Source organism: Nilaparvata lugens, chromosome 5, assembly GCF_014356525.2.
Source record: "Nilaparvata lugens isolate BPH chromosome 5, ASM1435652v1, whole genome shotgun sequence".
NCBI classification, from domain to species: domain Eukaryota; kingdom Metazoa; phylum Arthropoda; class Insecta; order Hemiptera; family Delphacidae; genus Nilaparvata; species Nilaparvata lugens.
In genome coordinates, this window is record NC_052508.1 from 31,235,858 (window position 1) to 31,307,946 (window position 72,089).

Sequence of the window (72,089 nt, forward strand, 5' to 3'; positions counted from 1 at the left end):
GGAGGAGGAGAACAGAGTACAAAGGAGGAGAAAGGAGGACAAAGGAGGACAAAGGAGGAGGAGAAAAATTTAAGTAAAAATGAACTTACATGTGTTGATTTGACGAAATGAAATAATCGGATATGCTTCTCTCAGCTCCTCGACTCGGTTCAGGTATTGTTCCAGCTTAGCTCCTCGCCTATGATTTTCTCGATGCAGGTAAGTTTCCCTCACGAGAGCACAACTGCTTATGAGACCGAGTTGAGAGGTGAGAAAATGCTGTGAAAACAATGAAATATTTAATAACTGTAACCAAATATATATTATAAATCCGGAGGAGAGGAGGAGGAGAAAAATTTAAGTAAAAATGAACTTACATGTGTTGATTTGACGAAATGAAATAATCGACTTCTCTCAGTTAGCTCCTCGACTCGGTTCAGGTAGCTCCTCGGCTATGATTTTCTAGATGCAGGTAAGGTTCCTTCACGAGAGCACAACTGCTTATGAGACCGAGTTGAGAGGTGAGAAAATGCTGTGAAAACAATGAAATATTTAATAACTGTAACCAAATATATATTATAAATCCGGAGGAGAGGAGGAGGAGAAAAATTTAAGTAAAAATGAACTTACATGTGTTGATTTGACGAAATGAAATAATCGACTTCTCTCAGTTAGCTCCTCGACTCGGTTCAGGTATTGTTCCAGCTTAGCTCCTCGGCTATGATTTTCTAGATGCAGGTAAGGTTCCTTCACGAGAGCACAATTGCTTATGAGACCGAGTTGTGAGGTGAGAAAATGCTGTGGAAAAACAATGAAATATTTAATAACTGTAACACTAAATATATATTATAAATCAATTTAGTGTTATTTCACAAAAATATGAGAATATAACAAAAATTTTCACTTACAATCAAATGTTATCGGTGACCTCGTGCTAAAGCTCTGGGGAGTATCGGCAGTGTTCGCCAATTGTGATACACGCCTCCTTTGTGTTTCTATCTCACTCGTACAAGCCTGCAACAGACAGAGAAACGACTTGCTATATAATCGCTTTTCTCAGTGGAAAATCATCATTCACGTTAGAGAGCTATTAGTACGCGCTTCTCGACACTTTAAAATGGACAAGTCACACCGTGCATCCTCATCCTCATTCTTATTGCCAGACAGCCCGCCTCCGGAGAGGGAACTCAACTTCTGGGAGCAACAGCAGCAGCAGAAGCGCCGCAGCACGGCTACAACATCAGCTGTCGCCTCCACCTCTGCTGCTGCCGCCACCTCCTCCTCAGCCTCAACCTCAGATCCCTTGAAGAAACAAGGGATCTTCGTCCAAGATGAGGATTCCAGCATCATCATCCCAGACAGCAGCCCTCTCCTGCAAGCTACTTGGGCACCACGCCGAGCGGCGCTCACATCGGTACCCGCCCCCAAGCAGTCTGTCAAGAGGAGGCTGTTTGTCGACGACGACGATGAGGAGCCCGGCGTCCTCACTCAATCGAAGGTTAGCATACAAAAATATTATTATTGTAATGTACACAAAATCTTTATAAAATGTGAATCTATAATCGATAAAATCTTTTGTGTGCATTACAAGTCATTACTGATTCTTATACTGTGAGCGAAGACTGAGCTTGACTTCTAATTGTGCTATCAAAACAATCCGAACACAGATAAATTTTTCACACGATGGTTGTATTGTTTAAACATGTTTACTAAATATGTCGCATGAAACATTCCTACTGAAACAATTTGAATTGGAGAATTACATACTGATTACATATATATGAAAAATCAAATCATATGTTGTTTGAGTGTGAAACAAAAATTTGCATGATTAATGAAAGGTGAAATATTTATGTTTTCTGCAATCATTTATGTTGATTGTAATGAAGTGAAAAATTTTTTTCCGATAATTGAGAGTTATGTCAGAGAATTTCCAAGTTATTACTCACATTTTTTGAGTAGTGAATCTGTTGAGCGCAAGATCACTCTCTCATGTCAGAGAATTTGCGAGTTATTAGTCACAGTTTTGAGTAGTGAATCTGTTGAGCGCAAGATCTCTCTCTTGTATGATTTTATAACCTGAAACAAATAAGAGTCTAATGAAATATTTTTCAACAGAAACGTGCGGTGGAAGAGGATGAGGAGGACAGCTCCATAATGACGCTGTTACAGCAGGAGGAGGATGAAATTCTCCCCGAGGAGCACTTCCTCACTGTCATCAATAGGTACGCCCCGAAACCCTGGACTCCTCTAAGAGAGTTGATGGAGGGTACGCCTTACCCTATTGAGGACGTGAGGGAGGTCTGCAATCAACATGGTCGTCGCGTGGTGCTCAAGATCCGGCTGTCAGGTCAGAGAACAACAGATGTTTACATACCTGAACGTTTCACGCAGATCTTGACCTCCAAAGACATCCAAAATTTTAAAAGTAAATGTAAATCATTGTTACTGTTTGTCAAACATATTAATCAGTACATGACTGACATAAACATTGTTAAAATGCATAACATTTAAATCATGATAATTATATTACCAGTTAACATTTTATGAATTTTATTATTACTTATTTTGTTAATAATCTTGTAACAAATTTTCAGATTTACTTTTAGGGTTTCAGTTAACATTTTATGAATTTACGATATTATTACTTTTAAAATGAAAATCATTTATTAATGCAAATAATGCAATTTGATAATGCAAATCATTGTTACTGTTTGTGAAACATATTAATCAGTGCATGACTGACATAAACATTGTTAAAATGCATAAAATTTAAATCATGATAATTATATTACCAGTTAACATTTTATGAATTTTATTATTACTTATTTTGTTAATAATCTTGTAACAAATTTTCGGATTTACTTTTAGGGTTTCAGTTAACATTTTATGAATTTACGATATTATTACTTTTAAAATGAAAATCATTTATTAATGCAAATAATGCAATTTGATAATGCAAATCATTGTTACTGTTTGTGAAACATATTAATCAGTGCATGACTGACATAAACATTGTTAAAATGCATAACATTTAAATCATGATAATTATATTACCAGTTAACATTTTATGAATTTTATTATTACTTATTTTGTTAATAATCTTGTAACAAATTTTCGGACTTGACATTGCATCGCCTTTCGGCATATATTTTCGGACTTGACATTACATCGCCTTTCGGCAATATAACCTATATCTTGTAAATCACAATTTTCAAGTATTTAGTTTTGGACACAGCCATTACATATATTTTCATTATAATCTATAATTTTCAAGTATTTAGTTTTGGCACAAGCCATTACATATATTTTCATTATAATCTATAATTTTCAAGTATTGTGTTATTTAGTTTTGGCACAAGCCATTACATATATTTTCATTATAATCTATAATTTTCAAGTATTGTGTTATTTAGTTTTGGCACAAGCCATTACATATATTTTCATTATAATCTATAATTTTCAAGTATTGTGTTATTTAGTTTTGGCACAAGCCATTACATATATTTTCATTATAATCTATAATTTTCAAGTATTGTGTTTCCTCCACTTCACTCAGCTGAGGTTGTATGAATCTATAATTTACAAGTTTTGTGTTAAGGTGACAATTGCATCGCCTATCAGCATATACATAACCTACTTTGTTAACCGCATAATTTACTTGTTATATATCAATAAAAAATAGTATGTTATTCTATAAAAAGTTTTCACTCACCTATCACACTAGTATACGTGTAGAGAACTCAATCACTCACTCTCCAAGTTGCATTGAGTGATAAGAAAAATTAAAATGTGTTTTATAGAATGAAGTGTGTAGGCACGCGCAAGCATGCGCATGAGCTGACAACATCGGCCGATCGCTCACTGTGTCAAGGTCGGCTCAACGCTCTGTCTTCCTTGTTGTGAAGTGAGGGCGTTGGCCTGCCACATCTGGTGTGATGCATTTCATTCATTCGCGACCTTGCAAGGTCTTGTATGAATGAATGCATCGTACACATGGCTGGATTGGTATTCCATTCATTCTTATCAATATTATTTTGTGTTTGACTTTTTCACATCAGCTATTTGAAATGCATTTTGCAAATGCATTTCAAATAGATGATCTGAATAGATGAATTCAAAGTATTATTCCAAATTAATAGAAAATTCCATTTTTCTTTTAGATTAAGTTAGTGTAATGATTAATTAATTAACTTTAGTTAATGTTCGAGCATTGAGTTGAAAGGTAATGAAAATATTGAATGTTGAGAACACTCTTTGTGCATGTTGATATTCTTCGCGTGTCAGAGGTGTGTCCGTTAAATCATTATGAAAACATTCTATTGGAGGAAGTTCTTTCCAATGTACTTTCTTTCCCCAACTTCTTTTCCATGTCTGTACTTTCTACCACATTACGCACCAATACTTCCAAGGATTCAGACATAAACTTGTAGGAATCTAAAAATTTAATTTAATTTAATTATTCAGAATAAAATGCGAATCAAAACTGGAGAAATTATGAAAATAACATGATATGTACTCCGGAGTACGTGCTGTTAAATTGAGAAGTTCAGTAATTTGTTGATAGAGTGCATCACTGCATGCAATATTATATATAAGGTGTGTACTGCGCCAAATGTAAGCCATTATCAGTTTTACCTCTGAACAGGAATCATGTCCTATTCTTTGTGTTCTGATATTTTGGACAAGCCACAAACTCGCTCTATTGGTATCCAGTGTGATCTTGATTCTGATATTTTGGACAAAGCTCAAACTCAGTCATCGCTACTTTACGATATTGAATCAACAAATTTCTATTATGAACCAAGGAGGAGTAGTACACCAATCCAGAAGTCGGGAGAGGAGGGGGAAGAGGAGGTGGAGGAGCAGAAACGTGAGGAGGAACAGATACGAGAAGAGGAACAGAAAGGAGTGGACGACAAGCAGACACCTACGAAAATTGCTACGGTTGATCTTCACTGGTTTAAGCAAACTTGTAATCAAATTATTGTAAAGGAACTTGCTATTGTCGATGAGAGCAATAATTATGTTGTATTCCATTTCAAATCACCATTTCCAAAGATGGAATTGACTACAAAATTGTTTAACGACGTAACATGGCTGGAACGTAACTATCATAAAATAAAATGGGAAGATGGAGATTTAGAATACAGTGACTCATTAATACGTGAATACCTCGCAGGTTATGAAAAAATTTTCACAAAAGGAACTGAGAAAGCAAAGTTTTTGAGAAGATTGCATTCTAACGTACAATGCATACCGGAGGACTTTCTCAAGCCTGATTTCAGCTTTTTCACCACTTCGTGGTGTTATGATGCATGTAAGATACATAAATATAGACCCGATGGAAGGTGTGCGTTGTACAGTGCCCAACATTATAATTCTTTGCTGTTTAAAAATATGTATCAAACAAATAATTTCTTGTGCGAAAACAATCGAATGCAAAGTATGAAATTGGCACCGATGTATACGAATGCGCAGAAAAGAAACTTTGCACGTTATGGATTCTTCTACAACGGAAAGGAATTACAGTGTGTTTATTGCTTGCATGCACTGAGATTGCATAAAGCTCGTACATGTTGTCTGTCTACAATTAGATACGCCCCCCTCAGAGACAACTGTGTTACAGCTAAGTGCACATTCCTACCTTATCAATTTTATTGTTCATAACTTAATCGAGGTCATGCAGTGTTTTAGCTTTGCAAAATTCAAAAAATTAACTCGCCTCTGGATGAACTTTGGAAATGCTTGTATGACATTGCAGATAAAAAATGTAAAAGATCAACTTAGATCATTGACCTCTCTCTGTTAAGACATCAATAGAGCTGATACCCCAAGTGATATAGGTCTGAGGATATCTATAGCCATTTTTGGAATGCTTGTTCATACTAAATTTACTATAGATATTCTCGGAGAGCACACTTAAAAAGCAACGCCCGCAGGTTTGTACAGCACATAGAAAATTTCAATATAAATTTGTGAAATTTTTCTTAACTGTCGGGTGGAAAGCAAACCAATTATTTGCAATTTTACAGTATAAGTTATTAGATGGATTCACTTTAATCTGACAGTATAAGTTATTAGATGGATTCACTTTAATCTGATAGTAGAAAGGGAAATTATTTTTTCCTCAGGGAAATTATTTTTTCCCTCACATTTTCCAATTTTATCTGAGATTTTCGAATTATTGGACATACTAGATACAGGACATCTACATTATTGTAGTGCAAATGATTTCTCAACTATTGTTACAAATTCTGATGAACTTTGGAAATGCTTGTATGACATTGCAGATAAAAAATGTAAAAGATCAACTTAGATCATTGACCTCTCTCTGTTAAGACATCAATAGAGCTGATACCCCAAGTGATATAGGTCTGAGGATATCTATGACCATTTTTATCAAGAGATACGCCCCCTCAGACACAACTGTTACAGCTAAGTGCACATTCCTACCTTATCAATTATAGTTCATAGCTTGATCTAGGTCATGCAGTGTTTTAGCTTTGCAAAATTCAAAAAATTAACTCGCCTCTTGATGTCAATTTCATTCAATGAATTTGATTCTATTGCAAAAAATATTAAATTTTCAACAGGATTCCAAGGCGATGATGTTGATCTAGCGTTAACAAAAACAGAAAATGTACATTTTCCAATTTTATCTGAGATTTTCGAATTATTGGACATACTAGATACAGGTCATCTACATTATTGTAGTGCAAATGATTTCTCAACTATTGTTACAAATTCCGATGAACTTTGGAAATGCTTGTATGACATTGCAGATAAAAAATGTAAAAGATCAACTTAGATCATTGACCTCTCTCTGTTAAGACATCAATAGAGCTGATACCCCAAGTGATATAGGTCTGAGGATATCTATAGCCATTTTTGGAATACTTTGATAAATTAATTACAAATAAAGAAAATGCAAGAATGTTAATTATATCTCCCAGTGCTGGGGGAAAAACAAATCTCTTATTTAATTTAGTATTTGCTGAAAATGGTTTAAAATTTAAGCACATTTACTTATTTCAAATAGGATTGGTATGGACTTTGACATGATGAAAAAAGAAAAATTCAAGCTCATAGATAGATAGTCACTAGATAGATCCGTGATAGTGCTTGAGAACCAAATTTTGTAACAAATTAAATGCTTCAATTACTTGAGATGTCATACAGACAAGGAAAGGTTTAATCATTGCTATAGAAGTTTCATCAAACTTCTTAACAAAAACAGTATGAATATTTGAAGTTTTTGTTTTAACGCAAGTTTCATTATCAATTTATCTAAATTTGAAACTCTTTGTTTTATTCTGATTCATAGTTTCAGATTGAAGATTTGATGTTGAAATTGAAGTGAACATAATATTTGAACGATTTGTGACAAAATCAGGAAATTGAAGAAGTTTTGGGCAATAGCCTGTTTTTTCTTTTCCAACTATTGTATTGTTTGCTTTATCTAATAAATAAATAAAGCTAATGAGAGAATGCTTTATTCGTGTAGATTACAATATATACTGGTTTTTTACACTTATATACAATTATAAATGAATTTACATAATATAGACTGAGAAAATATTTTTTGAAGTGCATATGATATGAAAAAAGCAGTTGTCAATAGTTGTAGCTAATATTGTTATGCATTAACATGAATTTGGAAAGAATATTTGAAAAGATCCTTGCAACTAACTCTAGAACGAGAAACTTAAAGAGTAATAGGGTTTTAGCACATCTACAAAAGAGTTTCTTATCTATACTAGACTGGGATTGATTCACTTTAATCTGTCAGTATAAGTTGAATTGGGTTCTTATATCTTAGAGATTCATGATGCTGAAGCTGTCTGAAGTAAGATCTGACTGAGAGAATAATTTGAGCATATCTTCCAAGGTTGACTCTCACTGTCAGTATAGCATTAGATGGATTCACTTTAATCTGTCAGTATAGCATTAGATGGATTCACTTTAATTTGACAGTATAGCATTAGATGGATTCACTTTAATCTGTCAGTATAGCATTAGATGGATTCACTTTAATACAAGCGTCATACCTATTCAATAGTGTCGTCATTTCTGGGATTAAATCAATAATTGCGTCACTGAAATATCTATCACATATTTCTGACATAATTCCATGGACAGTCATTGCAATCTCAGCCACTTCTGGATTAATCAAGTCGTTCTTTATATCATTAAGGTGTTGCTGCGCCAGACCACTGGCTTTGTCATATTAACTCCGAGTTCTGGTCATTTTGTTTCTGTTGCTTTATGAAGAAATGAGGGAGATATAATTTGGAACAGGAAATTCAAGAAAGGATTTTGTAGAGCCTAGAGAGCAATCAAGGCGGGAGAATGGGAAGCTCCTGGTAGAAGGAAATTGGTCACAGAAAGGGAATTGTAATGAGAAATATGTAAGATCTCAAGCTAGTCAAATATTCTCTTAAACGTAAGTAAATGTTCGCCAATAAACAATGAAACTTTGAAAAATAGCGCGTCTCCCTATCCGTTGAAAACTTGTTGTTTGTTTTTATGTCGATTGGGGGGGATGTCATTTATATTCACCAGCAGCTGATGACACACGGTGTCAGCATCTGAGGACTGTGCTTAAAAACCTAATGCTAATCTCATCAATAGTTATAGCCTAGGCCTATATATCACTTATGAGCAACTTATCAAGAATATTGAAAAAGTTAGTGAAAGTTCGGTTGATGAACTACAGTATCTGGAAAAGTATAATATAGTTTATCCAAACCAATTTGGTTTTCGTAAATGAATAAGTAGGTACCTTAGGCTACGGAATCGGCAGTGTTTAGCAGTATTTTTGGATCTGGCTAAGGCCTTTGACTCTGTGTCACATGATATATTGGGTACTTGAAAAAACTTGAAGCAATAGGAATAAGGAGTATAACTCTAGTGGTTTGAGTCCTACCTCAATTAACAATGGGCAGAAGAGAACAAAAGATGGGCATTAAAGTAGGTACATAAGTGCAGATAGGATCCATGGAGTTCGTAATAGCTCAAGGAACGGTTTTAGGCCCAATTTTATATCTTATATTTGCAAATGGATTGTGCTCTATTTGAATCAGAGGAAGATTATAGCATTTGCAGATGACACGGCCCTGCTTTTCCAGGGTAGAAACTGGGATGAGGTCTTCCAAACACAACAGAAACATAATTCTCCAAAGTCACCACATGGATGGGTAACAACCTCCTACTAAAATTAAATGCAGGTTTAATTAAAAATTAAACAAATTCCTTAACCTTTTCTATAACTGATAGCACCAAACCATCAAATTCATCAATGAAGCTTTATTATTTTAAAGGGGATAATCGAAACTGTGATTGCCCTCTCTCATTAAGCGCTCTGATAATGTTAAATATCTAGGTATAATTTGTAGATAATTGAATGGAATCGGATAAGCATATATCGTACACAACTAAGAAAATAAGAAAGCTCATTTATAAGTTCTACCAGCTTCGTCATATAATTAGTACATATATTATAAAAATAGTATATTTCTCACTTGTAAAGTCACTTTAAGATATGGGCTGTTGGTTTTGGGTGCAGCAAACTACAACCATATAGATTCAATTTTTAAAGTACAGAAACATATTCTTATATTAAGGTTGTGACAAACAAAAACAACCGTTTTCCAACAAGTGAACTGTTCATCGAAAGTTAAGTTTTCAGCGTCAGACATCCAGTTATTATGTAATAGTTTTAGTAATTTATACTCTATACGGTACTAAGAAGAGTACCGGTACCGTACACATTTTACCGTAGGTACTGATTCAATTTCCCATTGCTGCAACACCAGAATTAGAAATCTGAATTTTCATCGCACTCCGAGAATAAACACATCTTTTGGTCAGAGATCTGTACAATATTTAGGTCCTAGAATTTACAATGAAATCCTGCAGATCGCAAAGGACGAAATAAATATAAATGGATTTAAAAGAACAATATGATACTGGAACCTACCAGACCGAGGAGCTCATTGTAAATAGGATAAAGGATAAACTACTGTCATCTTTTTGTAATATACTTATGAGTATTATATTCTACCTTAAATAATTAACTAACGTCTATAACTAAGATCACTAACTAAATTTTTATACTTGTTTCAGAAAAGAATATCATGATCACCCCGACACTTATAATTATAATGGGATATCATAATTAGAAGTAAGTTTATTATTAGCAGCTTTTGTATTATATTATAAGAACTAGCCGTCAGGTGCCAACCTAACAAAGTCAACTCAACTTAATGCCAACCTGACAAAATTATTAATTTAGTTGCCAGTTAACAACTGTTTTGAAGAGGTACTCTATTTAGATTATAGTTCTATAGTAACATATGATATGGAAATTTCAATTATAATTAAGGGATTGGGAGAAGAAGAATATACATGCTGAAAGACGAACTTTAAACCCTTAAAAACAACCCTTAGAGTTAAAATATTGCCAAAAGATTTCTTAGTGCGCCTCTAAAGGGCCAACTGAACATACCTACCAAATTTGAACGTTTTTGGCTTGGTAGATTTTTAGTTATGCGAGTGAGTGAGTGAGTGAGTCAGTCAGTCAGTCAGTCAGTCATTCAGTCAGTGAGTGAGTGCCATTTCGCATTTATATATATAGATTATGTATATAGCCCAGTCAATAAAGTTTTTTTCGATCCGAAAATTTAATAACAGCTGAATCTCTTACCATCGATAGAACCCTCCCAGAGGGTCATTCTCTCGAAGTCGAAAGTCCCAAGAAATCCCCCTGGAGCTTTCCCCCCTAGCCACCCTTAAAGTTGAAAAATGCAGTTAATCACGGAAAATCAATTATCTCTGTGACCATCGATCGAAAAGAGTTCTATTATATGTCATTCGATTCGTTACATTATGGACTACAATATCAGTTGTATTCATTTTTTCAATCAAACTTACAGTTTTCTTAAAAAAATAATATATTTGGTTACAATTGAATTATTTTAGATTGAATATGAAACAAGCTCCTTAGCATGTAAGAGTGTATTGTATTAATTCCAACTGTAGCTACTGCTGACTCATTGTGCCTTATATGGTGCTACCGGCCAAAAGAAAATTCGTAGACTGCTTTAGGAAAATTATTTTGCAATCAATGGAATAACTAACTAATCTGAATTTATCGCATGATTTTGCATAGTCGCTGAATGAGCAGTATTGGATAACTATGAACTAATTCTACCTCAATGAAACTCCTTCATTGAATCAGACATTGTAGCTTGACTATTTAATTAGAAAATTTTATTGTTGGAATTCAAGATTTTGGCAATGCTCTGCTTAGCCAGCAGTCCATAATTACAAATTGTATTCCTAAAAGCTTGTCACAATGCACTTTTGTGCAGTCCCATGTCACATTCTGTGGTCACTGACTCTTGTTCCAGATTTTTCCAATATCGTACGATATCGTACCATTTTGGCAATTTCTGTTGAGTGGGGGGTTAGCCGTTGGTCGGCGATGACGACAAATACGAGGTTTCTTGATTGATTCGGAAACCCTAACCGATGATTCTAATTCCAAAACCGTCACCTGGAGAAGACCAAGAAGCAGCGACCACGGGAGGATGGAGTGGACAACTGTGAGGGTGTACATTGTGGCTGGTGAGTCCCTAATTCATTATTAAGCTTGAGCCACCCATTTTTTCATTTTGACCAGTCCAGTTTAATCATAGCAATTTCCTCTTTCAAATTTTTTCAAGTTTTAAAAGCCCTATTGGAGGAGGCCTTCTGCCTACTCGAAACCCTGAGACACAGAGATTAAGTAACTGATTAATAGTCAAGCGTATTCAATGGTAGCACATCGTTAATATAACCATAGATAAACTAAGTTCATTTATAATTTATTATTCTTTTGGATTTGAGTATTTGAATATTTGTAACTGATGCTTAATAGTCTTTCCATCCATCCTCCTCAAGGTTGTCCTGTTTAAAATCATAATCACCTTCTCTTTTGCATTGTTGTGAGAGGAGTAACGTTTTATTTGTATTTTCTATATTTTCGACACTAAATTTGTTCTTATTTGCCTCCAGCGAAGGCCTAGGCTGTCTTCCAGAGAGCTGTTAAAGTAACTAGTGAGGTCAAGAAATACCTCATCTCTAGATAAAGTTTTTCGGTGAAAGTCGGTATTGTTTTCAATGCTTTTGAGCTAGATATAATTTCAATGTCTTAAGAAATGAGAAATTTATTGGAAATCCATCTCCTGACAGTTAACAAGCTAATTTATTTTTTTCATTTTTTGTGTGGTTCATGACATCCTAAATCATAGGTTAATTTATTTATTTTTCATTTTGTGTAGTTAATGACGTTTTGAATTAATGGTTGATTTTTTTTCCATTTTGTGTGGTTAATGACGTCCTAAATTATAGGTTTATTTATTTTCCCATTTTGCGTAGTTAATGATGTTCTAAATTAATAGTATATTTATTTTTCCATTTTGTGATGTTAATGACGCTCTAATTTATAAGTAACTTTTTTCCTTTTGTGTAGTTGATGACATTCTAAATCATAAGCTAATTCATTAGTTGGATTTTGTAAAGTCTCACCTTTGATATTGATTCAATTAGGGACTTGGTGTGTAGTTCCTTGTCAAGCAAAGAGCGCGGATTGATAAATGAATAGACATTATCTTCATTATCATTAAATTGAATTATTAATAATCAAAACAAACTTCAATTTTGATAATTCCGATTCTCCCTGAGAAGATCGTTGTCACAGTATATTTACTACTTTGAACTTAATCAAGTATTATTATTGATATGATATTATATATTATTGATCCAATTCGCCCTTTGGGGAGAGAGCACTCAGGAAGGGCTACTAGTTTAACCTTCTGTTGTTCATACTAATATCATCTTATTTGATGCGTGTATTAGATTTATTCTGCTTTCTGATCCCACGAAATTCATAGTTATGATTGACCAATCCTTATTAATTCGAGCTACTAGTTCTACTACATAAAATTTATCTAGTATTTATTACATAAACTTCTAGTTTAACCTACTGTGGTTTAAACTAATATCATATCATAATTAGATTTATTTTTCTTTCTAAACGTGCCAAAATTTATAGTTCTTATTGACCAATATTGATTGATCTATTTGTGTCAGATTGAATTATTGAGCTGAAATTGTTACCTATTATTGTTGGAAAGCCACTCGCCAACCATTTTACAATTTTCGAGACCGTTGATATGTCCTATACTGCACGGCCAATGACCCGAGATTGATCTTAGTATTTTCTGTTTAGATTTGAGAATATTTTTATTTTGAGTTTATTGTGTTGCTACTTGTTCCTCTTTAAATTATGTGGAATAAAATCTTTGATACTATTTTTGCCATAATATGTGTTTAGATTTAAGAATATTTTCTTATTTTGAGTTTGTCGTGTTGCCACTTGATCCTCTTTGAATTTTGTGGAATGAATCTGTTAATACTGTTGTTGCCATATTTTATTGTGTTGAGATTTAGGAATACTTTTATTTTCATTTTGTCGGGTTGTCACTTGTTCTTATTTGATTCTGTGGAATAAATCGGTGTTAGAATCTTCTTGTCGTCCTCACTGTATTCAACCAGCGTCCTGCACAGTCCAACCCCACCAGAAGAGAATAGAATTCTGGGAGTCATCGACCCCAGCTGATTACATATGTAAAAATTTAGGGGGTTTGCGCTTTGATTTTTTGTTTTCTTCGATTGACTTTGAAGCAAGTAATTTAAGCCGTCAATGGGCCTTTACGACTGTCATACTTCAGCCAGGACCGACAGTTTAACGTGCCCATCCGATAACACGGGAGTGATCTGGTTAAAAAACTTTTGGTTATGATTGAACACGGGATCTCTGTGCTGCTACGCAAGCACTCTATCCACTGGACCATGGATCACTCCTGCTTTTTCAATGAATGTCCCTGTTAAATAATTGTCCACTAAATAGTCATACAATTTAGAAATGCAGTTAATGAAGGAAGAAGAGGAGTAAATTACGACAATTTAGCCTCCAAACTATTTACATTGAAATATTGTCCGTGTCCGTTTGAAGACTTCATTAGGTCTTGCAGAAAGCAGAAACATTGTCGGCAAGTCAATCGATTGGATCAAATATCGATTATTTCGTTTCGATAATCCATGTGGTTGAGGAGCTACTTACGAAGGACCTTATTCAATCATTCATATACGAGTAGTTCCTTCCGCGTCCACTTAGCATGTAGCGCAGCGCTAGTGTCGAATTGTAGGAATAGATTAGACTTCCTACAACGCTACAAGCCTTCTTATGTTGCAAAACCTTACTGCTCCGTATCTTTCAATTCCGTATTTTCTATAATATTTTGATAGGTATTCGCATGCTCCTATAACCTATAGATACACTATGAAGACATTATTATTATTTTGTATCAAAGTGTAGGAACTTCCTCACTTCCTACATGGAGGAATCGCCCTAGGTTGATGGTGGTCCTGGGTGACTGGGTGGATTTTTTTGGTTGGTTTGCGCTGGACTCATGTTTCTTTTGGTGGCTGGATGCAATCTCAAAAACAATATCTGATTTGAATATTACAAATCCCATCAAATCTTGACTGCTAAATTGTGAGGGCCAAAATTGGAAAAAATAGAAAACTGCCCTTACATCCCTCATATATCATTCCATCAAATCTTTATAAGATGAATAGCCTTATTTCAATGTGCTGAGTAAGATTGTTCCTCTTGACTTTTCTATAAAATAACCAATTGAAAAGTTGAGAAAATTGAGGGGGTCCTAGATATCCCCTAAGGTGAAATATGTTATTTTTGATATTTTTTATCCACTCTTTCATTACTTTTGATCATTTTTTTACATATGTCTTTTACATATGTCAACATCATCTCATAGTTCAGTATGACTGCAGATTTTACAAAATTGCCAAAAATCACACAGCCCCCCTCGAGTGCCCCTTGGATTTAATTTTCGGTTTGATGATACACTATCAGCAGCATGGACAGCAGGTTACGTGATTCCAACATTGAAAACTGATGTAAAAAATACATAGACAATCAATTCATGACTGCAAAAATCCTCGAATATGAGCCAAAATCGACAAAAATCAAAAAATCGCCCTTGCATCCCCCCCTTCATATTAAAATGGTTGGTTTTCTCAGGAAAACTGCAACCCCATGAGTGGTATGACTGTACAGGGGTGAGTAGCAGCCTCCGCGCTTCGCACTCCCGCTGGGAGACAGGCTTCGCCCGCCCAAGTAGGTAGGGTACAGTAGTTTATGTTGGGTGGGTTAGGTAGAGTAGGTTAGGTAGGGTGGGATAGGTGATTAGGGAGAGTTGGTTAGGTAAGATGGCTAAGGTTATGTGGATTAGGTAGAGTGGATTGAGTGGGCCAGGGTAGGGTAGGGTACAGTAGTTTATGTTGGGTGGGTTAGGAAGAGTAGGTTAGGTAGGGTGGGATAGGTGATTGGGGAGAGTTGGTTAGGTAGGATGTCTAAGGTTATGTGGATTAGGTAGAGTAGATTGAGTAGGTTATCTTGGGTAGGGTAGGTTAGGGTGTCAAGATCGGGTTAAATAGTTTAGGAAGGTTAGTTATCGTAGGGTGGAGGCTTAGGTTGGGTAGTATTTTTTGATAAGGTGGGTTAGGTAGGGAAGATTGAGTAGGTTATATTGGGTAGGGTAGGTTTGGTTGTCAAGATTAGGTTGAATAGTTTAGGTAGATTATTTCAGGTAGGGTGGCTTAGGTTGAGTGAGTTGTGTAGGGTGGGGTGGGTAGAGTAGTTAGAGTAGTTAAAGTAGGCTGCAATAGAGTGGGTTGAATATCATAATTTATGTAGGGTGGCTTAGGTGGGGTAGGTTAAGTAGATTGACTGATAGAGGGTTGAATAGGTAGGTTGGGTAAAGTAGGATAGATAGGGTAGGGTTGGTGGGATTGGTTTGGTAGGCCAGGTAGAGTATAGGCTGGGTTCAGCCTATGGGTTCAGCCTGGGTTCCCCCCACACCCCCTGGAACACGGTCGAAATTTTATTGTGAGGATCAAGTAATGTTGAGGCACTGAACAAAAAATTTTCTTTGCACTTTGCTGAGAAATAGGCGGTTCAAAAGTTGAAAATATTGGGGGGTCCGGGAGGACCCCCAAGATGAAATCTGTTATTCTTGCTATTTTTACTCACTTTTTTATCACTTTTGATCATTTTTTGACATATGTCAACATCATCTCACAATTCAGTGTGACTGCAGATTTTTCGAAATGCTAAAATTCACACAGCCCCCCTCGAGTGCCCCCTGGATTTAATTTTCGGTTTGTTGATACAGCAGCATGGACGGCAGGTCATGTGATTCCAACATTGAAAACTGATGTGAAAAATACATAGACCATCAATTCATGACTGCAAAAATCCTCGAATATGAGCCAAAATTGACAAAAATCTAAAAATTGCCCTTGCATCCCCCTCTTTATATGAACATTGTTGATTTTCTCAGGACTGATGTTTTTTTGACTGATGAATTCGATTTTGAGCATAAAAAACCTGTAAGTGTGATCCATAACCAGCACTGCATATGGGGTCCCCCCCACGCCCCCCTAGAATTTTGAAATTTGTTATTTGACTGTTTTCCTGTGGGTTATTTTTGGTCCTCTTGCCAATGATATCATTCAAAAGATTATAGGATTCACAGTTTTTGCTGGGAATTTCACACTTTTTTTTCTGAAATTTTTTTTCAAAAAAATGAGGGGGCCGGGCCCCTATTGAAAAAATCGATGTTTTGTCTATGCGAGGCGATGTTTTGGTATCTTCTGAATCGATTGAGCTGGGATTCAAAACTGTAGCTATTCCCCCCCTCAATTTTCCAAAAATTGAGGGGGGCATCATTGACCCACAAAATAAAAATTTTGAAAAATCAATAATTTTCCCAATGCCTGCCAAGACACCTAGAGTCATCCTGATGGAAGTTGGTTTTGTCAGATGCCCCAGTTTGGCTGGAAATTTTTCATCATGCAAAAATCATCGAAAATTAAGCTCCCCCCCGCACCACACCCAATCTGGTCGAAATTTTATTGGGTCGCCGTCAACCTGTCTCCCCGACAACTAGTCTCCTCGCTATTTTGATCACAGGCGTCAGTAAATCCCCTGGCAAAATATACCATTGCCGTCAACTAGTCTCCCCGACAGTAAATCCCCTACTAGAACGAAGGAGAATAGTTGTTGGCGACAACTAGTCTCCTCACACGCTTACGAAAACTAGTCTCCCCGACAGTAAATCCCCTGCTTGATAGGTCTATGAGGGGTCTGGTTGTCGTGATCGTATCTGACAACTAGTCTCCCCGACAGCTAGTCTCCCCGACAGCTAATACCCTATTGAACATTGGAACCAGCTTGAAGCTGGCGGGGAAGTAGTACAATCACAGATACTGTTGTACACATTCTATGAATTCAAACAGTGTAGAATTTGACAACATATTTGAGTTTTTAATCAATATTATGGAACGGTTCTACAATATTGACAATGACTCAGTCGAATTTCTATGAATTCGATTATTAGAAGAGAAGCTTGTTGAAGTTGTCACTTCTATCACTGCAAACATAAAATTAAAAAAAAAAACCACTGTATAATTCAAAAATAAACTTCCGAATTCAACTGACTTGGAAATGTTCCTTATTGAATTGGCAAGCAGTTTCAGAATGAGTTTGTAAGTCTCGCAAGTGATTCCTGCATTTATGCATGGATTATAATATATATATATATATATATATATATATATATATATATATATATATATAGATAGATAGATAGATATATAATCATCGCTTACCTCACCTAATTTTTCAATTACCATTTTATATCACATATTTTTAACTCATATATGAGTTTTAATTCCATATATATTCTCAACATGTATTTCACTCAATTTTCTTTGAGTGAAAATTGTTTTATGATTTGATACAAGCCATATAAAAATGAATTGCACCTTTTCATATAGCTGAAATTTGTGGATGTGTTGTATAATATATATCAGTTTACACCCCGATAAAAACAAAAGCTGAGAACATAAATCCACCGACCTTTCAAGAAGTGGAGAGAGCAATAAATGAAATGAGAAACTACAAAGCGTGTGGAGAAAATCAAGTAAGTGCGGAAATATGGAAGCATGCTAGTGTTTCAACGCGAACCTCTCTACATATGGCACTCACAAAGATCTGGATTACTGAAACACTCCCAGAACAATGGACTGGAGCAGTAATCAATCCGCTACACAAAAATGGGGACAAGAGCAACCCAGACAACTATCGAGGAATTTCTCTCCTTGACTGCACCTACAAAATTTTTTCAAAGATCATATATAACAGGATTAAAGTTCAACTGGATGAGGAACTTGGTGAATATCAAGGTGGCTTCAGACCATGGAGAAGCTGTTCAGAACAAATAATCACGCTCAAACTAATCATGGCGTACTACAGAAGACGAAATAAGCCTCTTTCAATTGCATTCATAGATTTTAAAAAAGCATACGACTGCATCCACAGAAGATCAATGTTAAAAATTTTGAGACACTTAGGACTCCATCCAAAACTTATAAAAATGATAGAGCTAACACTGACGAATGTCAGTCGTCCAAATACAACGTCCAAGATCAAATTCAGAGGGGAACTGTCCAGATCTTTTGTAGTAGAAACAGGTTTGAGGCAAGGAGATGGCCTGTCGCCACTGTTGTTCAATTGTGCCCTGGAATATATAATGAGAGAATGGTATAAGATTAATCCAAAAAATATCAAAGTTGGAACTTCTAGAGATAATATAAATTTGAACTGCTTGGGATTTGCTGATGACCTTGCACTGCTTGCTAACAATATTCAAGAAACAAAGAAACAAATAAATACACTACAGACTATTTCTCAGAAGATTGGCCTTAAAATATCTTTTGAAAAAACAGAACTCATGCTAACTGATCCACCTCTTGCAGAGAAAATCCGTATAGGAGATCAAGAAATAAAGATTGTAGACAGTTTCAAATATCTAGGTGAAATCATAACCTACAATCTCAATGAGAATCGAACGTGGGACAGTAGACTGAATAAGTTGAGAAGAGCACAGTATGCCACAAAGAACACTTACAACAAGAAATCACTATCAATAGCCACAAAATTGAAGCATTACAAGACAGTCACTCAACCGGTTATAACTTACGCAAGTGAAACCATCTTTAAAACTACCAATACCATCGCAATGAACAAATTACTAAAAATCGAAAGAAGAATCATCAGAACCTGTATTAACAAGAACTATCAAGTAGATGGACACTGGAGATTAGCTTCCAACGAAACTGTTTACAAAGAAATTGAACCTGTCACAAGTACAATAAAAAAAAAGCGAATATCTTTCTTCGGTCACCTGATTAGAGCTTCGGAGGACAGACTAAGCAGAAGAATTATTGAAAAGTTGTGGAAAAGTAAAACAAATATAAAATGGATTGACGAACTCAAGGAGGATATGAGAGAGTTGAATATAACATTCGAAGATTTGAAGAACAAGTCGGACAACATCAGAATCCTGAAGGACAAACAGACCAGACTGCAGATCAAAGTCAGACACAGAATGGGAAGAGTGATTTCGGACGAGGAAAGGAAATTAATTTCTGAACGAATGAAGAAATATTGGGCTGAGAGAGGACGGAGTAAGGGTGGAAGATACTGACTACAGTGGTCCAATGAAGGCCATAAAATTATAATAATAATAATATATCAGTTTATTACTTGTACATATTTAAATATTTAAATCTTATGAATTCGGCTTGAGAAATAAATTGTTAATGAAAGTTATTGTTCGTAATTATTTGTTACCTTGAAAAAATAAATAGTTTCGAGAGCCAAAAAATTGAGACAAACTCATGGAAGATCACATTTTCAAACTGTACAATATGGTCACAGCTAATTTTTTAAAACAAGTCATAACCGTGTAAAGTAGTTTAGAAACGTTGCATGAAAGACCTATTGATATTTGATGAAGTGTCAAACAACAGGATGATAAATTAATGATTTCCTATTTTTAAATGTTTTAATTGAAAAAGTGAGTAATTTTCAGTTGAATTTTGCATTTGAATAAAACATCATGTTCAATAAACGACTCACATCTATTCAAACAGTCGAACAGGTTGTCTGGTACACTATTTCACAGTTTTAATCCTTGCCTGTTATTTCTGAAAGCTTCTATAACTTCTTGATCTGACGCAGGGCCGGATCTACCATTTTTCCTAGGAGTGGGGGGGCAAGGGTTACTTTTGGCGTCCCCCTCATGTTCGACCATCACCGACCGATTTACAATAATGAGAGGGATTATTACTATATTAGTCGTAGGCCTATACGACATTGAAATAAAACTTAGGTTGAATTAGAAGACAGTTTTAATGATAATATAAGTCTTATTCTCATTGTTCATTTTCATTTACATACATAATTGAAAACAATGGTGGAAAAATCAAAGCCCCGACTCTAAAATTAACTTGTTGATGTGAGAATATTTAGAAAATATGAATATTGCTATTAATACTAGGGATTAATTTCCAACGCATTTTTAACAATAGAATAATAAGTGGGTAGATAATCTTAATGAAAAAAATCTAATCAAAGAATATTCACAAAATGCATAATTTGAGATAATTAGAATATTCAAGGAATGACAGATATGGAGTTCTTGATCATTACAGTACAGTAGCAAAAATCACTCATCACAAAAATCTTCAGTGCTAGCCAATTACTTGAATAAAAAAGTACAGAAGTAAAATTGTTAGAAAATTGTCTGATAAATAACTCAATTGTAAATCATACTTATAATTATTAGCCCAGTCAATGAAGGTCCAAAAAAGCAGTTTCGATCCGAAAATTAAATAAAAGCTGATTTTCCCACCATCGATAGAACCCTCCCAGAGGGTCATTCTCCCAAAAGTCCCAAGAAATCCCCTTGGAGCTTTCCGCCCCAGCCCCCTGAAACATGAAAAATGCAGGTAAACACGGGAAATCAATTATCTCTGTAACCATTGATCGGAAACAGTCTTATTATATGTCATTCGATTCGTTACATTATGGACTACAATATTAGTTATATTTATTTTTCCAATAAAATTAACAGTTTTCTTGATAAAATGATATATATGTAAAAATCTAGGGGGTTTGTGATTTGATTTTTTTGTTTTCTTCGATTAACTTCGAAACAAGTAGTTTTACAGGAAAATGAGCCGAATAATTAATGTAGCCACTGTCATTGCAAATCCATTGATGTATATTGTTATGTATTTTCGATCCTATTTGACGCTGTGGAAGGGGAAACGGTCGACGCGTAACGGCGCGGCTGACTCACTTAGCCATAGTAAACAGCAAACTGGTAATCAATTATCTCTGTAACCATTAATCGGAAAAAAGTCTATCATATGTCATTCGATTCGTTACATCATGGACTAGAATATTAGTCTTATTCATTTCCTCAATAAATCAAATAGTTTGCTTGATAAAATAATTTATATGTAAAAATTTAGGGGTTTTTCAATTTGATTTTTGTTTTTTCCGATTAACTTCGAAGCGAATAATCTAAAGAAAATTGGACAAATAATTAATGTAGCCACATTCATTGCGAATCCATTGATGTATATTGTTATTTATCTGCGATTCGATTTGACGCTGTGGAAGGGGAAACAGTCGACGCGGTATGGCGTGTGGCTCACTCTCTTCAACATAGTAAACAGTAAAATACAGCAGTAGTAGGCCTACTGCTTTCTAAGTTGCATCTTATTCACACTATGGCGCTCGAAACAATCAATTTTGTCTATTGTTTTGACATGCGATGAAAGTAATTTTTCACATTTTAATTCTCTAAATTCTCTAAAATCATTTTGTTGTTATATATGTGCTAAATCATGCATTCTATGACAGACAAAGATATTGTTTGCAACCGATAAAATATTCATACTATTACATACCGTAATATAATAGATAAATTTAAAATATGTGTGTATGATCATAATTCTATGCTAAAATTTATCATAAGTTATGAATTCAAAAACTGAGATAAATCATAGATTACAATAGTGTTAACAGTGGCAATTTCCTGAAAAATCATAGTGTGCAGTGTTTGCTGTTTTCTACAGTTAATATTCTACAAGCCAGGTTGATAATATACCTTCAGTTGAGCCAAATATATATGACGGCTGAGGCATAAAAAAATTTATACATTGGGCTTGTTGAGTTGAAACTTTCTATGATTCTATTTGTAAAGTAGCTTATCTTCCGTTCTTACTAGTTGAATCTATATTATTTAGACAGTCCAATATGAAAATTCAGTAGATTCTAAAGATGAAAGCCATGCAAACATACAAATTAAGGAAGAGTAAGCATGCATAAAAGGTAGGAAAATCATGAAAGTGTTTCACATTTAACCACAAAGTACCCTACCGTATAAGATTAATTGAAAGATGATTCATCATCTTCTATTATTTTTGTTAACATATCGATTTTTCACCTCCACTCGCATCTTGTCATTCATTACACAAGGTTGGCAGAAGCTTTCCTTTATGTCGATTAATGTTGATTGAAATTGATTTTGATTAGGGCACCAAAAGAATAGATCTATTGAAATTCAAATGCTATTTGGATGACGTTCACATTCCACTGGTTTTTTTACAATAATTGTTACGTTGAAGAGTGAGGCAATTCAATCCATTTGGAAGTAAAAGGAAATCACAGTGCGATTTGAACAGTGGATAGTAACTTTGAAATTCAGTTGCTCAATTGATTTCGGCTTGATACTATCATTTGTAATTATAGTTGATCAGAAATATGCATTGTATATAATGTTTATATTTCAGTTTGACTAATCTTCTATCACAGTCTCGCTTCCATTCATAAACATGATAATCCTAAATACGTTAATTACTTTAAAATGTAGCTCATCTTACGTCGAACAATGTACAATACAAACAATTTTCATTAGATTAGTCTACTATTATGAAGATCATTGGAATTTCTGCCTGTGAATGAGAAAAAGTCATTTTATGAGCCTTGAAATTCGTACCTAGAAAAAGTTGCATTATTACTAGAAATGTTGTTATTTTTACTATTTATTATAGGTACTGTACATTGATTTTTGTGATTATAGAGATCAACTGCTTTATTCTGAATCAGAATAAGGATAAATAGGGAATTGTGAGATGGGGATAACATCCATAGTTTCATAGCATCAATTTGAAAGCTCTGATAATAATGATTTGAACGGAACTGCGATTCTGGCTTGGTATTGCCTCTTCATGTTCAGTGAGAATAGAAAGCTTCAGAGTAATTCGTTCTCACTATATGTGATAATATTGGTAGTATTTGGTAACATTTGTTAATATTTGAACCGAATGTGCAACAAATTAATCTACTTTCAGCTTGAACATTATTTTCAACTTATCAGGAGTACAGTATTATCATATAGTATCTCAGGTAGGCCCACCCTTTTATTTTTTTGTTCACGTGATCTGATGATATTAATTCCATTATCAAGTAGTGCTTAAATTATAAAGAGTGATTAAACAAGATAAAACACAAGAAAAGCTATGAAAAGAAATTCTGAATCTTCATTTTTCACAAAATAAGGATAAGATGAAGGAGTCAGACACTTAATATATCATGAAACTTCGTTGAAAAACATCAATATCTGAAACTAGAGTTATCAAATTGTGTTACCTCTGACTCGTATGGAGAAGGCACACTTCAAATTAATATAATAAATTCTATGAGCAAACAACAAAATCCTGATTTTTAAGAGTAATATTTTACTCTTAGTAGGAGTATTGAAAAGTGAAAATCTATATACAGCGCATGTCAAAACAATAGACAAAATTAATTGTTTCGAGCGCCATAGTGTAAATGAGATGCAATGTAGACAGCAGTATTATTCTGTTTACTATGTTACTATGGTGTCAGCCGCGTCGGCTGTTTCCCCTTCCACAGCGTCAACTTGAATCGCAAATACATAACAATATACATCAATAGATTCGCAATGAATGTAGCTACGATAATTTCTCGTCACATTGTTCTTTAACATTATTTGCTTCGAAGTAAATCGGAAAAACAAAAAAATCAAATCGAAAAACCCCTAAATTTTTACATTATATTATTTTATCAAGGAAACTGTTCGATTTATTGAGGCAATGAATAGAACTAATATTGTAGTCCTTAATGTAACGAATCGAATGACATATGATAGATTTTTTTCCGATTAATGGTTACAGAGATAATTGATTTCCAGTTTGCTTTTTACTGTGGCTAAGAGAGTCTGCCGCGCCGTTCCGCGTCGACTGTTTCCCCTTCCACGGCGTCAAATCGAATCGCAAATACATAACAATATACATCAATGGATTCGCAATAAGAGTGGCTACATTAATTATTTGGCTCATTTTTCTTTGAAACTACTTGCTTTGAAGTTAATCGAAGAAAACAAAAAAATCAAATCGCAAACCCCCTAAATTTTTACATATATATTATTTTATCAAGAAAACTGTTGATTTTATTAAGAAAATGAATATATCTAATATTGTAGTCCATAATTTAACGAATCTAATGACATATAATAGAACTGTTTCCGATAAATGGGTACAGAGATAATTCATTTTCCGTGATTACCTGCATTTTTCAACTTTGAGGGGGGCTAGGGGGGGAAGCTCCAAGGGGATTTCTTGGGACTTTTGGGAGAATGACCCTCTGGGAGGGTTCTATCGATGGTAGAAGATTCAGCTTTTATTTAATTTTCGGATCGAAAAAACCTTTATTGACTGGGCTATATACTTTTTGTGTCGTAAGTTTCTCTTGTGCTTACTAAAACACCTTCATGTGTTTTACACCTTCACACCAAACACCTTCATGATCCAGGTAATGCATTAGCATTAAATATTCTCCAGAGGCAGAATCTGCAATTGAAGCTATGAAATCAATCAAGGATTTAAGATTAATTATTGAATGAAGTAAATCGTAAGATATAACAGACTAAGTAAAACAAAAACGTTATGCAGTGAAATGATAAGTCAGTTAATCGAGAAAATATATAGTTACAAGAAAAAAATAGATCCACAAGATAATTTGATTAAGTTCCTACAACCTACACAAACTATTTCAACGAAGAACTTCTAAATAATAAAATCGAGAGTTATAAGTTTCTTGCCCTAACTGTAGAAGATGAACTGGAAGCCGCAAAAGCAACATCTTTCAGATGATTCTAATTTTTCGGGGTTTTTTTTTGCTGAGAATGTGTTTATTATTTCATCAAAAGAAAGCAAAGAAGGCCTTTCATGTTGAATATTTATGATGCTTAAATTTGTTAGTCTTTTCTGGGTCATGGTATTTCTTAAATAGGTCTTATAGTAAGTTTCAATTTACTGAAACTTCTCTCTCCAGATGCCACAGAAACTGGAAGTGCTACAAATGTTTTTAGAGCTACACATATGTTTCGATAACCCTCTAACAACTTGCTCTTAAAAAATATTCTGAGCAAAGATGTTGCTGTTGCGGCTTCCAGTTCATCTTCTACAGTTAGGGTATGAAACTTATATTAGAACACTCGTTACTTTCGATTTCATTTAGAAGTTCTTCTTCGTTCAAATAGTTTGCATAGGTTGTAGCCAATTCTGTAGTCTTACTTTTCAAAGTTTTAACGTCTAGTGCTTTAATTTGAGCCTCACACAAAAAAACTGAACTTGTCAGCAATCATTTTCAATGCATCCATCATACCTGTTCGTCAGCACAGTAATAACTCTGTCACAAATTTGAAAAAGTGATCTTCTGAAAATCACTTCTCCCGTACCTTATCTCTTCAAATTTGTACCTTCATCTTCATGTGCGTCTTCTGCCATTTTCTTTTTCTTTCGTTTGCTTGTTTCCTTGTACTCTGCTGCTATGTCCATGTTGCAAGATGAAAAATTTGCCTCAGTAATTGCATCTTAAATAGTTACCTCCCTAGTTGATGATAATAAAGTTGAAAGATCTTGTATGTTTCTTGCAGCATTGTCTACTGTTGTTTTCTCTCATTGCAAAAACTTACTCACTCGATCAATTTTTTTAAGGACTGAATATCAGAAGCATGTAATCACAACAAATTCTGAGCTCTTCATGTTTTAATGAGGAATTTAGCTCTTGTTTCTGGAGATGAAAATGGGTGGCTTCTTCATGGGTGGATTCTTTAAGAGCAGAGAGCACTTTGTCCATGTGTTTATATAATAACTTCCATAGTTTCAATTCTTGCCGACCATCTTGTTTTAATCTCTGATTTTAATAAAAGAGGAACATGCTGTATTAAAACTTCCCACATTGATTTTAACCAATGAATGTAGTTGTAAAGGCTATTTACAATTCCAAAATATATTTGTGCTTCAACACATGCCTCTGGAATTAAGCCCAACTTAATTTTTAATGAGTGGGCTGAGCATGGAACAAAGTAGGCTAGTTTATACAGCGGAAGTATATTGCGGCTATAAAAATACTTCTTATTTTGTTCTGTTGTTTTGCCAAAATATTTTAGTGAAATAAATTTAGAATGTGCACAGAGCTATATCACACTATGGAACATCAAATTAACAATGTCAGATATAAACGCCTAAAGCAGTTATTATTTTTTTAACCTATATATCTTTATAAGAAAATGCTGACTATAATTTGACGCCCCCTTCAACTCGGCGCCCGGGGCACATGCCCCCGCTGCCCCCCCTGGATGATAATCATCATCATAGTCAGTTCTAAGAATTGAAATGTGTGACAAAAGCAAAAATGAGAAAGTTCAGTCGTTCACCTGCCTGGTCTACGAATGACAAGTCCTTGAAATTCTATTCCAATAACTTGCATTCAATTTCCGACATGTGTTTCAACCTCTATTGACTGCCTACCACCCTATCTTCTTCCTACCTGAATTGCCATTATTTTCAGTCTATCGACCTTTCTGCTGAAACTAAACGATTTCTTGAGAATGACCGTCTGCTTCCTATACACACTACATTTTGTATGTTGAAGTGAAGAGAAAACTTGGTTGCTGAGAGGTCTGAAATTCGTTAGAGGTAATAAGCAGCCAAAACTCTTAAATGGCAAAAGACAAGGTAAAAATTCGTTGTGTAGAGGATTTCGTTAAGTGAATGTTCGTTATAGAGAGGTTCGACTTATTTTGTGAAAAATCACTAGAAGGAAATTATGATTGATGTGGTATTCGGTATCAGTATAGGCCTACCAGACAACCTGTTCGACTGTTATTTGAATAGATGTGAGTCAATTATTGAACATGATGTTTTATTCAAATGCAAAATTCAACTAAAAATTACTCACTTCTTGAATTAAATATTAAAAAATAGGAGAGTTGAGTTATTTTAGTATTTATAGTGAAGTTATTGACAAAATCACAGTATTTTGTGTTCAATCCTATAGTAGTGTGGAAAGTAGTAAAATAAATTTGATGAATGAAGTTGAAAAATATTGCTACTGTACTGATTATGTTATTGATTAAACACTACTAATAGAACAAATCAAGCTTTCTGGAAATAATTGGTAAGCTGTTTACTTACTTATACGGGTAAAACCTATCTCAAATCAAATCAAAATCCATTTATTGCCAAAGACAAATTACAATTTGTATAGCCACGTCATGAGAAAATTACATGAATCATTACATATATAATCATACTACATAAAAACAACAATAAATCATCACATCAACGTCTTAAAAATTCTCCACATTGGAGGCAAAATATTCATCATTGGTATAAAAACAGTTTCTTATAAGAAAATCCTTAATTTAAAGTTTATATTCACCCACTAGTAAGCCTCTCATATGTAACGGTAACTGATAATAAAACCCAATTGCACAAGCCCTAAACCTAATATGACTAGATTTGTACCGACAATATTCGTTTCTAAGGTTTCTTGTGTTAGGCGAATGAACATCAAAATGACTAGAGAATAAGAGCAAGCTAGTTTTTACAAATAATAAACATTGAAAAATAAAAATACACGGCAAACACATAATTCTCAATCTAACAAACAGAGGTTTGCAGTGCGTAAGAGGAGGAACATTACACATGGTTCTTATTGATCTTTTTTGTAACACAAAAAGTGAATGGGAATCACTACAATTGGCCCATAATATAGCTCCATACAAAAGATGTAAATGCACATAACTATATTTACTAACATTTTTCGAGGCACTATTTCCTTTGATCTTCTTAACATAAAAACACCTCTTGCTAACTTGGGGATAGTGCAGTCAATATGACACTTCCATTTCATATTATTTTGTATATTGATGCCTAGAAATTTGACAGAATGCCCTGAATCCAAGTTATTATAAGATACAGATAAGTTTTGCGTTTTGTTCAAATTCAGAACAAGTTTATTAGCATTACACCAATCAGACATCAGTTCTAATGTTTCATTTAATAAGATTTCTCTACAGGCATACATCATCTGCATACATGTAACAAGTTGTGCTCTCATCCTCAATATTGCCTGGCAAATCATTCATATAGATAATAAACAGTAATGGTCCTCGAATTGAACCTTGGGGCACTCCATTAATAACAGGCTTGTATCTAGACATATCTTCATTAAAATGCACTGCCTGAAATCTGTTCATTAAATATCACTTTATAAGTGCTACAGATCTACAATTAAAACCAAAACTTCCAAGTTTAGAAAGTAGAATGTCATGAGAGACAGTGTCAAATGCTCTTGACATATCAAATAGTCTTGCGTTCACAGATTTTTTACCTTCCATACCATTAAATATTTCCTGAATGAAAGACATAACTGCCTGACATTGTAGTGTGGTTTCTCCTGAAGCCAAATTGCCTGCAAGATAGCAAATTATTGTTCCCAATGAAATCAACCATCTGCTGAGCTATTAGAAATTCAAAAACTTTGGAAAAAAACTGGTACTATAGATATTGGCCTATAGTTGCTACATAGGTTGATGTCACCTTTTTTAAAAATCGACACTACTCTAGACAGCTTGAGCATATCAGGAAAGGTACTGGAGACAATACAATGATTAACGATATGACAAAGAACTTCACAAATATGCTGACTGCTAGCTTCACATATGAAGGAACTCAAATGAAAAATATCCAAACAGCTACTATTACTTAGAGAGATCAATGCGAGAAACACTTCTTCTACGGCTACATGACGGTATGAGAAAGATTGAACTCTTTTTTCACTTTATTTAAATAGTGGGAGACAGTATTTAAGCTATTTGGTATTGCAGCCAGAACCTCATTTATGCTGTCATAATACACGTTGAAGTTCTCAGAACTCAGGTCTACATTTTCTTGGCGTGAAGCAGATTTACTATTCAATGATAGGTTGTCTTTAATTATCTTCCACATTATTTTGGGTTTATTACATGCATTATTGACTAGATAATGGGGGCATGGGTCGGTCAAGCGAGAGCTATACAATTGCGAGGTAGATTTAGCACATACTCGACCCTTGTGCAATGAATCGTATGCCCCCATTCTGTTAAGTTTAGTGATATTATCCCACACTTATACTTTTACTCGGAGATTCCCATTTCCGTAGTCTTTACAGGTCCATTGAAGTTATAATTTCCAACTATTAGAGATTAGACAGTCTATTCTCTGTAGCTCTTGGTGTAACATGAGTTCCTGCAAAGCTTATCAAGATGCGACATACATCTAAACCGTGAAGGCATATACCAGTTTTTATTGATATACAATCCAATTGCGAATCAAATAATATTATGCCCATCATTTGGTGAAAACCAAATCCTGCTATCATATGGTGTGTTTTACGCAATAAATGAGTTTAGTATTATAACGATTTTATAACCCATTTTAATATTATCAAAGAACTAATTTCTTAGTGCTAATTGATATTTTTCAAACAATACATAATATTATATCGAGTTGTGAGTTGCGGACTAGAGTGTTGGATTTTGGATTAGGTTTTGAAAATATACTTAATTACCTATTCTAAACCTATATGGATGGGGGCATTAAGAGATCTATTGTTCAATATTGATTGAGCATTGGCATGGGTTGACAGTTATTGTTTTCCATTCCACTGGCGTTGAAGAGTGGGTATTGTTCTCTCTCGATCGTTCCATGCCCCCATCCAGATAGGTTTTACCCCTTATTACATCCTACAAATATTCAAAAAAACATGTTTTTTATTTTGAAACTGCATGAATTTTCAAATTTCTTTATTAATATAGAGGTATCCTACATATATTCGCGATGATGTTTTATGTAGCATATTCATTTATTTACCGCCGTGATATGATATTACAAGATCCATAAGATCGGTTACGTCCGATGAGCGACTTTGGGGGTTAGCAGTCCGTTGAGCGATCCATTTTTCAGAATAACAATAAGGATAGGCAGACGCTAAGAATGGGTGGACTAGGGTGTCATTAATCATCAGGGACAGTGACAGAGGCAGGCCACAAGCGTATGTGTATAGGTACTTGCAATACGATATTAAATTGATGATGATTGAATCAGTACCTACCCATTTTTGAAACAAATCATTTAGGAACAAAAAACAATATAAACTAAAAACTTGCAATTCCTATAATTTTGAATAATAATAATATGAAATAAATACAAGAAAATAGGGTAAGATTGGTATGATGACAATGCTCCAACTATTAATTAATATATGCCAATCATGTAATAGGTGAAACCAAATTCATTATTTCAATTCATTGCATATAACTACAAATAACGCAGATCAGCATTAAATATGAATCATGTTGCATGGAAAATATTCAAAGAAGTAAGGGAATGAGAATGAGAGGAATAAATATATAAACTTGAAATGAAACAATGATTTACATTTTTCGACACTGCAAATTCTTTAAACTTTCTTGAAGACAAAGCTAAATACTACGAAGCATCCTGAAGACAGAAAATCTTATAGTATTTTTCATCGTCCTACTCAGCATTTAGCAATCTCAATTGAATTCCTATGTATCGAATATAGATTTATTCTTCAAAGATTATCATAATAAGAGTACGGATTCAAATTCTTTCTTTCCTAGAGTTTTAGAATGAAGGAAGAGTTTTTACAAGAATAGCGATAGTACCTATTTCAGTTGATATGAGTTTCTATTCTATTGTTGAAAAATTATCAAACTTAATGATTCAATTTTTTATTGGCTTTTAACTTCAAGCTGTCATTTTCAATCGATTGGTACATCGAATCATGATGGGTGGACTCAATGGGTGGTTCAAATTACGTTTTTCTCATACTCTGTAGATAGCTGACGTTTTTCTCTAAAAACTTTAAGAAGTACTGACTAGCTATTGAAACGTATCCACCCCTAGATCAACCAGCCAATGGAGGTAGTTGTGACTGAAAGGTTCAAGATTTATTTTGACTGGTCAAATGCAGTGGAGAGCCTGGCCAGTCAATTTCCTAAAAATTTATTCTGATAGAAATAAAACTTATTTACATTAGGATTCATCTTTCGATGACGTTTTTGTGAGAGAATACACTTTCAAATTTGATGAGAAATAATAAAAAAGAATTGTCCATTATCCAAAATGTCTTATTGGATATACTCCCTATTAATATCCTTTAAATCGTCTTTTAAAGGATACAATAGAAAAACACTCTATTTGTAGATTGACGCGCAATTCAAAAAGGATTATTCCTTCCAAATTCCATTGACAATTCATTGGAAAAATCCAAAAATATTGTGTTCATTCTCTGACCTATTATCAAGTATTTGTCGCTTTCACTTTTTCTGAGCACTTATGACTTGATCAACAATGATTTAACAATAGTGCAACTCATATAAAATGTTAATGCTTACAACAAGCACATTTAACTTCTCTCACCAACACCACCTGGGACGGAGTTAAGAATTAGATAGAGTTTGTTTAGGTATAACAATTTGGAACTACTGTTGTATGTTAATCATGCATGCATGTGTTGAGGCGATGATGCATGCATGGGCTGCCCCACCTCTTGCGGTATTGATACAAAAGATTTCTCGGACAGCCCTCAGAATGGAACAGGACGTTCGGCAGAAGTCATCATAGAAGTCAAATGCTATTGTAGTATAGACAATACATTATACGGACAATAGATTATACTATGACCGTCGTCGGTTTCAGTCGGAGAGAACAGCCTTCGAAGCAGGTATCATGAAGGAAGTTCATAATGAAATTTATGATTTTTTTTTTCTCTTGGAATTGTATTGCCGTGCTTTATTACATGCTGAGAAGTTGCTGTGCATATAACTGCACGGAGAGTGATAAAAAAGGAAGTGGGATTTCTTTTCACAGGTAAGTAATTATCTAAGTTACATTCTTTTCAAATTAGGCTCAAGTTATCATTCAATAAGTCAATGTTAATAAAGAATGCAAACGTGAATTTGCTTGTTGTCCTTGTATAAAAAGGTATTTCAATGCCTGCAGCCGATTTACAGATTCTAAATTTTATAATTTGATTTTGCATACAAAAATATTAATATAATGTTTAATGAGTCCATTCACGGTAGCTAGGTTACAACTGCTTTGTTTACAATTTGAAATTCTTAGGTACGGTAACTAAATCTTGGCTAATTTACCCTAATCGGATAATTATTGTATTATGAAGCAGCTAATAATTTAGAGCTATAATGCATTGAATTTTGAAAAGAAAAACAAGCATGCAAGTTGATCAGATTCCATCTACAAAGAGCTAATAATAGGTTCCTTGGATAGGTTTCAATTAACTTTATCATTATTGATAGTTTTTTCATGCTTCTATTGATGATTAAAGTCAGTAGGCAAGGTACTCTTTATCTTGGCGGCTGATTAACCATAAATCAGCTAATCTTGTAGGCTCACCGGTACCGAATTTATGAAAAAGCTAAATCAAGGCTTAATTTTAACGGTACCTGTTACCAGGTTTAGTTAGTTGGCTTCAAATTCATGTTTGCAATCGAGTTGGCATATTATTCTGATGACAAAACCATAACAATTTTGTAGTGCCCACATAGCATTAAAATTTTTAATAAAGGATTCAAATCTATTAACCTCTTTGAGCCCAATTTAATGACTGAATGTTTACTTTTGCCAGATTTGTTATTTCAACGAATATTATCTAAACACATGGTAATGAAATCGCTTTGTCATATTGTATTTACCTTAAATCAGAGTTCAACCACACTGGATAATAGCTTGCAAATAAATATTATTTACTACATAAACCTCTCAATCATTTTATCCATAACAGAAATATCCCAAAATAAATCATTCTAATTGATAATATAATCTATGTAAGTTTAGAATTTGTAATGTCAATGACATCATGAAAAATCGTGAATTTGATTTATTTATTAACTACAGGTTACTGGTGAGAATTGCAATTATTTATGGTTTTATTATCAGAATAACATGCCAAATCGGTTGCAACCAGACATTTGATGCCAAGTAACTGGGTATGTGCAAGTACTGGGTAATTTATATTACACAGCTAATGAATCATAAAAAGATTGCAGTATATAAGCTAATTAGGCTAATTTTAGTAGCCAAGGGCATACTTGAATATTTTATAGAAAGTTTCGCTTGTTAAATCAAATTTTTTATTGTTCACAGGTTTCCAAAAGATCACGACTTGAAAAAAAAATGGATTGTAGCATTAAGAAGGGATGGCTTTATTCCTTCCATATTCTCGTTGATTTGCTCAAAGCATTTTACTCCTGAATCATACAAAACAAGCGGATGGAGTTCAAAGCCAAGTTTGAAAGACGATGCAGTTCCTTCTGTGTTTGATTTCCCTATTCATTTAAAGAAGACAGTTAAAATTCGGAAGCCTCGAACTGAAAGGAATACATCTGACAACACAGAAAAGTGAGTACCTTATCACTTTGCTTGCGAACACATACTGTAGTACTAAGTTAGTGACTATATGTTCGAGTCTAGGAGATCCATCCTTCGACCATTAATAGGTAATGGTCAAAATATAAAACTATTGATGGTCGAAGGATTCATCTGGAATATTTTCTAGAGACAAAAGTCAGTACATTTAAGGTTTACAACCTCAAACCTTACAACCTTTTACCTCATGAAAGGTTTATAAACCAATTATTGGAGGTTTATACTCATTTTGTCACTTTTCACAACACATTCTCTATTCTTATAAAATACTTTTATTGATGACTCATTCACCGACTGACAGACTGGAGAACAGTTTTTTTTACTGGAAAACTACTGTGCGGATTGCAATGTTTCTTGGAATAATAGATTCCTTATTGGAAATTAATAAAAACAATAAAAAAACGTGTAGTACCCTTTATTATTAAAAACGTCAAAATATTTTAACGACTAGTTTCGACCATAGGTCATTTTCAAGTTAAAATTGATTTTTAAGTTTTCCTTTTAGGTCTTAGATGCTTACTAAGAAATCTTTTAGGGATATTTTAGCTTTAAGGGTGGTTTTGAAGGGTTTGAAATTTGGCTCTAAGCATTGACAAGTGATCTTGAAATTTAAGCAACCAGATGAACAATTAAGTGATATGACAGGTTGATTTTTTTGAAAACATACTATTCAACGATAACACTATGTTTTTTTTTCATTTTTAGGATTCAAACTGTTCCAGCAGAAACATTGTCCATAAATCCTGAGCAGCCTCCTAAGAAGAAGAGGGCTTCCTACGTAGGGGATTTTAAAGAGATTGATGAGAATAATGTAGATGATTATAAAGAAGTGGTAGAAAAGGTGCTGGAGAAGAAAAACAAACAAATAAAACTAATAAAACAAGTAAATAGGAGACTTAATAAGAAAATCACCAATATGTCATTATTGTTGGATCATTTGAAAGAGAAGTTGATGATAACTGAAGAAACGTCACTGATTCTTTCGGTAAGTAAATTTGAATTTCAAATTTTCAAATCAGGATAAATCTTATTCCTCTCACTTCCCAAAGAAATTGATTACTCTTTCAACTTTATTGAGGACCCAACATAAGGAGGGCTTCTCCTTTCTTTCATACTCGTGTCCGCCCATCCGTCCACTTTATATTTAAACCAATATAAAATATACCCAGTTTATTTCAAATATTTAAATTGCATAAAAACCTATTTATTCCAAATAATAGCCATCATCAAATCAACTTAATTAGGCAAGCAAAGCAAGACTGCCAGCTGAATTTAATTTTTTTGCTGGGGATGATGCCCACATGTGCTCTAGCATAGCCATCTCTAATAAAAGGCCCTGGCCTACGATATTGCAATGTCGCAGAATCTAATACATGATTGGTGAAAAAGATCAGCTGGTATTTTTTAAAATCTTTTTACATTGCTATGTTAGGCCAGAGCCTTTTATTAGAGATGGCTATGGCTCTAGGCTTGTGCGTGGGTAATGGAAGGATGATAATGAGAGATGAATGGACTTACAGCTTTAGGTGGGTTCCGAACCACCGGGAAGCGATATTAAGCTCATAAATACAATTATTATATTTAGTGGAGCTCGCCCTTCTAGCGACCACCATTACCACGGGAGTGGTAGCCGCCATCTCTTATCTCACTGATAATCACGAGAACTGCCTAGCCACTGAGCCTCCTTCAAAACTCTATAGAAGGAAAATTAGATTTCAAAGTTCTTCTCTCCCCATCTATTCCAAATAACTCAATTTACTCCTCATAACTGGGATTCAGATGAATCAATTTACTGCTACAGCTTTTATAGCTCTGAAAATTTTTCCAAGTTGCCTGTGTTTCTTATCTTTGTTTCCTATTTCAATTTTGCATTTTTATTTATTCCAGGATACTGTGTCGCCTCTTCAGCAAAAGCTTTTCGAACAAATTATCAAGGGCAGAACAAAAATGTGCCCACCAGAATTGAAAAGCTTCGCCCTCACTCTCAATTTCTATTCTCCTAGGGCTTATGCTTATGTGAGGAAAACACTAATTACTGCCCTTCCACATCAACGGACGATACAAAAGTGGTACCAGTCAGTCGACTGTAATGCTGGATTTTCGAATGAAGCGTTTGAGGTTCTAAAAGCTAAAGTTTATGAAATGAATAAAAAAGGCAAGAGCTGTATTTGTGCTCTTATGATGGATGAAATGTCGATTCATAGCGAAGTTGAATGGGATGGCGAAAGGTTCATTGGGTATGTTCTTATTTCCATTATTTTCTATATTAACTTAAATTTTGTCACACAAAAATATGCACTTTATAGTTGATTGTTTCAGGCGCTATTTTTGAAGTTTGGAATGTGTGAATGGTTAGATTGAATTGGAAATGTCTTTATTCATTAAAATGTACAAATACATTTAAATAGTGTCAAATTACAACAATAATTAATAAAGTCACAAATCATCCTTCACACGTAATAATAGAAGTCAACAATTTTGATAAAAAAACTAGATTCTAAAATCTTACAATCAAATTGACATACTCCTGCAAAGAGTATAGGGATAGTCCCACCAGATACCCCTTTAGTTTTTCTGTAGGCATTCAACCTCCTGTATTTCCTGCAAAAACTCTCTAGGAAGTATATTGAAAAATTGTTGTTTCAAGTAATTGATGATGAAATCATTGATGCTGAAATGGTTGCACACCTTGAACTTTGAATATCACGTAATTTTTCTCATTATTTCTCAACTACTATTTGGATATATCTTAAAAATTAGACAGCATTCTCATGTTTAGTGAAAAAGCGCCCAAAGCAGAAAACTTAAGGTGGCCACACACGATGAATCCTCCTTGCCAGGCCAGTCCATATTCGACAGGGTGGGGGTAAATTATTGATTGGCGGAATTTACACTATCCCTGCCAAATATGGACTGGCCTGGCAGAATGGACGCTATTCTAATATATGAATCAGATAGGGCCCTTAATATTAGTCAATAACCAGCATTGTAGAAAAATCATGTCCAAAAGCTAGCTGTTCAACTTTTGATCAAATAATGGTTTTGAGTGCAAAATTAGTTAGTAGCCACCCAAGACAGTGTGGTAATAATAATCTAATGACCTTTACGAGTCTACTTGACTGGTAATGATCATTGTGTCATGATAATGAGTATGACGAAAAATATGTGATCTTAGTTACAAAAATCAAATCTTATACAAACAATTTTTTTCCAGGTATGTTGATTTTGGGAATGATGCCAATAACCATGAGGACAATACTTCAGAGGCAAACGAAGCACTTGTCTTCATGATCAATTGTATGAATGATGGCTGGAAATTACCAATTGGATTTTTCTTCATTCACGGAGTCAATGGAATCCAAAAATCAAACTTGATTTCAACATCTCTCATGATGCTACATGACGTGGGAGTTGAAGTTTGTAGTATTACATTTGATGGAGCTTCAAGCAATATTTCAGCTGCTGCTGACCTTGGTGTTTCATTCTCAGCAACTGAAAAAACATACTTTCCTCACCCAATTTCAGGGGCTCCAGTTTTTATCATCCTAGACCCTCCACATATGGTAAAACTGGTGAGAAATTCCTTTGGCTCTTGCAAAATAATTTATGACTCTGAAAATAAGGCAGTGAAGTGGGAGCTCTTGGAAGAAATAGTTGCAATCCAAGAAAAAGAAGGTTTGCACCCTGGAACAAGAATTACCAGGCGCCACATAAACTGGCAATGCGAGAAGATGAAAGTTAAATTAGCAGTTCAAACACTCAGCAAGAGTGTTGCCAATGCTATCAAGTATCTTCGATCTACTCAATATTCTCAACACTTTGTGGGAAGTGAGGCTACTGAGAAATTTATTGACATGTTAAATGATGCTTTTGATTTGCTGAATAGCAGAAATTATTTAGCAAAAGGATATAAGAGAGGAATTCATGAGAATAACTCAGCACATTCATTTGAGAGACTCGAAGAAATTATAGATTATATAATGAATTTGAAGTCAACACCCACTGGCAACCCTCTGTGTGAAAGTCAGAAGAAAACTGGTTTTGTTGGGCTGGTGATGAGTTTGAAATCAGTCATAGGTATTTATAGGTATTACTGCGAAAAATACCTGACAAGAGGTTTCAGATTTCTGCTCACATACAAACTGTGCCAGGATCACTTGGAAGTGTTTTTTAGTGCCATTAGAAGTAGGGGGGGGCATAATAACAATCCCACATCAAGGCAGTTTAAAGCAGCATACAAACGCCTGCTCATGCACACAGCAGTTACGGGAGCAGCAAACAGCAATTGTGTTGAGGACGTCCCTACTATCATTTTGACAGTGAGCTCGAACATCACCTCCAAAAAAAAAACGTTAATAGAAGAAGTCAGCTGCTGCTCTAAATCTCAGGATGAACATATTCTCGATCACAGCTACTTTTTGACTTCCAGCGCACATGCTCAGCAACTCTCTGAGTATGTGAATGACATAGTGGTATATTTAGCAGGATTTGTTGTGAAAAAATTGAAAAAAAATCTAGAGTGTGAAATTTGTTCATCAGCTATTGAAGACTATCATATAAGTGGCAAACTAATAGCAATGAAGCAGTATGGCTCAGTAGGCTCAAGCAAACAGAGCCTAGTTCAGCCGTCAAAGGATGTAATCCACGTTTGTAGAGTTACGGAATCAGAAATAAGAATCCGAAATAAAATAGGAGATTTGAACAATCAATGTAATATTATGCTCCGTTTGGTGGTGAATGTGATGAAGGGAGTAAAAAGAGACATTTTCTCATCCTACGAAAAACATATGTTTGATTCTCCAATAGAATCTAACCACCTCCATAATTTGATCGAATCAATAGTGTACGAGTACAGTAGAGTAAGACTTCATCACCTAAGTAAGTCGATCATCAATAAAGACAATTGTAGAGTTAGAAGTCGTCTGACAAAAACTATTCTATTTAAGAACCAGTAAAATTTGTCTTATATTTCTAGCTAGTAGATAGCAAAGATAGCATTAATGCACTTAATAATTCACGAAAGTTGTATACCTAAACGAAGTTGTAGAATTAAGAGCTCCCTCTCATCACTTATCATATAGATTTGTATTATTAATGTTATGTGCCTAATTTCTATAAGTAGTCTAGTTTTTTAAGCTCTTCATTTACTCATCTAAATCTTCATGAAGAATGTACTTTTTGTAATATAATATGTAGAGTTTTATTTTTGAAAAAAATATTCATAATAGTAGATAGCAAAGATCACTGCGTCTATTAATGCACTTAATAATTCACGAAAGTTGTAGAATTAAGAGCTCCCTCTATCACTTATCATATAGATTTATATTATTAATGTTATGTGTCTAATTTCTGTAAGTAGTCTAGTTTTTTAAGCTCTTCATCTACTCATCTAAATATTCATGAAGAATGTACTTTTTGTAATATAAAAGGCCTATGTAGTTTTATTTAAAAAAAATATATTCATAATAGTAGATAGCAAAGATCACTGCATAGATCACTGCATCTATTAATGCACTTAATAATTCACGAAAGTTGTATACCTGAACGAAGTTGTAGAATTAAGAGCTCCCTCTATCACTTATCATATTATAGATTTGTATTATTAATGTTATGTGCCTAATTTCTATAAGTACGGTAGTCTAGTCTTTTAAGCTCTTCATTTACTCATCTAAATCTTCATGAAGAATTTACTTTTTGCTGACCTAATATTAATTCTGATTGTAATATAATTATATGTAGTGTTCTAATTTTGAAAATATTATTCATCATAGTAGATAGCCAGATCACTGCATTTATTAATGCACTTAATAATAATTCACAAAAGTTCTAAGGACAAACTTGTAGAATAAGGCGTTCCTTCAGCTCAATGAAGCTGAATTTATTAGTATTATTAATATTACCGTATGTACCTACTTAATTTTGATAAGTAATTTTTCATGCTCTCCATCTACTCTTCTGTTAACATTAACTGTAAACTACTACTCTATTAATCATAGAATGCAATAAATTATTGTTACTGCCGATATATTTTCTACAAAGAAATTATATCATGATTATTATATTATATTGATATAATATAATGTAGTAATAATATTTCAATATTGATATGTTCATTCAAATCATCCAATCCCTAATCCTTGTATTCCAGTTTTTTACCATCATAATTTTATTGTTTCTATGTGTGATAAGAAAATCTGTTGTGTCTAGGTCGAGAATTCAAACTCAATGTCAATATTATTCTTTTGAACAGGCTCAAGATTATGTTATTGATTGTGTGCATAACATACAATAATTCCTGAATTTTCAATAAGTCTATTCATACTTGTTCATAGATTCAAGAAGCAAGTTATTATCGGCTTGATAAAGCCCTGAAATAAATCTCAATACAACATAATCTGTTTAAATACGTTTACTAGGCAATATAAACATAGGCTTTACGTATGCAATTATATGAATAAATAATGGATAAATTAACTTCCATAATTAATTTTTCAAATAGAATAATAAATCAGTTCAAATTCTGATTCAGAAGCTATGAAAGTGCTCATTTAGCATAGGGTGATAATGGCGTGTAGTTCGAAGGCTCTCTCATGTGACGTCACACACCCAATTCATGTTTTTAATCGTAGCTCTGATTCAACTGAGCAATAACTTTCTGAACTTACTGAGTTAATAAAGTAACATTTAAAATTATCATAAGCGCAATGGGACTTGGGATTCCATCAATTCAGAATAAGTATTATACCGGTATTCATTTTTACAGGATTGAATTAGTGCAACATTTAGATTAGCACACCAATAGATTTTATTTGTAGCGGAGTGAGTTCATTACTTTCATATCAAAGTTCTACTTTTTCCATTATGATATAGTACGACTACTGCAAAACAATGTCTGGTAGCCCTGGTAATGTAATGTAATGTAATGTAATGTAATGTATGGTTGATTGGAAGTCTCCAACCAGCCCGATCAGATTTCTTAGTGGGGCCATTGGCAAACATTTTATAAAAGCCCTGATATTATTACAATGACTTTATTCCTAGTAGATAGCATTTCTAGTAGATGGCTGAATATTCTCGTTACCACATTGCGAAGGATGTTCAGTGAGGTCTACTGTTATCTGGACTACTAGAGTATTGTAACTCCTAATGTCAGATTGAGTAAGAGCTTGAAATTTATTCCTATCTAGTGTACTCCATGTTCAATAATCTGCCTTTATCTTATATTAGAAGAAACTTGCCTCTGAATAAATTAAAAAATGCACTAAATGTAATTCTGAATGAAAATGCTTATTGTTCCATAAATTAATTTTCAAATTGTTGAAAATATGATATTCAGTGCTGTGAGTTTATAAATAGTTTATGTCTTTTTTCAATGTATGACTTAATTTATTCAATTGTACTGGGTGATGATAATTATGACTTGATAAGACTGATTTGATGAATGATAACACTATTCATAAGATAACTACTAAGATGTTATGAATTGAATTGCTCATTTATTGTATAACAGACTATAAGATGAATCCTTTAGACAAGGCCAATTCGCCTAATCTACATCCAAATTGTTTGTATTTATCGGTCAATATATTTCTTATTCCTAGACGCCAGCTAAGAAAGGGGTTTCAATTTTCATAGAATAAGCACGTAATTCAAAACTGTATGTTTTTCAAAAATTGTTGTGATTTCAAATTCAAATTTCGTTTATCACACACATAGGCTATACGAGAATTAAGAATTAATGAGAAAGTGTCCCGGAATAAGGTTTATGATTTTTGTTCTTCTGTACTTATACTAGGTGACATATTTATCAGTGATGGCTCTTAAACTGTAGGTTTATTATTAAATAACGAGTTTGGAGCACCAGAAAATGGGATTATATTTTATTATATTTTATTATAATAAATATTCAAAATTACGTTTCCAACCCACAATTATTGTCTTATTGTCATGTCCTTAAAGTTACTGTAAACCATATCGGTTGGGACTAATCAAGGTTTATTTAGGGTGGTTTTAATTATTAGTTTATGTGTTACAAATAGTTCACCTAGATTTAGATGGCAATTGAAACATTATTGATCTAACTAAAGCATGATATTAGTGTCAAAGACAGAAATCTGCGTTTTAATTCATTATCATGTGAGAGAGAGAGAGAGAGAGAGTGAGAGACAGTGAGCCCGTAGGAAGGGTATGTGTAAGAGAGTGATGTGGTTGAGTGGGAGTGACAGAGTTCGATATATTATATGCTATATGGTGGGTGAGGAATAATAGTGTGTCCCTTACGCTACACTCACAGATATATATATATATATATATATATATATATATATTATATATATATATATATATATATAGTACATAAACCATATCCATAGATTTTGGAAGCGGCATGCTATCTTTTCAATCTTTTGAAACAGCATTTATTGTCTAAGGTTGGTGAAAGAAGTTTTCTGCATTCCATAACAACAATCTGCAGACTGACGTCTCGGGTATTAGAACCAAAAGGCCTTGCTTTATAGAACTATAAATACTCATTCAGTATTACAATGCCTTGCTTCCATGGAACAAAGCAAATGTTTCCCGTTAGGTACTTCTGGAAAGCCCGGTCAATTTGTCATCGGTGGTGTCCAGGTAGAACTACCCTGCTCATAGACTATGTTCACTGAAGCGTAAAACCAAAGTTAACCAAATGCTTCTATTTCTAAAAATTCTATTGCCAGGTATAAAGTACTGCACTTTGGCGGGAGGAAGAAGATGAACAATAATAAGGAGAAAAAATATAGATAGGAGAAGATTATAACCGTTGAGTACACTATTTTATCTATAACCACTCTTTTGACGAATTGAAAACTTATAAATTACTGGTGGTACTCCCACCGTTGGATAACATCTTTCCAATATTGTTACATTCATCTAGAAGTATATAATCTGTTCTTTCTTACATTGATATCACTTATGTATAAGTTACTGCAGAATCAAAATTATTTTATATTGACTGAACAATTAAAAGTCACATTGAAATAGTTATTTTGGAGTTTGGTGGAAATAATACATTTACATGGAACTCAATTTATTCATTAAAGGCAATCTACATAATTCTAATAGGTTCTGGTAACACATAATGATAAAATAGGTGTTCAATGAATTAATGAAGCCTAACAACTTTAAATATATTTCAAATTATTTAAAATTAAATTGATTCTACCTCGGTGCAAGTCAGCTTCACATTTGTACATGTATCATTGTATCGAATTATTAAATATTTGATGATTTTGGTAAAACAACATTTTAATCCTGGACTAGTAGTTCTATGAACAGTAGACCTCGCGCAGTTATAAAACACAGCCTCGTCTCATACTGTCCATAAGAGTAAATCCTGTTTGTATGTTGTGTCGGCAAGATGTCGGTGTGAAAACGGCTAATGGCTGTTGGGGTTAGTGTATTAAAAATATGCTAACATCAAAATCTAATCTCCTTCAACAGGTCAGACCGAGTTGAAAGCAGATAAAGGTCGAGAGAAAATACTATGTTTTCTTTCCGTTATTAATTGCATGCGTCATTACATGCAATGAATAGTCAACACGACAGCTGATTTTTTACTAAGTTACATTGATATATTAATTGCATGCGTTATTGCATGTAATTAAAAATCCACTCAACAGCTGAATTATTATGGATGATTCTATTCTGATTTTTACTGTAATATTGGCGTTCGAAGGAGACTTTACCTATTGTATTAACCTTAAAATGCAAAATTTTCAAAAAACCTTGTATATACGTCGAGGCACAATTTAAAAATAAATATACCTGTCAAATTTCATGGTAATCTATTGCTGCGTTTCGCCGTAATTGCGGAACATATGAACATAAAGAGAAATGCAAAGCCGTCGACTTGAATCTTAGAACTCATTTCGCTCGGTCAATAAATCGAAATTTTAAGAAACCACAAATATTCTGGATGAAAAGGGGAATCAATTGTTATGTATAGATTTGAATCTGAATGTCTAGGATCCACTAAAAAGTCTACTAAATTCATCATTTTTTCTCCACAGGAGAAACGTTTAAAGCTGGCTTCAAATGATGTCACCACATTATTAACATATGTAAATTATATATTTATATATGTATGTCACGTGGATTGAAGGAGCATTGTTTGTGACGTTGTTTGTTGATTGAAGGAAGATTCTATTTTACTATTTAAATAAATCATAATGTAATTTACTTATCCACTTCGAGATTTACATAGTGATAATAAGTAGGAAATGAAATGTATAGCAAACACTTCAGTTGCTATGTAGGCCTACTGTATTGTATTCTGTAGTGTCTTATTTTTTACTAAAGTGATGGAGTATCAGAAAATACTATCATTCAGCATTGTTATGTATTATTTTCAATGTCATTTTTTTCTCTTTCTTTTCAATAATTTAAAATTTGTTATTATTTTAAATAAGTAGATAACTTAACTATTGTTTGTTTTTAATCATATTATTTGTATTTATTTTTTTCGTATTGTTATAATACTTGATAGAGAGTTGAGTGTAAGAGAGGGTCGACTGCGCCCTAACTTCGCTTTCTAAGAAAAATAAAGGCAGTCATTCACCATAATATATATGTATATATATTAAAAAACAGATGACATCCAATTTATTAGAGCAAATGGAATGCCTTCATCTTCATGTGTAGGCAACACACCACACCAACCTTGTTCCTGTGAGACTGACCTTGTCTCTGTGACACTACACTTGTTCGAATGGGACTCTACCCCTCTTCTTGTTCCACTGACACTACTTGTTCCAGTGAAACAGACCTTGTCTCTGTGAGACTCACCTTGTCTCTGTGAGACTCAACTTGCCTCTGTGGGAACTTGTTCCTGTGAGACTGCCATTTATAAAACTACTTGTTCCTATGAAACTTGTCTCTGTGACACTAATATCGTTCAAAAACACTACTTGTCTCTGTGAGAACTTGTCTCTGTGATACGGACCCGCTGTGCAGCCCTCTCCAGGCAGCTCACTCTCTTCCACATGGGCCGCACCAACCGACCTTTCTAGTTCAACTTTCTGTCGAACCAGTTCCAATCAGTTCCAATGGCATAAACGTTCTGTTATCAATTGGGTTGGCTCCCATCTATAATTAGAATATGGGTCCGCCTCAGTAGCAGTAGCTACAACAGCAGCAGTAGCTACTATAGCGACAGTAGCTCCAACTGGAACAAAGAAATTCAAATGATGAAATTGGAATATCTTTAAACTTTCAAGAATTATTCATAAAATACGAACGTGTGCGCCTTGATATTTTATGCATACTGACGACAGGTTCATCTTGTTTGTAAGTAATCAATAAATTGTGTAATAGCCGGTTCCTGAGCTATGAAATCAGCTAGGGTAATAAAAATAAATATAAGAACCTTTTTTCTAATGTATGAATTCAGGGATAGCCTACTTATTTTCATTTATAAAATGAACTTAAATAATAAACTTTAAACCCTTTTTTGAAACTAATAAAATTATAGATTAAAAATACAAATTATAACAACTAGTTTCAGTGATCCACACTATCTTCAGAAAGCTGTGCAAAGGCTGAAAATAAACTTTCTACTCGTGATATTTTTTAAAGTTTTTTAATTTGTATATCATTAAGCTATCAAAATGAAAAAGTTTTCTCAGGGAAACATTTTTTCCGATCATTACTCTTTTTGAGATATGAGCGCCTAAAGTTTAAATTTTTGTTACAGAACATTTCAAATTCAGTAAGAGATAAAACCATGAGATTTAGAGGATAGATTCTTCATAGTATTGTTGATATAGTAAGATAGAAATTTTCTGAAAATATCAATTTCTAAAATAGTTATTCAATTCACTAAAAATAACCAAAAATAACTTTTTGTTGAGTTATTTTTGGTAAATTGAATAACTTTTTCAAAAATTGATATTTTCAGAAAATTTTACTTCACCAAATTTTGCATACCATTTCTTTATTTCAATTTCAAATTGCTTGAAATCCTCAACGCTCCCGGGATTTGATCTAGTATGGAATCTTTGCATCGACCACTCCATTCGCTTGAAATTCAATGCATTCCTGATTTCGACTGGTGCTCTGAAAATTATACAAGCAGAGATGAAGTTTCAATTTTTCGAAAATGGGCTATCTATAATACGTTCAATAAGGTGACGGAGGAAACAAAACAAAGCTTGTGAATGTGAATTCTGATCAGAACTAGTTGGTTCGGCTCCATGCTGAATTGCATTCACTGAGATGCAACCATATTATTTTTATAGCATTGTACAGAAGATGAAATATTATAAATTTTGAACAGTTACAGACCAAAAAGGCTTTGAACAGTCCTTACTAATCCAGAAAAAACACACAAGAAAAACTCTATCCTCTCTTCTTTTTTCAATATGTAACGTTATTTATCAATATCAAAGAATCGCATTTTCAAAAAGACAATAGTATCCTTTTTATGATCAATTAAACATGATAAAGGTTACTTGAGGATTTCATTCAATCTCAATAGCTTGTTTGTGAAAATTATCATTAATGAATTGTTAGTGGAATATTAATAATGAATGATAAGTTGATAATACATTTTATTCCCACCACGAAAACAATATAAATGTTATAATCGTTATTTCGGAAATTAACTACTAACTACATTCTCTGAAGGTGATGTCCACATGAGCTCAAGACTTGTGCGTGAATAATGGGAAGAATGTGATTTCTGAATCATCGGAAAGCGATTATAATCACATTTTGTAAATATCCTTTTCAGTTTCAAATAATAACTCGAGTTATTTAGTATTTCGTAGAATTGATATTCTAATAAATCAAGTACAGTATGTTGTTCAATCTATATATATATAAAAGCGAAATGGCACTCACTGACTGACTGACTCACTCACTCACTCACTCGCAGAACTAAAAATCTACCGGACCAAAAACGTTCAAATTTGGTAGGTATGTTCAGTTGGCCCTTTAGAGGCGCACTAAGAAAACTTTTGGTAATATTTTAACTCTTAGGGTTGTTTTTAAGGGTTTAAAGTTCGTCTTTTAGCATGTATATTCTTCTTCTCCCAATCTCTTAATTATAATTGAAATGTCCATATCATACGTTACTATAGAACTATAATCTAGATAGAGTACCTCTTCGAAACAGTTGTTAACTGACAACTAAATTAATAATTTTGTCAGGTTGGCATTAAGTTGAGTTGACTTTGTTAGGTTGGCACCAAGTTGAAGATTGAAATGCATTTATCGCGGAAAAATTGATTGGGCACTACTAACTTCAATCAGAGCTATTACTGGGAATATTATATTACTAGCCGTTAGGCTCGCTTCGCTCGCCATATCCGTTTAGTCAGATGTTTAGTCTAGACCCCCGACTGGATTGTCCTAACATATGATAAAAATGCAGGCGAGCGAAGCGAGCCTGCTGATCTAAATCTCGGATGATCCAGTCGGATCCAGTCGGGCGGAGCCCCCTGGCTAGACGGATATGGCGAGCGAAGCGAGCCTGACGGCTAGTACAATATAACTTGAAGAATGAATCCTCGAAATTTCATGAATTTATTTGCTATCAATTAAAGACAGTTTATCATGCCATATTTCAATCAGTTTTACAATATGGATTAGTCATATGGGGTGCTGCATATGATGTACACATGGATAATCTATTCATCATTCAGAAAAATAATAGAAACCATCTTAAATAAACCAAAGTTATACCCATCTAATCTTTTTTTCATGGATTTTGATGTTGACAACTATAATGTCAAAGCTGCGTTTACAAAATAAAATTATGGTTCATAAATAAAAAACATGGTGAAAAATACAAATATCTTGCCAAAGCTGATCAAGAACACACTTATCATTTCAGACGGGGTGTAACAGAGAAATATCAAGTTCATTCTACAAGACTTTCATTGATTAGAAAGTAGCTAATTTACTCAAGCAGTAAACTGATCAATTTGTATTTCAAAATTAGTAAGAAGAGCATGAAAGAGTGGAAAATAAAAAAAAGAATTGAAATTGAATATTAAATTGCTATATCTCAGGTATAGAAAAATTCTCTCTAAAGGTAGGCGCACACAGATCGTCATCGGACGGACGGCACGCATCGGACGATTAGATTTGATGCATTGTTTTCAATTGGAGTGCGGATAGGTATGCGCATTCCAATTGAAAACAATGCATCAAATCTAATCATCCAATCCGTCCGATGCGTGCCGTCCGTCCGATGACGATCTGTGTGCGCCTAACTTTAGAGAGAATTTTTCCATACCTGAGATATAGCAATTTAATATTCAATTTCATTTCTTTTTTTTATTTTATCGTGTTTTCTCTGCACAATATTTGTTGATTTTTGATGATTCAACTGTTCTAAAGTTTGTACTGTAATTATACCGAATTAGTTAAATTTTAACCCAAATTTTCTGCATTATTTCGAAATATTATGTTTTTCTTTTACTGTTTTGCAACTCTTACTAGCGACAAAGAGTTTCCTTTTGCTAGTGATGCCTAGATTTTATAATTCATTTTTTCAAGTATATGTTTGAATGATTATGTTTATTTATTTATATATTTAATGATATGTCAAATTATAAAGAATTTGTAATATGTCTTAAATATTCTAAATTGAAATTCTGAAATTACTCATTTCTAAGATTTTCCATTTTGGTTGCTCATATCGAATAAATGTGAACATTCTCTGTTTTATTGTACTTATCCAACAAGTACATTAGAAATAATTCTATTCAACTACTGAACTCCATTATAGGTTCTTTAAAATAGTGGGATCACTATAGGATGATTATCCATAAACGTATCACTTACTTGTTGATTTCTTCCTGGAAGATGATTAAATACGGCGTGTTTTCTGTTGCTGCCCTTTGAAGAATTGAAGACCTAAGAGCCTCAATTCTTGATTCGTTGGGCTCACTCTTGCAGGCATTCTCTGGCAAATGACTACAAGTAATTGAGCATTCACCCACACTAGATTCCCCAGTATTGCATTCAACAGAGCAAGTCCCAGAATACTCTTTTTTAACGCAAACCATGTAAATGGAACCATTAAAATATTTTTTTTTGCTTATAAATAAACCCACTTTCATCTTCCCACCGAAACCCTCTATATCTTGCTTTAAATCGTACTGCTGACATGACCAAAATCACTTGAACACTTTTTAACAACTGTCACTGGACACTACCGATTTGGACACTGCCGGGGAAGAACTGTCACCGTCACACTCCATGCAATGTATGTGCTATGAGCGATTGTGGGAGCGGGCCTTCGAAGAATTTCCAGGATTCCATTCAAAGCTGAATGCTTTCTCCTACCATCAACAGGTTCTTGACCTGTTTCTACTTTACACAAATGACTTACCTAGATATTTGATTCACTGTAAGATTTTTATGTTTGCAGATGATATTTTGTTGATTTCCTCTCATAAATCGTTAGATGTGGCCGAAAACCGGTTACAACATGATGCCAATACTCTAGCTAAATGGTCTCATAGGTAATAATTGTCTAAATATAAATGTCACCAAAACCAAGGTGCTACATATAACCTCATCCTACATGAAAAGAATTAGGGAACCCAAAACTAAGCACCATTGCTGTGAATGTTTCCAACTGCAGGAGCAAGATATTTTCATATGTACAAGAGATTGTCAGTTTATATCGAATTGTATAAATTAAAAGTACTTAGGAGTAACAGTTGACAGTCATTTTCGTTGAGATATTCATATAAAAAATGTTTGTAATAGACTCAAACAGGTATTGGCCAAAATGTATTATATTAAAGATTTAATACCTAATAAAGTGAAGAGGATGATGTATATAGCCTTGGGAGAGTCTGTTATGAGATATGGATTGCAAGGGTGGGGATTTGCTAGCAATGTTTATCTTAGGAGAATATCTTCGGTACAGAGGAAGATTTTACGTTTGGTCAGTAATTCTCAGGGAGATATTTCATATGAGAACCTTTTGAATAGATGCAAGGTTTTGAATATAAAAGGTATATTTCTGTTTACTTTGATTTTAGAAAATTACTTCTGCAAAAAATATTTAGTTATGAAAGTTAATCGATATGATTTAAGGAATAAGAGGTATGTTGTACCATTTACTTCGAATAATTTAGCCAGAAACACCTTAATCTACATTGTACCAGTAACTTTCCATGATTTACCCGATAATTGTGCTGAGTTTGTTAATATGCGCCTGTTGAAAAAAATTTAAAGATTTGGTTGAATAATTACACTTTAGATGTAACATAATGTTACATCATAACTCATTATTAATGTATTGTATTGTTGTAATTCATTCTGTTCTATTTTTTGTATGTAAGTTCAGGTTGACTATATATTATAATACTCTTTAGATTTTTGAGAGCTGAGCCAACAATTAATTAATTAATTAATATCATGATAATTTTAACTGTTAAGTAAATTATGTAAGTAAATTTGACAGTGTAATAAACTGATAAGTGAATTTAACTGTTAAGTAAAAATAAAGTTCACTGATATATGTATGATTATATTTGAATTTACATGTTTTGTATAATAGTACCTTGTCAAGCAGCCTCTTTGAGGTTCGCTTAAGGTAGCTTATTTATTCAATAAACGTTTTTTCTATTCTATTCTATTCTATTGACACCCTCCACTGAATCTTCTGTCTTTGTCCCTCAATGAACAGGGTTGAAAATAATACATTTCCTCGATATTGTTCTGATTTTTCAGAGTTCTAAGGGCGAAAATGACGCAGGTACGTTTGTTATGTCAATCACATTAGTCAAAGTCATGGATCCTCTCTACAACTTTTGAATAATCACTTTAGTGGGGATTTTGGCACAGTGTTATGGCCTGTGATGAGTAATCGCCAGACAATACAGTTGACCTGTGCAGGCGTCACAAAACAAGAGTTTATTGTTAGGGAAAACCTGATTTCTGTAAAACCCTTCAACATTTCCAAATGACGACCCTCCCTTTCTTGGATCAGTCCCTTTTTCTTGGAAATATTTCTTCAAGGATGCCGATTCTATTATTAATATATTGATAAATTCCTAAAACTTCTTATTGTTTCAATGAACAAGAGAGCCTTGTAAATACGATCTATACAATTTTCAAACATTCAAGTCAATCTTGGGGCTGGTGTGAAGTTGGCTGGTAGTAATAATATTCTAACTCTCAAATCTAAAACCTAGAAATCTGAACAAACGTCACATTTTTCAAAATAACCAAAACTAATGATGTATATTATTATTTTTAGCGTTTTTTGCGTTTTCTCAGCTTTATCGAGAACAAATGAACAGAAAATATCCAAATTTAGTGCAGAAGCTCAGCTAGGGAGTAAGAATGTAGTAATAGGAGGACTTTGGAATAATGCAAAAGATACACCTAAAATAAGCGGGTTTTCCAGCGTTAAAGAAAATTTCTGCGTTTCCTAACGTAACATAATAGAGTAACATAATTCTGACATAATAGAGGCTTATAAAACAATAAATTACCTCCGGTTTTTGGGTCCTCTTGCTCTCCCACTCTAGATATCAAGCTACCCAACACTATATTATCTTATCACTTATAATTCACCTACTGTTATCTGAATCTTAGTTTTGTAATTTCAATCACACATATTGTAATTTATAGTAAATATAATACCATATAACTTCTGAATAATACTGCTTGCAGGAACTGTCCCCCAATCTCAGACGCATAGTCTTACTGGGGGAGTTCCACTAAATCAATATGTTCTTTGTACTGTTTTGTAAAAATGTGATTTTATTTTGTTGAATTCAAAATATAAATATGTACATGTATTGCATGCCAAGTGGAAATAAACGAATTGAATTGAATTGAATTTCTCGGTTTTCAAATCAAATCAAATCGAGGTTTTAAAGTTGAATCAAAAGTTCCTCCCCATATAGAATTACCATACTGAACTAAGGATTGGAATAGAGCAAAATAAACAGATTTTAGTAATTTTAGACTCAAAATACTTCTAAGCATGTACATTTTTAAATTGACCACCCTTAATTTTCTACAAAGGTAGCTAATCTGAGGTGACCAGCGTAGATGCTTATCAACAAAAATACCAAGATACTTGTAATTGTTTACACTCTCAATAACCTCATTGCAAGAATCACATGGATACCTGTTACAAGCATTATTCAAACAAAGCCTGTTCATATCTAGATCTCCTCTTGTTGTTGGACTGAAGGTCATACATTTTGTTTTACCAAGATTTAGTCTCAAATAATTACATTTTAGCCACTGAGAAACCTTATAGTAACCCACTTTTGTTTGCTTGATAACATCTTCCCAGGAACCTTCTTGGAAGATAAGTGCTGTGTCATCAGCAAAACAAATTGTCTTAGACCCAACTGAGTCCAGTACACTAGGCAGGTTATTAACATAGATCAAAAATAAAACTGGTCCCAATACAGTCCCTTGAGGTAGACCCCATGTCACATCTCTAATCTCACTATTACTACCACCACAGCTAACGATTTGGCTTCTACCCCTTAGATAACTTTCAAAGAAATCTAACTCTATTCCTTGAATACCAATATTAGATAGTTTCTGGATCATTTTATCATGTGGTACTGTGTCAAAAGCCTTGGCCAGGTCCAGAAACATTACCAAGGTTTTTTTATTTGTTTTGAAACCATTGTATATTGTCTCAGTTAAGGACTCCAATGCATCCTCTGTGCTTCTACCCTGTTGGAAACCAAACTGCCTCTTATCAAGGATTTTATTAACATCTAGATATTCAACTAATCTTTTCTTTACCAATTTTTCGAAAATTTTAGAAATAGAACTTAGCAAGCTAATTGGTCTATAATTTTGAGGTATTTCTTTACTCCCCCCCTTGTGTAAAGGAATAACTTTTGCATGCTTGAAATGCAAGGGAAAGTATCCAGATGAAAAACAACAATTGAAAATTTCTGAAAGAGGTTTAGAGATTGTGTCAGTTAATAGTTTTAGCACGCTGTTGGATATGTTATCCCATCCAGGTGCCTTATTATCATTCAAACTTTTGATTACTTCCTTGACTTCTCTTTAAAAAGAAGTAATAGACAGAAAATGTTCAAATTTGGTAAACAGGTGCGTACAGATTCACGCTCCGCGAGCACGACCAATTCACTTTCCATCAGCTGATTATATCTGTATTCGTAAAGAAACGGATATAAAAAGATACAGATATAAAAAGCTTGGCATCAGCTGTTAAAAAATGAATTGCACGTGTTTGCGGCGCGTAAATCTGTACGCACCTCAAGGTCCATGTTATACGAGCGCTGATAAATTGACTTAGCAATGTTACTTTTATAGTGCGCGCTAACAACGCTGTGTATAACTTGGTTCAGCGCTGCCAGCGCCGCGTTAACGCCGCGGCATTAGCGCTCGTACAACATGGGCTTTAGGCAATACCTACTATTACTATTACTAAAGTAATAGTAGGTATTGCTTCAGGTGTACAAAATGTTCTATTGGAAGAGCTGTGGTATAACGTCAAACACAAGCCCAAAATAAGTGTTTTACTTCTTTTTCTCAGCTTTTTCGAGAACAAAAAACGTTTAAATTAGGTACAAATATTCAGCTAGGGTCTAAAAATATTATGTTGAGAGGTACCCAATATTTCATCGAAGATACGCTCAAAGCTGGCGTTTTCCAACATTTTTCTATATTTTTCGGGTTTTCAGTAGACTACTTTATGGACAGAAATTGTTTAAATCTGCTCCACAGGTCCGTGTAATATTTTTTTAAGTTCAGAGTAAGTTGTTTTTCCAGGGTTTTCAGGAACAACTGAATTTGAAAGTGTAAACTTGAGGTAATGGCGGTGATAAATCGGAGGGATTCTTTTCTCCAGTTTCTCATTTAGTTTTCTATGCATATTTCTCCATTTATCGGAAAATTCATACTTGAGAGAGTTTGATATGGATGTTTTGTAAGTTGACCACGTCATTCCTATAATCACGTATAAGCCTGTGGTACTTTTCTGTAAGTTGTGTAATTCTCTTTGATTAAATAAATAAATTCCTATCTCAAATTTTAAAGGCCTGATCTGAATACAATAATTTTCATAATATCTCAACAAAGTCTCTACAGAGAAATATTTATTCATACCAATAGAAACACGATATTTTCCATCCTGCACTACATAATTCGAATCAAACAGTTCCTGAAAGTCTCTTTTGACTTTTTGATGGAAAGGAGCATGCCCATATGAAAAATGCAGACGAGCGAAGCGAGCCTGCCGACTAGTCTCAAATAGTTCCATCGATAAAACCTATAATATTCTACTTGGAAATTTTTCAATTCACTCAAGTTTTATATATTATTGCTGCTGGATCCTCCTTGATCCATCCATCCGCCACTGCCTGTAATTCCATGACCCCTGGATCCCGGCAGTGTCAATGGGACTCACTTCGCTCGCCTGCAAATCCCATTGAACCGGATCTCTCTTGTACATTATATCAGTCCAAAGGGTATTTTGAACTTGCTTCACTCGCTTGTTGTTTTGAAATGTGGCGCTTGGATAAGAACATCAAAATATGAACCAATACCTAAGCTGAACCTCATTATGAAGTTTGAGCTATTGGTTCTTGAAAAATGTGATATAAATCTTGAAAAAGCTATGAATGAATGAGAAAACCAGGCGTGATTTAAGGAAATCCATAGAGTAAGTGCATGAAATATATATGTCACTTTACTCGCGAAAACTCCGGCGCTCAGAGCGAGCGAGGAGCTTGGTTGTCGGGTTCGGTGATAACAACCAAGCTCCTTGCACGCTAGCGTCAACTAGTCTCCCCGACAGTAAATCCCCTACTGGTTCAGAGGAGACTAGTTGTCGGGATCGTAGACGACAACTAAGCTCCTCGGTCGCTGACGACAACTAGTCTCCCCGTCAGTAAAGCTCCTCTTTCAGGAGCTTAGTTGACGCCGTCAGTAAATCCCCTCGAATGCGGTTTCAAGAGGAGCTTTACTGTCGGGGAGACTAGTTGGCGCGTTCCCATTTTATTCTAGCAATCTAGTAATGTAAGGGCGCTGAACAAAAAAGTTATCTTGAACTTTGCTGAGAAATGTGCCGTTCAAAAGTTGAAAATATTGGGGGGGTCCTGGATGCCCCAAAATAGAAAATTTCCAGATATCATAATTATTCCTATGGTTTCAAACACTTGTCAATCGAATCTCATAGAGCATCAACCACCAAAACAACCACCATTGTCAGGAGGTTTTCAGACGCTATAGTATATATATATATATATATTATATATATATATATTATATATATATATATATATATATATATATAATTTGAATCCATAGAACTTTAAAGTTCACTCCCTATGGGTGAATAATTCACAATCAGATTTCAAAATCCCTAAACTAATAATACCAATTACTATAACGTTAAAGGAAATATACAATACTGTTACAAGTTGTATTAACTAATACATGTGGGTGGGCTATGTTGGAAACAAACAATACCTAGACAGGCAGACAGACATTAAAGAAAGCGAGTTGATGTAAGTTTCGTATATTAATCAGCTGTATTCAGCGGAGTTATCAGTTACTATGGCATACTAGTGTATTTATCGTTATGGGAATACTAGTTACAGTGTATTGATGGCAAAACTACGAATTATAGAGTTATCGAGAAGTTTCAGTGTACTCACTAATCTTGACAATTGAACTATTAAGTGAAGTCATTTTTGTTTTGTGTCAAGAAATTCACTAATAGTTATATTATTCAAGCTCCAAATAACTGCAGAAAAGAGAGACAACTGCACAAAATAGGAATAATATATAACGAATTATACAGTTACAAGATAAGTCATCGCCTGATATTACTACGAAGAGGGATAGAAAAGAGTGATAGGTTTCAGAAATAAATTGTCAATGGTCTTGTTAAGAATAGCCCATTTGTGGGGATCCATCAGAACAATAACCAACCATTGTTTGAAAACCCAGACAGCTCTGCTTAGTACAGTCCGTCCAAGAAGTATACCTTTTGGAAGTGTCAGAGATTCGATGTGTCTGACTTTGTCATGTCTGTACGAATGTAAAAGTGTCCGGTTTTGGCGCCTAACGCACACGCCAATTCGAGACTCTTTCAAAACAGTCTTTCCCTGTCGCTGGCGTACGGTGTCGATGGATGAGATAGTCGCTGTCCACTCCTGTGAGGTTCTGGGTGTGTCAGAGGACTAAGGTGGCGCGTTCCCGAAAACTAGCTATCAAGAGAACGATATCTTACTGAAGACTGGAGATCATAACTATGTGAGAGAAGAAGTTCTGAGAGTGAATAGGAACATTTACTTTGGTCAGTTCCAATCCAAAACTGCGTTTCTAGAAAGAGGAAGGAACCAGTAGAATTGGCAACATCGGAGTGATCCGAAGACAATGCATCTATTGTATTGGTCACCCTCGAATTTCCTACGTCATGGTGTGTATGAATGTACCCCGTATAGCCGGAATTTGAGTGAGCCCATTTCGACAGATAAATTCCTATGAGAAAAAAATTTGAAATTTAATTTTTTTTGTTATAGGGGTATTCATTTATATTTATCGAATATACATATCAAATTTCAGCTTGATTGGAGCACTGGTTCAGGTTGAGCCCGTTTAGTGCAGAAAGTGTATGCCTCCTCGTTTGAACCCTCTTACAAGCACTGGTGTGTGTGTGTGGTGTGTGTGTGTGGTGTGTGTGTGTGTGTGTGTGTGTGTGTGTGTGTGTGGTGTGTGTGTGTGGTGTGTGTGTGTGGTGTGTGTGTGTGTGTGTGGTGTGTGTGTGTGTGTGTGTGTGTGTGGTGTGTGTGTGTGTGTGTGTGTGTGTGTGTGTGTGTTGTGTGTGTGTGTGTGTGTGTGTGGTGTGTGTGTGTGTGTGTGTGTGTGTGGTGTGTGTGTGTGTATGAGTGTATGTGCGTCTGTGTACACGATATCTCATTTCCCAATTAATAGAATGATTTGAAATTTGGAACTTAAGGTCCTTACAATATAAGGATCCGACACGAACAAATTCGATCTAATGCAGATGGCGGCTAAAATGGCGAAAATGTTGTCAAAAACAGGGTTTTTTACGATTTTTTCGAAAACGGCTCCAACGACTTTGATCAAATTTATACCTAAAGTAGTCATTGATAATCTCTATCAACTGCCACAAGTCACATATCTGCAAAAATTCCAGGAGCTCCGCCCCATCTATGCAAAGTTTGATTTTAGATTTCCAATTATCAGGCTTCATATACAATTTAAACAAAAAAATCCAAGTGGAAAAAATTGAGCATGAAAATCTCTACAATTTAAGTTCAATAACATTTTCACCTGAAATTTAAAATAAGCTCGAAATACGAGAAAATATTATTATTTCAATTGCAAATCATTCACTATGAAGAGATAGCAGACTTCGTGTGTCTCCAGCGTTATTGCCCTGTCACCAGCTGGCTTTGATCTTTGAATAGTAGACTTGAGATGCGCGTGTACACTAGCGTTAGGTGATAAATTTTCATAACAGCAAGGAAAGTTGTGTGAGTGCACCACACCAGATTTTTACATATATATTATTTTATCAAGGAACTGTTTGTTTTATTGAGAAAATGAATAGAACTATTATTGTAGTCCATTATTAACCAAATTGAATGACATATGATAGAACTATTACCGATCAATGGTTACAGAGATAATTGATTTCCGGTTTACTGTCTACTATCGCGAAGAGAGTCAGCCGCGCCGCACCGCGTCGGCTGTTTCCCCTTCCACGGCGTCAAATAGGATCGCAAATACATGACAATATAGATCAATGGATTTGCAATGAAAATGGCTAAATTAACTATTTGGCTCATTTTTCTTTAAAATCACTTACTTCGGAGTTAATCAAAGGAAACAAAAAAAAACAAATCGCAAACCCCCTAAATCTTTTCATATATATTATTTTATCAAAAAAACTGTTAGTTCTATTGAAAAAATTAAAAGAACTAATATTGTTGTCCATGACGTAACGAATCGAATGACATATGATAGAACCCTTTCCGATCAATGGTTACAGAGATAATTGATTTTCCGTGATTACCTGCATTTTTAATGTTTTAGGTGGCTGGGGGGCAGAGCTCCAGGGGGATTTCTTGGGACTTTTGGGAGAATGACCGTCTGGGAGGGTTCTATCGATGGTGAGAAATTCAGCTTTTATTTAATTTTCGGATCGAAATTGCTTTTTTGGACCTTCATTGACTGGACTGGGCTAATATGTTTGGCAATAAACTCCTCTGGTTGCAATTCATTGGCAATCAGATAATATTATTATAATTACCGTACTCAACTATTTCAGTATGTAGCCTAAAATCATGTATATGAGATAAAAAATTAAAGCATCATTTTTTCTATTCTTTCAGCTTACACTCTGACTCTTCATTGAAAACTGATTCCATTAAATTGAATTTTCAAACAATGTATTAAATGATTTATAATTATGGATTATATGAGTTGCATTATTTATTTTATATATGAAATTTACAATGAAGTCAGCTTCTTTATCAGCTAACATGTACGTGAGATACTGGAACTAAAGTTATGTCAGCTACTAATATGGAGGTATGTCAGCTACTAGAGGCTGTCAAAAATGGGGGTGTCAGTTATTGGTGAAATTATTGTGTAATTATAAAATAATATTGATATGAAATAATATATTATGAAATTATTTCTATTTTGACATATCATTGAAAAACGCTGAAAATATTAGTTTTTTAATTATTTCAATTTCATTCAAAAGTTAATTTGATATCAAGCTTGATTCTGTTCACTAAGGTGTCAGCTATACCCTGGTTCCTTTACCAATCAATGTTAACTGGAAGAGTCTATTAGGCCCACTTCGGTGGCAGAGTTTATTTTTTATTGATTTTAGCATGAAATTTATTTAATTTTGATGAATAGTATGATTATGATTAAGATGAGTAGATTTAATTATATGATATTATTATTATATCATGAGACTCGAATTATTTGACAAATTACCAATCTAATGTAATATTCAGTTCTGCTCAGGCAGCCGATGAGAGCGGAGGTCTGTTTGCGATAAGATAGGCACGCTGAAGCCGGCCGGCCAGTAAATTTCGTTTAACCTAAAAGTGATTCGAGTCGTGTGCAAAGATGGAGTGTTATAAGTGCAAAATGAACATTGATGAGGAAAAGGACAGTTTCGTATGTACGGTTTGTCAATCTGCATTTCATTATACTTGTGTAGGTCTTGGTACACGGAGCACAAAATGGAAGTGTGCAAAGTGTACAACAAACGCCTCATCTACCGGCAAGTCAGAAGTTCAAGATACGAGTAACGCCACAATATTGAAGGCCATATACGATCTACGAGCATAGAATAATGAGAAGTGGAAGGAAAACAACAACAGGTGGAATGAAAACAAGGCAATGTGGGAGACAATGAAATCCCAACTTTCGGATATTACAGTAAAGTGCAACAGTGCGAGTGCAAGAGTTGATGATCTCGAGATAAAGTTTGCTGCAGTGAAAGATGAATCTGACAAGACTAAAATCGAAGTGAGAGATCTCCAACAACATACTCGAAAAAACAATATCATTTTAACTGGTGTACCCTTCACTAAAAATGAAAATATGTTGAATATTCTGCAGGCTGTAGCCCGTGCATTGAATTGAATTGAATTGAATTTATTGCCAAAATTACAAATACATATTTGTACAATATTAATTACAAGAGTATACAATACAAATAGACATTGATTTTAACTTGAGTACAACAATATTATCAATGTAATATTTGGCACTGCCAACATAAGAAACCTTGTGTGTTGGCAGTGAGTTGCAGTTCACTTATTCTGCTTCAAGTACTTTATAATTATACAATTCAAATTTTATAATGTTAAAGAAAGTATTACAATAATTTACAAAAATCGCAAAAGCTTGGAAAAAACAAAACTTAAGAATACTACTTATTATTATATGATAAAGTGATATCCAATTAATTATTGTGACGTCTTAAGGCCATCATGACAGTTAATCTTTCAAAAAGATGAAATAAATACAATAAAACTAATCTCCTGCAAGATACGTGGGACAATTACATACCTGAAAACCTGAAGCCGAAACACGATCGTTCACAGTTTCCAGTAACTTTGCAACTGAACTTTTTCCATGCAGATATCTCAGCTGCCCATAGGTTGGGAAGTAGTAAAAATAGTCCTAGACCACCGTCTATCTTAGTTAACTTCACTTCTCGCTTTGTAAAGTCGTCGTGGTTGGAAGCTAGGAGGCAGAAAGGAAGTCTCACCGCTAATGAACTCGTAAATACGTTCCCTGATTCCGTAATCTACCTCAATGAACATTTAACACCTGAGACTAAAGCTATTTTCAATGCAGCCATGGCAATGAAAAAAGACGGGAAATTGTCATCAGTATGGACGTCTGATTGTAAAGTCATTGTGAGGATTTCGAAGGAGCAGCGACCGTTTCGAGTGCGCGACCTCGAGGGCGCGAGGGCAAGCGGGCTGCGGTCGCCAACCCTCCAAACCCCAACCCACCACCGCCATCGTCCACCAGTCAGTCATGAAGTGTGCATGTGTCTCTGCCAGCCTATTATTAGTATGTCCCTCCAATATATATATATGAGTAAGAAATACTAAGTCATTTATTCTTGAAATAAAAACGAAGACCGTTCAAGTGATTTTAATTTCAAGACGACTTTATTATTATTTTTTTTTAATTCATATCGTTCTGTAACCTACATGAACTACTGGTTAATGTGTTTAATGGTTGAACTTTATATTTATGATTTTACTTTATTTCCTTTAAGATTCATAGATATAAGCCTGGAAAAATCGTGAATGAGTACTAGTTAGTTACCTATAATTGCAAACTAAAGTAGGTCTATACTGTTCTGCTTATGCTGCAACACTCACTTATGGAAAATATACGTCCACTATTAGTAGGGTAAAATTATACTTATCATTAACTGAAACTGAATAATAAACTGTCATAAATAAATAAACTAATCATGTCAAGAATAATATATAAAATGTGAGGAATACTGAGTATGGGCTAAAATTAAATAGGAATATTATATTTAGAAAATATGAATACAACTGCAGTATATCTCATTATTTTTTCTTCTGCATATATACAATAGTTGACTAAATGATAATGGCATCTTCATTTCATTAATACAGGAAAATACAGTACCGTACTGACTTTATAACCAGTAGGCTATTTGAGTTCTTACTTGTAAGACAATGAAAATAGTGTAGAATTAACAGAAACAGAATAAAAATATAAGAATACAAAGAACATTGACAACTAACAGAGTAATCAAGTGATACTGAACTAGATGTTTGCTCTCACCCATTTATAATTTCATTTTTCAGTTTTTTGTGAAAGGACTGGCAATAAAATGAATTGGTATTTTATTTGCAAATAATTCCATAAAATACTAAAGCTGTTATTTATTGACTGTCAATATGAAAAATGATCTATTATATAAGTTGATCACTGTTGGGCATAAATTGTGTGGGCACAATCAACTACAATAATATGACTCAACTTTCGTGCCAGTGAGAGACAACACTTTTTAGGCTTTTTTAATGTAACCTAAACTTGTGAGATAAATAGTACAAGTACCTAATAAATATTACCAGTACAGTACATAAAATTTGTAGATAAACTCTTCATGTATATATAATTATTATTATTTTTGAAGGGATGGATCTAAGGATCCAAAGGTTCAAAGAAGCCCACACATCAACCAAAGCATATTGTGCTCCCAAGTAGTATGTTAGTTAGGCAAACCAATACCTGTGTCCTTTACAAGAACCAGGAGTTTTTCCCTATGCTAACTACACATTCATCACCTGGTTGCTTGTCCCAATCCAGTGTGATATGCTAGGCAGTCTCTTCAGACTGATTGGTCCTCGTGACCAATCCTCGTGAGTTCCACTCCTGGCCTTCTTTGATGAAGGTCCTTCCACTAAGGAAGGGGTCATCAAGTTGTCTCTAGGATGCCTGGCTACCCTTGACTCAGCCTCTTGACCCACATTGTGCCTGGAGTTTCACCCATCTCTGGTCTCTTGTTTTTTTTTCTTTTTGCCCCTTTCGAAACTCTGCAGGGTCAAAAGCCTCACCTCTCCCAAGAAGTTTTGCCTGGATGGCCGCCCTTCTTTGAACAGTGGTGAGTTTTGGTCTCTCCACCCACAAACTCGTGACCTACGTGAGTTCCACTCCTGGCCTCTTTGTAGGACCTTCCGCTGAAGGAGGGATCACTAAATTGCCTCTAGGGCACCTGGTCCTCGACTCAGCCTCTTGACCTACATTTGTGCCTAGAGTTCCACCCATCTCTGGTATCTTGGGTTTTTCTCTTTGCCCCTCCGAAACTGCCCTGATGGTGCAGATCCTGTGGGTTTGAAGGCAATGCAACTTCTGGAGTTGCCTTGGGGTTTGGTTTGTTCATGTGGTTCCCACGAAAAGCTAAGGGTCTGTCAATCCAGACAGAGCCCCGTATGTCCAGGCAAGGCCAAATACTGCAGGAGGGCGCCTGGTATCCTGCAGGCACCGTTAGAGACACCATATAAAAGTATCACCTATCAGCACGGTCTACATAACACCATGGATTCGCCTAAGAGGGAGTAAGAATATGGCCAAGGAAGGCCAACATATAGAAAAAAAAATAAAGAATGGCACAAAGCTAAGTTAATGGAAAAAGTGCCATTCTAGAAATGAAAAGTTCCAAAGCATACTAAGAAGGAGAAGAAGGGTTTTGGAAGAAGGGCTTTGGACAGGGGTCCCTTTTAGTCGCCTCCTACGACTAGCAGGGATACTGTTGGTGAATTCTGGTTATCAATACATTCTCGAGTAGGATGTTCGACTCAAAGCTCCCCAACCCATAGGGGGCTTCATGTATATGAGTCTACCGTATTCATCTACTCAAATAGAATGGAATTGAATATTACGAAAAATCACCAATACAGGGATATAGTACTATATAAACTCATTTAACAATGTTTCATAGCTATAATATTCCAGCAGTGGGTTGACTGAGATTTCTTATAGTTCTTTCAATGTTTGATACATTGGGAGTCTATTGTAATTTTTCACATCAGATTTATTATAAATATTTCAATATTAAAAACTATTTATTTCATTATTTTAATTTATTCCATTACAATTGATTTTACATAACATAATTGTATGACAATTCGAATTCAAATTTTCAAATTCAAATTCTTTTATTCCTCATCCAAAAAACAATACAACAAATATAAATAAATTCTGTCACCCACACTATCAGAAAAATGTTTACAATACAATAAGGTTACTTACAAAGCATAAAAATAATAATAATAATAAAGCATAATAACATGACAACTTTCTATTCTACTATTAATGTTTATTATTCTTCTAATAGTGCAAGCTGACAGGCCGTACTTGAAGGAATTAATCCTTGCATGGACCTAAGGTCTGTGAGCAAGGATGAGCTCCCATCAGTCAGCCTGACGAGAATGGAATTTGATTATTAATTACATATAAATTCATTAATTTATATTGGAAAAGGATGTTGACGTATCCTAAGATATTGAGAGGAGGACAGGGAAACTCGAAATGAGAAACAAAGCACAAACCCCAACGATGTTGGATTTCAATTAGAAAAAAAACTGTAGAGCTATTATAGGAATGATACCTTAATTGAAATTCTAATAAATAATTATGAATTGAATGAGGAGCAAAATTCACCTTAAGTCTGATGCAAGACACTAAACTCATAAAAAGATTATGAAAAAAAACTATCTGTAGGATGAGTCTATAAGTTCCTCTGATTCATCCAGACCGAGGACTGATAATAACCAGTGTGTGTTCTTTTTGAATATGTCAATAGACAAAGATTCAAATAAGTTCAAGTTGGCAAATCTACTGGAAATGTTCCTATAAAAATTTTGTGAAATATATGAAGGGTTGGTAGTTGAGTAAGTTCTGTGCAAATAAGTGGATGAGACAGTTGTATTCTGTGAGTAACGGGTGTTATAAGAGTGTGAGACTACTGAAAAGATTGAGTTTTGATGTTTGTACATGTGAATAAGAAGAACTTTCATGAAAATTTGTCTTACTGTAAGAATAGATGTTTCATTAAATAATAAATCTGACGGATGAAATCTTGATTTCTTGAAGGCTACCTTTATGACTTCTCTCTGTACCACAGCAATGGGTTCGAGAACAGTTTTATAAGCTCCCCCCCAAGCAATGATGCCGAAAGCCAGTATTGATTGTATATAAGCATAATAGGCCATCTTAATCTCATTTGGATTGAGAATATCACTCAACTTCCGAAAAGCATAAATTAGCCGACGAATTCTGCATTTCAAGTAGGTGATGTGTTCTGACCATCTCATACGTCTGTCAAAAACAATACCTAGATATTTGTATGAGTTTACTCTTTCTATACGCTCACAGTTACATACATTGTTTGGCCGATCATCACAGTTATGTATTTTGATGTCTTCAAGGTTGTAGTCAGTAATGGGGCGCAGAGATATTGGCATAAACTTTGTTTTTGTTACATTCAGAGAAAGGGTGTTCTGGTCAAGCCACTTTTTCACCTGTGCAAGATCATGTGTTGCTTTATCTTTTACTTCCTCCCAAGAAGCACCTCTCAGAAAAATCAGGGTATCGTCGGCAAATAGCAAAATCTTTCCATTCAGGGCAAGTCTCGAAATATTGTTAATGTAGACGAGGAAGAGCAGGGGACCCAGAGTACTGCCCTGGATCACCCCGTAATCCATGTCAGCTTCATCACCAACTATACCCGCTATGGAAACAGATTGCCTCCTGTTTGAAAGAAAACTATTGAACCAAGACAAGGATGTACCTTGGATGCCTATGTATTCTAACTTTTTTAAGAGCTTTCTCCTATCTATAGAATCAAAAGCTTTTTTCAAGTCTAAGAAGATCATCATGGATGTTTGGCTAGAAGATATAGAATTGTTAATCTCTACATTGATATCAAATAGGGCATCAGTTATTGATTTATCTTGCCTAAACCCATACTGAGATTTACTAAGAATATTGTTTGCTAGAAGATAGCTCATCAGTTGTTCTTTCACAATTTTTTCTAATATTTTAGAGAAAACACTCAAAAGGGATATAGAACGGTAGTTATTCATATCATTACATGCTCCAGATTTGAATAGAGGTATCACTTTAGCTAATTTGAAAGGATCAGGGAATACACCACATGACAGACTAAGATTAATGATATGAAGAAGGGGTTTTGATAATAGATGAATATTATATTTAAGAGAGGATGCAGAGAAATTATCATAGCCAGGGGCAGAACCTCCTCTTAAGCCGGACACATGTCGCAAGATAACTTGCTCCGTGACAGGCTTCAAGACAAAGTTAGTATGACTTCTGTATAAATAGTCATCTATTAAAGGTTCATCACCTGAAACAATAGTATTAGCCAACCTCCTGCCTAACACTGGGGAAGAAATTGTTGAATTCATTGGATACATCCTTATAGGAGTTCAAGGAGAGGTTCTGTGTACTCGTATTTAGAAATTTTTGTAGGGGGAACTGTTCTTTATTCTTTGTACAGCCTGCTATCTCGTTGATGGTATTCCAAAAAAGTTTTGGATTGCCATAGTTTGCATCAAATTGTGATCAGTAATAATCTCTTTTTGTCTGTTTTAATAGGTTACTCAATAGGTTTCTGTGAGTGCGGTATTGATTTCTTAGAACATCATTGAAAGGCTGTCTTTTGATTAGTTTGCTCAAATTATCCCTAGTTCGAATAGCTGCAACAAGACCAGACGTGATCCACGGCTTGAGTTTTTTAGATTTGGATGTATACCGGTAATTAAATTTTTTTTTGACTTCTCTGTACATATTCTAAATTGGAACAAAATAATTGAGCGCAGGTGTTAGTATCCTGACAGGCAAAGAAGGGTTGCCAGTCGACACTTGCTAAATTATTACTGAGAAGAGATTTTGAAATGTAGGTATTACTAGTGGTATTAGCTTCATGTCCTGACTGAATATTTGGCTGCATAGGGGAAGTGATAGTTACGGTGATACTATAATGATCGGTTACACTGGTATGGAGAACAGCTGAATTTACAGCCGACATATCACAATGCCTCAGGAACGCTTGGTCCAGACATGCTCCACCAATTCCTGACACTCTCGTTGGCTTATCGATACATTGGATAAGACCGGCTCCTGACAAACTGTTAAGATATTGATCAGTGACAACATCATTTTTGAGTAAATCTATATTTATGTTGCCTATCAAGATGCATCCTCTATTTCGTGGAATATTCCTGTAATATGTATCCAGTTCAGTAATAAAATAACCAATACTGCTATCGAACGTTCTATACAACCCCGCCAGCAAGTTATGATTTACCCCGCAATAATTAAAATCAAGACTTAACTCATAAACATCTCCAAGAGTAACCTCCCTTGCAGCCGCTGATATTCGCTCATTTACATAAATCAATACACCATCGTTCTGGTTGCGATAGGTGCTTGTATTAAAAGAATTGAAACCAGCAAGATCAACAACACCGTCACACTTGGGCAACCAACATTCTGAAAAAACTATTATATTCAATTTGGGAAAAACAGAATCTAAATAAATTAAGTAGTCATCAAAATTTTTCTTATAGCTCCTTATATTACAATGTAAGATTTTCAGGCTTTCTAGACCGGAACAGTTGATAAATTGGGAATATTCAGTAAAATCATCAAGGCTCACACATTCGTTAACCACAGTCGAGAATCCCATGCCATCCCTCATCATCAAATCTATTGTTTATAATAATTGTAGTGAGCGCCAAAAACCAAGGCATCTAGCCGAAACCGGCCAACCAAAAAGCTTACAATACTCATAATGGTTTCAAGTAGCAGTTGAAAATTTAGTTCAGTGATAAACAAACATAAAAGAATACGTGAGAATGTGTATGGAAGTTATGTGAAGAAAAAATTAAAATTTATTTTATGAATGTGAAAGATAATGTAAAAGTATAGAATAACAAGAACTAAGACGCTCAATAGTGATTAATGACTAATCTTCATCAATTATATTGACAATATCACAACCTCATCATTAATATCATTGATTTATTATTATTATAACATTAAACTATTACTGTTCATCAATTATAATTCAGACCTTTATTTTTTTAAACAGTGATTTATTTAAAAATAATTCATATTTATTTAGGCTATCAGAATCGAGTGGGCTATAAGATTATTATAAATATTATAATAATATAAGATTAAAAATTAAGGAAATAAAATGAGAGAACAAGTTACCTATGTGATAAAGAATGTTGACAAATGTTTATTAAGAAAATTCGAAACTACTGTATTCAATTTCCAATATTGCTCATGATTATAATATATTCATTTAAGTTCATAGTAATTTGTCCAAACAGTTTTGTGAGTTTCGACTAGCTGTAGTGATTCATATTATTGGCGATAAAAATTATGTGTTTCTATTATAACTATATTTATAGAGAGATCTATTTTTATTGGTAAAGTGGGTAGTAAGGAAAATAGTGGAATTGTGAGAGTAATAATCGAATATCATGCTTCCTTCAAAGATAAAACAAGATAAGATCGTGACTGAAACATTTTCTACGAAAATGAGCAATTTCTGTCTATATGTTTAGATGTTTATATTTCACTAGATCTCGAAAATGGCTCTAACAATTCTCACAAAATTCAGAACATAGTAGTTTTATAATATAAAGTGTAATATTACATTCTTTCTCAATTAAAATCGAATCTTCAATTCGATATCAATAAAACTTGATAGCAAATATCGGTGTAATTGATATGTGAACTTAACATTTTACCGGGAATTTATCAGATACACTTGTGTTGAACATCCTACTGTAACACAGTTCTATTTCTGAATTAACAGATAATTCTAATCAACATTAAGGGTAAATAAATTTAAAATAACTTTCAAAATAAAGTTTTATTGAGTATAATAGATGAAATTTGTAGAGTTGTACTCTTTATTAGTGAGGTTGGCAAAATTGATGGAGTGTCTAGGCTTCACCCGAAAGGCTTCATTTCTCTCTCATGAAAAAATGGCTGCTGGCTTGTAGAAGTGCTTTTAGTTACGGTATCTTAATTTTTTTCTATAAAATTGAAATTTGGAATGTTTTAATTGAGATCTGAATAATTTTATTGTTTTCTGAGTTTTGTGTTGAATGTGTTGTGTAATTTTGAAAGCCTGTAGCCAAATATATAAGCTCAATATGAGTAGATAAGTATTTTAGCTTGTGAGAATCTTCCATTTAAGTATCAAATGGTTTTGTTCAGTAAATATTTGTTGTAAATTGTCCAAGTATTATGAAAATTATAATTTGATTTGCTCTGACCTGGACTTTTCATTCATAGTCATTAAATCCGTTCATGATTTATCAAGATATTAGAAAAAATTGGAACCAATGACTTTTCTTAGGTGATAGGTGAATGCTATCCAACCTATTAGGATAAATTGGTATTCAAATGTTACCCCTGTGGTGGGACCGAATTACAAAATAAATATGTCCCAAATGGTATGCCCTGGTGTGGGACCCAAACTACAAAATATATCCCTGGTTATAAAAAAAATTGCTTAGTTGCCTGTAAAGTTGGTATACGGGCGAAAGTTTTACGTGACGACTTTGAGTGGTAAAATAATTTTAATGTGAATATTCATTCCTATAGTAGGAAGAAGGATAAAATAATAGTAACAATTTAAAACATTTATTTATACAAAGAATTATATTTAAAACATTAATTTATATAAAGAATCTCGCACTGAATTTCATATTAACAAAATTTTATTTTTACCTTCACACATCCTCAAGAAAATCACTCTGTCTCTCTCGCTCTTAGGCGGGCTAACTGTGCTCGATTCGATTTTTTACATGGCAAGTCGTGCTCATTTTTTCAAGTTAAACAAATTATTATTGGCTGAGAAACGATTTATACTACTTTTGTGATTGAAAACTACCACAAAATTGTGATTACTACAACATAACCTATTCACTTATACCTATTATACTTACACTTATACCTATTCACTTATACTTATTCACATAACCCAATCACTAAGTAGTGGCGCAGTTGCAGGAGATTGCTCCGTTTCACTCTCTCTCCAGGTGAATGCCTTCGGGTTGCTTTGCTGCTGCAAGCGTTGCTCGCCACTGCTCCTATTCGTGCTCTTTCCAGACGACCGTGAACCAAAACGAACGCTCTCACTCGCTCTCATTGTGAGCGCATAACGTGGGAATGTAACGCAGTTTCTTGAAGTGTCACCCGGCAAACCAATTTATAAGACGTTGTCACGTCAAAAAAAAATTATTAGTAGGATAGAATATCTTGATAGATTGTGAATGGGAGATGCTGCTGAGTGGGGAATCGGTTCGAGAGAGTTCAGTTTCTAATGAGTAAATATTTTTCATGCAGTAGCAAGATGGAGAAAAATAAAAATAATGAAATTTTATCCAGTGAAAATATTCAAAACGTAGATAAAGAATCTCAAGATTTAGACCTAACCTTAACCAATGACTCAAACAATAGTGTGCTGTAAGTGGAAACGTTTCAAATGTAACAATTCAAGAGGAAGTAGTGGGAATATCAAATGAAACAAGTATTGTAGGAGCTAAAAATGATCTGAATCTTATAGCGTTTTTAACACAAAAGTTTGATAGACAAGATGCTAGGTTTGATGAGATGAAGCTCCGACCATTAATAGAATGTTAGACCATTATATTAAAGGTCGAAGAGATGAAGCAAGAATATGCTAGCATTAGACTAGAGCAGGTTAGTACAAAGCAATAAATAAAAGAGATTCATGATACATTAAGTAAAAATCACAAAGAAATGGGTCATATAAAGCAGAAAACTAATGATGTTGGAATATCAATGTTAGATGTAGAAAAATCAATGCAAAACAAAATCATTCAAGTTTCTGATAGGGTCGATGAAGTTGTTCAAAGTGTAAATAAAAATGAGATCATAATTGAGCAACAAAATATGATACAAAATGCTATTAATGTAAAAATGATGAAAGTATTAAGCATGTTGAAAAAGAGGTTGTGGATTTAAACGAAAAAGTGGACAGGGAAATCAAGGTATTGTCCTCTTTGAAAATAGACTGTCAGGAAAATACAACTGCTATAACTGAGGTTAGGAAAAACATAAATAAAATAAACATGTCCACAAAACCGATTTGTAATCATACTGGTAGCAATAGTAATTTTGATAGGTTTGAGTTTCAAATGCAAATTGACAAAAATAATCCAATGCTTTTTTTAGCAAACTTGACTGAGTAAAACAATTTTCATGAATCAACTGGTCATGGAGCTTATGATGAATCATTAATTGTCACATCTTGTTTTTAAGTATATCGAATATCCTGTAGAAAATAAGTTTGAACTTGAAGAAGAAGGTATCAGAAACAAACGAATACTGTACAGAATAAAGAATAGAGGTGTCATCAGAAGATTCAAACAGAACATGTATAATAAACCCAAGTATAAGTTCAAGGTTGATGATTTAGTTTTAATTCAAAATTACATTTTGTCAAGCAAGCTGAAGAAGTTTTCTGCCAAGCTGTGTCCTAAATATCATGGACCTTACATAGTAAGAGATGATCTCAATAAAGGGTGTTTCAAACTTGAAGAGATAAGTACAGGTAAAATTATGAGAGTCAATCAATATATGATGAAGAAATACCATCAGAAAGCACATAATGATTAGGAATCCTGTGTTATGCCAGGATTCAGAATAGCATAATCACTATGCAGTGTATGGTAAGAGTCCATAATTGTGTCTTTTTTCTTTCCTGTAGTCTATTTTCTTGACCCTTAATCTTTTCAAATTTCGATTCTTTCCTGTCTTTGTGTAGTATTCAGTAAATTTCTTCTATTCTGCATATCTTAACCAATCTTGTCCATAGTCATTTAAATTTGTATTCTTCTGAGATAATATTAGAAGTTGAAATTGTAGCTTATTTTCTCAATCTTTAATTGTTGATTAAACTTAACTTTTCTAAAAATCTATCTATTGTAGTGTAAATAATTGTGTGCTTGCGGTATATTTTTTCATCCTGTATCACTTATGTGAGGTGTATCAATTTTGAGTGTGTTGTTTTATGGAATTTATTTACCCATTTTTCCTTTTTCTCTTATTTGTATTTTTAAGGGAACTTATTTACCCATTATCCATCTTGATTTTCTTTATATTGTTGAAATGGTTTGTAGTTATCATACAGTCTTCAAATTCATAAACTATTTAAAAAATAAATGGTTCAATTTAGAAAATGTTGAAATTTAATCTGATGTATAACTTCTTTTGTTATAATAATAAAAACTTCAAATTTTGAAAGTATTAATGAATTGTGCCGCCATAAATATGAAATGTTCAAGATAAAAAAAATTATTTGAATAATAATGATTTTATTGAATGTAAAACTTTTGTCATATTATTAATTGAAATGAGTTGAAGTTTGAATCTCTTCTGAATTTATAAGCATATTAAAATAACAGGTACAACATGGAAGTTAACTTCAAAATGATTATCACATGAATCTCGAAATCTACAACACAAGTGAATGCCATGGAGAGTGTTAAGAACATTTGGGTGATTTTCGAACTGGTGTGACTCATTAATGGATTGCCAACGCCAATGCTATGCCAATGCCTACACCAATGTCAACGCCAATGCCTATGCCAATGTCAACGCCAATGACTACACCTATTGCTGACTACTGTAATATTACATTTTTTCTCAATTAAAATTGAATCTTCAATTCAATATTCAAAATATTAATAAAACTTGATAGCAAATATCGGTGTAATCGATATACAGACTAAACTTTTTACAGGGAATTTATCATATATACTAGTGTTGAACATTCCACTGAATCACTGTAACAAAGCTATATTTCTGAATAAACAGATAATTCTAAACAATATGAAGGTAAATGAAATTTAAAATACCTTTGAAAATTAAGTTTTATTGAGTATAATAAATTAAATTTGTAAAGTTGTTTTCTTTATTAGTGAGGTTGGCATTGATGATGTTTTTAAGGTGTGTCTTTTAAGAAAGCAAGTCATTTTTGCTCTCAGGAAAAATGGCTGCTGGCTGAAATAGAATCGTTTTTGTCCTGTTGAAAATTTTCTGTTTATGTGAAATTTAAAATGTTTTTATTTGAGGTCTGA

General features: G+C 34.1%; 1 protein-coding gene and 2 long non-coding RNA genes across 3 annotated transcripts; all 3 read right to left on the reverse strand.

The window, feature by feature from the left end:
* Nucleotides 1-633: 633 nt before the first annotated feature.
* On the reverse strand, nt 634-3,782 carry LOC120351322. Its single transcript, XR_005571312.1, has 4 exons — nt 3,695-3,782; nt 1,929-2,058; nt 888-993; nt 634-777 (listed from the first exon to the last, which is right to left on the reverse strand). It is a non-coding gene; the product is annotated as an uncharacterized LOC120351322 (long non-coding RNA).
* Nucleotides 3,783-26,556: 22,774 nt separating this feature from the next.
* LOC120351323 lies at nt 26,557-31,989 on the reverse strand. The gene is made up of 3 exons (XR_005571313.1): nt 31,834-31,989; nt 29,056-29,057; nt 26,557-26,637 (listed from the first exon to the last, which is right to left on the reverse strand). It is a non-coding gene; the product is annotated as an uncharacterized LOC120351323 (long non-coding RNA).
* Nucleotides 31,990-44,891: 12,902 nt separating this feature from the next.
* On the reverse strand, nt 44,892-48,914 carry LOC120351594. Its single transcript, XM_039429446.1, has 3 exons — nt 48,691-48,914; nt 45,826-45,954; nt 44,892-45,064 (listed from the first exon to the last, which is right to left on the reverse strand). The coding sequence occupies exons 1-3, from the start codon at nt 48,912-48,914 to the stop codon at nt 45,010-45,012; spliced, it is 408 nt and encodes a 135-aa protein (XP_039285380.1). The 3' UTR covers nt 44,892-45,009.
* Between the last annotated feature and the right edge of the window lie 23,175 nt (nt 48,915-72,089).

Excerpts from the sequence above, each read along its gene's own strand:
- LOC120351594 (XM_039429446.1), bottom strand. The coding sequence starts at position 48,914 with ATGGTTTGCGTTAAAAAAGAGTATTCTGGGACTTGCTCTGTTGAATGC. Across the intron at positions 45,955-48,690 it reads TTCCAGGAAGAAATCAACAA|AGCACCAGTCGAAATCAGGA; the intron begins GTAAGTGATACG and ends TATAATTTTCAG. Across the intron at positions 45,065-45,825 it reads GAAATTGAAATAAAGAAATG|TTGGAGCTACTGTCGCTATA; the intron begins GTATGCAAAATT and ends TCTTTGTTCCAG.